Genomic DNA, 72,089 nt, shown 5'->3' with positions numbered 1-72,089 from the left:
CAAAATTTCGAGAACTAGTTCGCGGTTTTAGGTGTTTTTAGAAACTTCACATTCGAAGTAAGTCTAGGAGATAGACATTATATGTATATATATAACTGTTGGCGTAGAATTACTGCGAAATTTGAAATACTGATTGCTAATTCTCGGTAGTTGGTATGGCAATTACCGTTACAAGATGTGGATGAGTACATGATAGGGTTTCAATGAACAATTATAATGGTTTTTTGGAGAGACTTTAAGTCACAGATTAATGAATTTGCTGGTACATTTACTGTTAATGTGGTGGAACATGAAAGGTTCCCCAGTAACAAAAATGTATATGCCAAAGTTACAAGTCTGAAAGGTCGTCGTTGACTGGTTGAACGGTTAATAATACTGGATACTTTGAAAAGGAATTGCAAGGTTATTTTCGGTAAAAACAATGCTAATGGATCTTGCACAGATTTAAAGTCAAAGTATAGCTTTGAAAGATGTAGAGATCTAAGAATGATGTCACTGGTTCAGAGTTATGACTTAGATTCTGATCCGTCAATATCATAATATGTAATTGAATTTGTATGAAAACGATTGTATATCGTTGTGAGCATTGTTAATAATTTTTGAATCAAAGTTGAAGAATGTACAGTGTAACATATTAATTGCGAACTTATATATTTCCCTGGTATTACCTACCCGTTAAAGATTTCACAATTAATACTTTGTACAAAAGAATTTTTATTACCGTCTTTATGAAAATATATGTATATATATTTTCTTCAGATGTAACACAGCTTTAATGAGTTAATATCATATTAAGCTCATTTGATTTTTGGCTTGAATTAGAAATGAATAATCTCCAAAACATTAGAGATTACCTAATCTTCGCGGAGTATTTCACTAATGAAATTAATACTTTATTATTTATTCTTATTGATATTCCTCGGTGAAGGATGTTGATGCTCGGGGAATTTTTGTAAACCTTACAAGGCACAGATGATGTTTTCTGGAAAGTTTCGAGTACATCGAAAATGAAAATGTAAAATCAATTATGTAATTGAATAATACACTTGGTTTATTAGGAAATGGAATTCATTGAGTTGAAACAGAGATTGTAGTTAACGATTGTTAAGTCATTAACGAAGGATGTATAGCATATTAGTAACATGAACTAACTGAGTAGTACCTACCAGTTATGATTCACATGTAATAGCTTAGTACGAAAAGATTTATTTTGTTTTCAAATTTCACATATATATATATAAAATATACATATAATTTCTTCAGGGAAAATGAGTTAATACTTCATAACTCGTTGATACAATATACGCGTTGTTGATTTGTGATGATGTTGGTGATTATGAAATTGGCGGAACTTGTAGTGCTACATGTTTTGCCGGTGTGGGTGATACTGACGATACTGTTGATGCTGCTGGTAAAACAAGTCTAGCTTGTAAATCGTGCACCATTCCGGTCAGGGTTTCTACTCTTCCTTCTATCATTTCGGTCCACTCATCTGATTTACGGTTACGGCTGGAATAGATTATCTCTAAGACTTTAGAGATTTTCTCCAATGAAATTATGAATCAATACTTCATCGGTTATTGTTGTTGGTACTCCTTGGTACCTATGGTGCGTATGATGTTGATATCGGAGGTATAGATTGTGATGTTGAGGCGTGTAATGGGGATGTTATTGTTGGTGGTGGTAATGGTACTGTTGATGTTGTTATCGGTGGTACTGTTTATGCTGATGGTGCTGCTGCTGGTGTTTGTAATCCTTGCACCATATTCTCTAAAGCCACTACCCGAGCACGAAGCTCGTTGATTTCTTCTATTATATTGGGATGATTGGCAGTTCGGGCAAGCGGATGAATAAGATTTACAATATTGGATATTACATAGTCGTTGCGAGCTGTTCTGGAAATGAGGGTAAAAATGGTGTTACGAACGGGTTCGCCGGTAAGTGCTTCAGGTTCTTCGCCAAGAGGTGAATGTGGAGGATGGAAGGGATCACCTTCTTCTTGTCTCCAATGATTAAGTAGATTACGAACCCATCCCCAATTCATCCAGAATAGATGATGGCTAATTGGTTGATCTGTAACGACCCGTCAAAATCGCTATTGACGCAGCACGTTAATCATTGATTCCACAGTGAGGTTTTAACCTCTATATGATACGTTTTGATAAAATATTGCATTCATTAAAATAAGTGACCTTCTAAACATAGAAAGTTATAAACATGTGGGCGAGTGCTTAGGTATAAGCAAAACCCCGAAATACATAAGTCTTTAATTTACAGGTTGACATCACAGTCCAATTATTTATTACACAACGCAGTTTTATTTTGAATGCAATAAACTTTGTACAAAGCATGAGAGACTCCATGCAGGCAACAAGCACATCACAGCGGAAGCATTCTAAGGACCTGAGAATAAAACATGCTAAAAAGTCAACACGAATGTTGGTGAGTTATAGGTTTAATTGCTCGAGTCATAAACATATATAAAGATAGACCACAAGATTTCATCAAAAGTTTATCAATAGATTCTACGTAACAGAGCACCCTGGTAACTAAACTTAACGCTATAGTGATAATTACCCCATTCGTTTTAATACACGCAAACCAACATGTCTTAAACTCAAATAACATACGTCCGTTAAAAGGCTAGCGCTCTAGCTCGGACGGGGATGTCAAGCCCTATGGATCCATATACAATTATTCGCGCCCACCAGTCCATATCTGTGACACCGCTGATTTTTTTTTTTTTAAATACGTGGCGGAAGCATAATATTAATTTAATCCGATATCCACATTAACTATTGTTAATACAACCTGTGTCACGTGTCATTACAAAATACTTGTTTATACAGAGAAGACATATTTACAAAAAGATTATTGTTTTCATAAAGCAAGACAACATCAGAGTTGACTCCTGTCAAACATAACATCTTCATGCCCGTCTTCTCCCCAAAAGCATAATCTACAAAATCTAATAACCTGCAGGGAGGAGATGGAGGGGAATTAGCACGAAGCTAAGTGAGTACGACTAACTACAGGCCATAGCATACATAAGTGTTATACTAATCATGTCACATAGTCTAACACACAAACATCACCCAGTAGTGCAGTCTACAGAGACTCCGGCGGTTCGGCCAAACCATTAACCTCCAGTTGATCGGGCTGGGGTTTACCGGAAGTTCCTCCTACATACCGTGCTGCATAAATCATCCACACGCGACGTACGCGTCATTCAAACATATACTACACGGATGCAAATAGGCTACCACATGAGGAACCCAACCCGCAGGTTGATCTCTCCTATCGAATTAGGCTACCACAAGATAGGGACGCACTGGGCTCCAGCAGACAAGCATCAACTAACATGCAGTCATCACAAGGTACTAACTAATCACAACAATAAGTATATCTAACAAGCATGGCAATCACAATATAACATGCTACAATACACTATATTCTCCAGTTAGTCCCACTCACCAAATACCAGCAAACGAGAAGGTATTCAGCTATCTAATCACTGAACCTTCTCTTTCTCCTTTTCTCCTGAGAAAACATATACACAAGTTAGTTTCTGTCCGTTAACACCAAATAACACAATATAAAAAATTTTTGTCAGAAAAGCTGTCCGCTAAAATTTTTCTCCTTAACACTTTATGCACTTTCAAAATTTACATCAAAATCATCAAAATACAAACGGGCAGCATAACGGCTAAAACTCAACACTTAGGTAAAATATTCTGCCCTGGACACTCAGTCGGTCGACTGACACTGACAGTCGGTCGACTGTCTACACAATCGGTCGACTGACTTTCTCAGTCGGTCGACTCACTTGGTATTACATCAATCGGCCGAATGTAAATCTCAGTCGGTCGGTTGTCTTCGTTAATCGGCCGGTTCAACCCTCAGTCGATCGACAGTCGGCCGACTGTGTTCATCTTCATCAGAAACTGAACAAAGGCTACGGACTTCAAGCTAAGTTCACCAAAACTCAATCTAGAGCTCGTTTTCGACATCAAAACTTACCACAACTCAATTACTACATGTTATAGACTATAAACCCACAAAGTTTTGACCATAACAACATCAAACCCATGGATTTTGACACAAAATCAAGCTTTTTACAAAACTTACACAAAACTATGAATTTAACCATGAATTGAACACAAAAACACATGTTTCTTACCTTGTTAGAATCAGTAGACAACAAGGAACAAGATTCCAAGATCAATTTGAGCTCAAGAACAAGTTTTGATGATTAGGGTTTGATAGGATGGAGAGGTGAGTGAACGGGTGGGTTTGGGGAATTTTCTAGAAAATGGAAGAATAACCCTCCCACCAAACACTTATGAGTCTTAAAACTCATACATCACAACACACGGGTATTTATCAGTTATCTGATATCTTTCGTACATCATTTGGCAACCCAAACGAAGTCCAAATTAAATAAACAAACCTGTTCTGTGACCCTTGTCACAAACTGGTCATAACCACGTCATCAAATAACAATAAATGTTAATTAAAATAAAAACATATAAAACCGCACAACGGCAAAATAGACCATTTCAACTAGGCCCGATTCAAGTATGTTACAATATCCTATGTACTGGCAGCTACTAGTTACCAAAGCTAAGGGATTTTTGGTTTAACTCAGTGTAGAATTTAGTATGTACTTGTGTCTTATCGCGTTTAAAATAAATTGCATGTATTCTCAGTCCAAAAATATTTAAAGTATTTAAAAAGGGAGACTATAACTCACAGTTCAATATTGAGACTCAATATTGTAGGCAAATTGCGTAGACGTAATGATGGTAGACGACTGTATGGTTGGCCTTGGATTCAAGAACAATACCCCGAACAATACCCAATATTTCCTTAGCTTAAAGCGGTTTGAAACCCGAATTAAAAACACCCTCGTATATACCTTATTATTATTAAACTTAAATTTAAAATTATAATTATAATTAAAATATAAATATTGAGAGATAATTAAGTGTGATAAACTTCGTCGAACAAACTGCGTATTTATATTACTTTTCGATTTACTGTAGCTCATGCGATCGCATGAGTTTTTAGTGTTTTTGCCATGCGATCGCATGGCCGCCTTTTCCGTTTTTGTTTGCTAGTTCGTCGACATCAAATAGTGTTTTACTGTAGCAAATAGCGTTACTGTAGCAAATAGTGTTTTACTGTAGCAAATAGTGTAGCACTGTAGCAAAATACGGTTTCACTGTAGTAAATAGTGTTTTACTGTAGCGAATAGGGTTTTACTGTAGGAAAGTCGTTTTTACTTGTACATATATATATATATATATATATATATATATATACATACATATAATTGTTCATGAATCGTCGAGAGTAGTCAAAGGTAATTGTATATATGAAACAGTTCTAAAATTTTGAGACTCAATCTAACAGACTTTGTTTAACGTGTCAAAATAATAAATCGTATAGAGAATTGGTTTAAATTAGTCGAAATTTTTTGGGTCATCACATGATCCATTCCGGTTACACTGTCTTCGGAATTCAGGTGAATATCCATATCAGAATAGCTGTGAGAGTATAAGGAATTTGAACTAGATACGGGATCCATCTTGTATAATTAGGGAGATGATTTTTGATATGAATTAGATTATAGAATTTAGTTTGGTATTCTTCAATACATAATTTACATATGTATATATAATACCAAATTCCATAAATCACGGAGAAATTTTCGGAAGATGTCAGGAAAAGTTTACAGTAACAGATACGCTAAGATATGAATTTTGTCTATACACTATTCATACAATCAATGCAGTAAAACGTGTCTAGACTAGGAATGATAAGTAGGTAATTTCCGACAAAAAATGATAAGCAAAACTTTTGACATGCAGACAAGGTCGAAGTCCAGACTTACTAATGCATCCTAACAACCATCAGTTAGACACACTCATGCAAGACCTGGTTCACTAGGACCAACGTTCTGATACCAACTGTGACGATCGCTCCAAATCCATATGGACGATACGTCATTCATTGATTTCATTGCGAGGTATTTAACCTCTATATGATACGTTTTGTAAACATTGCATTCTTTTGAAAAGGCGCACCATAAATGAATATTTAAATCAAAGGTTTTCGACATCTGATGATTTCTACATATAGACAATCACCGTAAATAATAGTTTACAATAGTACTTTCGTTGACAATGCAGTCAAAATAAGATACATAGTGATGATTTGGTGAATGCAACGTTTCCTTGAAAAATATGTCATGTAAGACTCCATGCACATAGCTTGTCTAGCATATAAGCAAACAGCGGAAGACTTCTAGGAAACCTGAGAATAAACATGCTAACAAGTGTCAACACAAAGGTTGGTGAGTTCATAGTTTTAATATTTTGCATAATCTGTACATAAAGGTGGATCACAAGATTTCAGTTGTTTCATCCAGAAACGTTTATCAAAATATTCTACGAAATTGAGCACCCTGGTAACTAAACTTAAAGTATATATAATTTATACCCTTTGTATAATCATCTTAATAATACACGCAAACCAACGTGTACGCTTCTCAAATAGTATACGTCCATTAAAAGGCTAGTGCTCTAGCTCGGACGGGGATATCAAGCCCTATGGATCCATATATAGCTACTCGCGCCTACCAGTTCTTATAACTGGCAGTTACTGGTTACCAAAGTTAAGAGATTTTCGGTTCAAACTCAGTGTAGAATTTAGTATGTACTTGTATCCATTGCGTTTAAAATAAAGTGCATGTATTCTCAGCCTAAAAATATAGATTGCAAAAGCAATTAAAAAGGGAGCAAATGAAACTCACCTTAGCAGCACATAAAGTTGTTCATCGTAATGTGACCGAAACTCGGAATATCAAATAATCGTAGATCTCAACCTAGAGAACATATGTTGGTCAATAAATGTCTATCAAGCTAGGTCAGGTCATAGTATATCACAATCCTAATGCTCGATATCGACATACAAAAGTTATCCAATGTTGTTTCAAAAAGTCAATTTTGACAATAGTTCAACAAACGAGACGTACCTTATATAAGGATTCATTTACTCGGCTGGTAATATTTAAAAATCCATTTTATCAATCTTGTGAACAAGTTGTTTAAATCTTAATTGCAAATTCATAAGCAATTCCAATTAACGTCAATTATAATTCAGTTGATCATATTTTTTAATCCGTTCATCGAAACTATTCGATGTCTAAATGAAAAGTCATTGATTTTTCGCCAGCTTTCCAAAAACATGTATATCATATACCTTTTACCAGTAATATATGTATTTAATTCGTGATTCATTATAAACTGTTTAGCGACAAAATTTAGCATACAAGCATGTATAAATATATATACTCGAGCACTAGACATGGATACACAATTAATATATAAAATATAAAATATGAGTGCTTACGTATCAGTATTGAGATTCAATATTGTAGGAAAATACATAGACGTAACGGAGATGATAAACACTAGGTTTGATTCACAAATATACCCCCGAACATTACCCATAACCTCCTTGGCAATAACCCATAATTTCCTTAGCTCTATCTCGCTTGAAACCATTTTGAAAGTGACACGCTCATAACCTCGTCGTAGTATTTTATGTATAATACTAATTAATAATATTAATAATAAGATTAATAATAATAATATTAATCTTAATAATAATAATAATAATAATAATAATAATAATAATAATAATAATAATAATAATAAATATAATACGGAGTAATATTAAGAGTGTGAGAAAAACAGAACTGAAATCGTGCAATTTATAGAACCTTTTCTGAAAAAGCACCCCATGCAATCGCATGGGATTTGTGCTTCAAGGCCATGCGATCGCATGACCCTCTGATCCAGCTCACAAACTTTTGTTTTCTTGTTTGTCGACATATTTATTTATTAATATATAATATATATAATTTATATTAATTAATTATATATTATATTATATTCTCGTGCATAGTTGACTTGAAATTTTCGTTCCGATGTCTCGTACGTTGTCACTCGACTTATGCCCCGGTTCTGGTTTCTCGAACGCATTTTCGTACGTTTAGAAAACTTGCATTTTACGTTTCGTGTCACGTACCTTTGTCAAAATATAGCCTTAAATTATCCCTAAACTATACCACTCAAAGTATATATTAAACTTTCGAGTGTTTTGGTCATTTACTTCTATAAATCATTGTCTCGCTATATGTTAATATATATATAATAACAATTCGTTTTATGACCAGTTTAATATTATATTTTATATATTTTCTATATTAATATATACGTTTTAAAATACATATCACAAGTTATTCATATATCTAATTTCAACAGTTAATATTTCTTATTATTGTATGTCTCCAAATTACGTTATTTAAACAAACACTTTACCATTTATTTCGAATATCGTTAAAAATGAACGATTTCCCAAATCAACGTGGACCTCACAACAGAGACTCGTAATAATATCATAATCTTTAAGGGATTCAATAAATATCTTTTAATTCAATCGTTTGGCATAATCTTTTAACTCCGTAGTTAAATATATCAATCAGATAATCAAACCAATAAGGTTAATGCACATTATCGTTTTCATAACACTTTGTTACGTTTTCAAGTTATAGTATATATATGTATCTATTTACATACATTTGTTCGCGAATCATTGAGAACAATCGAAGGGTATTTGAATAGTTCAAGAATTTTAGGATTCAACTTCATAGACTTTGCTTATCGTGTCGGAAACGTTAAAGATTAAGTTTAAATTTAGTCAGAAATTTCCGGGTCATCACAGTACCTCCCCGTTAAAGAAATTTCGTCCCGAAATTTGAGTGAGGTCGTCATGGCTAACAATAAAAATGTTTTCATGACGAATATGTGTTGATAAATAGAATTTTTATCACCGTTGAATAATATGGATAAAAAAAATCCAATTACTCGAAGCATATGAGGGAAGTTATCGTAATAAAGTGAAATGGAGAATAGAGATTCGTCTTATCTCTTGACGTAGTAACGATTGATTTTCGGATTTTAAGGAATAGAAAATCTTCATAATTTAAATAAGATTTGATTCTTCCGAATTTAAGGAAATTAGGATTTCCTTTGATTAAATGCGTAATCTGCCTTGATTGCCATGTCTGATATTTTGCTATAAATTAACCTCTTTCGTTTCATTTATTTTCACCACTCCTATAATCTTCTTTCTTATTTCATACTTACAAAAGATTTGTGAAAATGCTTCATCCAGTTCTGATTCTTGATATTTTCTTGGCTATCATATCATTCATTCTTCTTTTTCATCTGCCACCAGAGGAGGTTATTTTCTTCTACTATTACCTTGGGTTATATTGTTTTTCATTCTCCCGTGTCTTTATATTGCTATACGCATTGATATACACGGTTTGTAATTTCGGGGTTGTTTTTGGGTTTTATATTTTCCATTATATTTTGGAGCTTCATGCTTTCAATTTTTTTTCTTCCCGACTTTAAGTCAAGCGAATAATGGTCCAGAATTCGTAGGTATGAATTTCGGAATGAACATAATTAATGTTCTACGAAAGAAACGGTAATGGCACAATCTGACTTGTCAAATTACCAGAATACCTCGAAAAAGACCGAATCATCAAGAAAAATATTTTCTTGATATGTTTAGAGGTTAAATAGAATGAAAGAGTTATGTAACATGGTTTATGATGAGGGTATGATCTGTGAACCTTTATCACGTTCCATTAGAAACTCAGCATGAATTACTGTAATATAATCAATTTTGATAAACCTCACTATGAAATCAATGAATGATGTATTCTTCCAAGTGGATTTGGACGGGTCTTCACAGTTGGCATCAGAGCTTGAGATCATAGGGAACCAGAATTTGCATTATTGTGTTTAACTGGTAATTGTTAGGATGCATTAGTGAGTCTGGACTATGACCGTATGTGTTTTTACCGAGTTTTGCTTATCATTTCTTGTCAAGAATTACTTGCTTATCATTCTTAAATCTAGACACGTCTTACTGCATTTACCACATAGATAGTGTATCGACAAAATTCATATCTTAGCATATCTGTTACTGTAAACTTTTCCTGACATCTTCCAAAAATTTCTCCGTAATTTATGAGATTTTGGTATTATGTGTTGAAGAATACCAATCTAAGTCCTATAATCTATTTCATATCAAAAATCAATACCCTGATTATACAAGATGGATCCCGCATCTAGTTCGAATTCCTCAGATTCCGACAGGTATTTCGATATGGAATTCGACCTAAACTCCGAAATCATCGTAACCGGAATGGATCAATCAAGTAGCCATCACCTATTCTGGATGAATTGGGGATGGGTTCGTAGCCTACTTAGTCATTGGAGATAAGAAGAAGGTGATCCCTTCCATCCACCACATTCCCCTCTTGGCGAAGAACCTGAAGCACTTACCGGCGAACCTGTTCGTAATACCATTTTCTCTCTCATCTCCAGAGTATCTCGTCATGATTATATACTATCTCAAATTCTGGATCTTATTCATCTGCTCGTCCGAACTGCCAATCATCCCGGTGTAGTAGAAGAAGTCAACGAGCTTCGCGCTCGGGTTGTGGCTTTGGAGAATATGGTGCAAAGATTACAAGCACCAGCAGCATCATCGGCATCAACAGTACCACCATCATCAACACCAACAGTATCATTACCACCACCAACAACAACATCCGCATCCCACATCTCAATATCACAATCTTTACCTCGAACATCAACGTCATACGCACCATAGATACCAAGAAATACCAACAACAACAAACTATGAAGTATTGATTCATAACTTCATCGAAGAAATATTCTGCAAAGAATATGTAGTTTCTAAAAGTTTTAGAGATTACTCATTCTAGTTCTAATTGTAAACCAAAGGAGTGAGCGAATAGAAATGATGAAATAAAACCCTGATCGGAATGGTGCACGATTTACAAGCTATATCTGTTTTACCAGCAGCATCAACAGTACCGTCAGCATCACCAGCACCGTCAGTACCGTCAGTATCGTCAGCATCTACAACATCACAAGCTCCGCCAGATCCATAATCACCACAAACATCATCACTAATCAACAACGCGCATATCGTATCAACGAGTTATGAAGTATTAACTCATTCCCTCTGAAGAAATTATATGTATATTTTATATATATATGAATTTTGAGATCAAAATAAATCTTTTGGTACTAAGCTATTACGTGTGAATCTTAACTACTCGATTAGTTCATGTTATTAATATGCTATGATGTACATCCTTCGTTAATGACTTAACAATCGTTAACTATAATCTCTGCTTCGACTTAATAGATTCCAAATCAAGTGTATTATTCAAATACATGTTTAATTTTACACTTTCATTTTCGATGTACTTGAAACTTTCCAGAAAACATCATTCGTACCTTGCGAAGTTAGCAGGAGTTCCATAAGCACCAACATGAATCACTGAGGAAATATCAATAAAACTGAATAACGAAGTATTAATTATATTAGTGAAATACTCCGCGAAAATTATGTAATCTCTGATGGTTTAGAGATTATTCATTTCTAATTCCAGCCAAAAATCAAATAAGCTTAATATTATGTTAACTCATTAAATCTATGATTACATCTAAATAAAATATATATGCAAGTATATTTTCATAAAGATTGTAATTAAAAATCTTTTTGTACAAACTGTTAATGGTGAGAATATTTTAACGGGTAGGTAATACCCGAGAGATATATAAATTCACAATTAATATGTTACATTCTTCGATTCTGATTCAACAAATCGTCAACTATACTCACTACTTTCACAACGAAGTATATTTTTCATAGAAATCAAAACAACCATACTCATTCAAATTCAATTACATATTCTGATTTTAACATATCAGAATACAAGTCGAGATTTAACAGAAAACATCACTCTTAGATTCTTACATCTTTTAAAGCTATACTTTGACTTCTAAACTGTGCTAGAACATCACTTCTATTCATAAAGCCCAGGAAAATATTCGTATCATTCAAGACTATAAAACATCATATGTATATTGATAATTACAATCTTCATTCAAATCCTTCGAACTTTTGAAAACACCTCGGATTGATAACCGACGATTAGGTTATGATAACTTTAAATGCTGATGAAGCAGCAAAAACTGTAAACGACCTTAACAGTTAAAAGTTTGACGATAAAGAATAGCGTGTTGGCAAAGCTCAGAAACAGAGAAAATTTGGTACTGAAAAACGAATTGAGCAAACCATGAAGGAGGCTGTGAACAAATCACAAAGACTAAACCTGCCTTCAAAGAATCCAAATGATTCAGTATCTGCTAAAGTCATTAACGAATACCTTGCTCCTGACTCTAAACCTTTACGGACAAATCTTCTTTATCATCTTTCGATATTAGAAAATTCTAAGATATCATCGTATCTTTCATTATAAATATCCTCGATATTTCTGAAGATATTTTCATAACTATTCTTATCTGAAATCATTTATCTCTTCACGATATCTGCGTTACATCATAAAGGAAACTATTTTAAATTCTAAATTCTGAAAAATTCAAATTTAAAATATGAATGTTTTGAAGTAGTGTTGAGAACTGAAGCATGAGTTAGTATAATATAATGACACTTGATCAACGTGATTATATTACAGTAAGTCATGTTGAGTTTCTAATGGAACGTGATAAAGGTTCACAGATCATACCATCATCATGAACCATGTTACATAACTCTTTCATTCTATTTAACCTCTAAACATATCAAGAAAATATTTTTCTTGATGATTCGGTCTTTTTCGAATATTCTGGTAATTTGACAAATCAAATCATGATATTACCTTTCCTTTCTGCTTTATATATTATGATCATTCGAAACTCCATACCTACAAATTCTGGACCATTATTCGCTTGACTTGAAGTCGGAAAGAAGAAGAAAACAAAAGCATGAAGCTCCGAAATAGAAATAAGAGTATAAATCGCAGCAAATAGGAGAGAGCATTAACTGTGGATGTCAATGATTATAGAAAGACAGAAGCAGAAACATCGGAATATAAGGAAAAATATAAAGCCTGACAACAACACATAAATTACAAACCGTGTATATCAATAAGTATTGCAACGTAAAGACACATGAGAACTAAAAACACTATAAAACCAAGAGTATAGTAAAAGTGAATAGATTCTTTCGGCGGCAGATGAAAAAGAAGAATGATAGATATGAAAGTTAGGAGTGAAAGTATTTCGTGTGCCCGAGAGACATATTAAATTAATGTGGCTAATATGTTATGATCCAAGTAGGGTCATACCCAATAACAAGCTCACCGACACTTTATGTGTATTTATCTTAACAATTGGATCGTTAAATAAATACGCGACACTTGAACTTTTGAAAATCGGTTTTCAAAAATATTATCACTTGAGATAAATTATTTGGATAATTTATATTTGCAAAGGATCTAATTATTTATAGGTTTAAATAATTAAGATGTGTTATGTTTTATAAATTGGTTTATAAAAATTGCAAATAACAAAATAAATGCATGGTCTTTTTATTACAAGTTTTTTTTTAAACAAATCTTGTATAATATAGTGTGGTGGTGGCGGTTTTGCAAGCCCAAGGAAGACCACCCATGCTCATTTTGTTGCTTTCCACACAACACATTCTCTTAAGTGCATGTGGAGCTCATTAACCAAGTAATTGACTCACAAATTCAAGTGATTAGCTTTGAAAACTCTCTTCTTCCTCTCCCTAACCTGCTGGCCGAATTTGAGTAGTGAGAAGAGAGGGTTTTGGCTTGCTAATTATGTTCATTAAGTGTCCAAAATCCTAACCAAATAATAGAAGGTGTTGGTGATTAAAAGATTGGGGTATAACTACTTGAGGTTTCATCCATTTGAAGCTCTATTCTTCATCATCATCTTCATCATCAACTACATAGCTTGGAGAAGGTATAATCTCTTATCTATCTTGTAGTTTGTAAGTATGTTTCACAACTTGATCCTAATTGGGATTTAACTTTAATTGGTTAAAGATTTACAAGTTTCAAAATGGTAATCTACACGCTTCTGCAAATCTTATTTCTTGAATGATTATAAGTATTATGAAACTTGTTAAATCCCAACAATGGTATCTAGAGCCGAAGTTGTTGAAATATGCTTCGAGATGGTTATTAAACCCACTATAATTTTGCATTCTATGAACATGCATGAAGTAGAATGTAAAATTTTCGGTTTTGGGTGGTTTGTCATTTTGGCCAAAATCACTTGTGATTCTGTACTGCCAATCGCTTGTGATTCTGTACTGCCAATCACTTGTGATTCTGTACTGCCAATCACTTGTGATTCTGTACTGCCAATCACTTGTGATTCTGTACTGCCAATCACTTGTGATTCTGTACTGCCAATCACTTGTGATTCTGTATTGCCTATCTCTTATGTAGTTAAAGTTCACAATCTAAGCCTTGACCTTGTGTTTGGTTGCATGCATGGTTGATTGATATTTATTCAATTGGTTTGTAATAATATTTATTCATTTGGCATGTAATAATTCATTTGGTTATGTAATTTATTTTATATTTGGTATGTAAAATAGATTAGGTTGTAATTTCATTTTTTAGACAAAATGTATTAGGATATATTTTGTAAAATGATGAAGAATGATGAAGACTTGAAGAACACATGAAGAAGCATTTGGATGCAAGGTTAAGTGGGAGATTTGAAATCTCCTACTTTGTGTAATTACCCCTTATCCGGTGACATTTGTTTTCGGCTAAACAAATGTCTACCAAAATGGCTTGATTGTGAACATATTTGTTTTGCATGCATGGTTGTTTATTGTATGATTGTGAATTGTATGTTTGTATGCTACAAGTTAATCACACAAGTTAACAACAAGCAAAATGGCAATTTAATTGGTTAAATTATACATTAATTAACGACATGCAAAACGACAATTTAATTGGTTAAATTAAAAATGGCTAAAAGGACATTAATAAACGGTTATTAAGAACATGATTAGGATCATATATATAAAATGGTTTATAGACATGAAAATGGATTTTCATAAGAACCATACACTAAATGCATGTTGGTGTATGGCATAAAAGTTTTCTCAAACTAGAAATAATGAAAACTTAAAATCCCTTTAACACACTAGGTTAACAAGTTTAAACGCCATCCTATTGTATGACACTTAGACGTATTAAGGAACTTATAATGGGATAAAGGTCACCTAACCGTTATGAGCAAACTAATATGATTAAGGTAAATTTCGCACACTTGTGGGATAAAGGTCACCTAACCACTTGTATGTTAAGTTTATATGTCTAAACAAGTAGGACGACTTGATTTGGAAATCATGAACTTAGGGTCACCGAAGCATGATGAACAAATAGGCGTTGATGGGATAATATGTCATGCAAAAGGATTGCATGATCCCATAACTTAGAAGTTGCAAAAGGATTGCAATTGTCATATAATGACTACCTAGCTAAATCAAATGACGGGATAAAGGTCACCTAACTGAAATTTGGTTTACCGTTGGATTCTAAAATTTAATATATATCAATTGGATTTAAAGGGTATTGATTGTTAAATTAAAAATCGATACTTAAATGAACTTTGTTAAATTTTGTAGATGGCCGCCAATAACAACAACATGCAAAATGCACCTATTAACTTGAACAACCTATCGTTAAGGTCTCTCCTCGAGAAAGACAAACTCAACCATACGAACTTTATGGATTGGTTCCGCAATCTTAGGATTGTCCTCAAACTTGAGGATAAGGCGTATGTGTTGGAAGACCCCATTCCCGATCAACCCGACGAGGATGATACGGAAGGCATGGCTTATTGGGATAAGTATTGCGCCGATTGTGATGACCCGGGAATTTTCGACCAAATTTAAACATAATCTTATATGATTCGACTCGATAAGCAAAGTCTATTAAACCGAGTCTCATTATGTTTGAACTATTTCATGATAACATTTGACCTTTAACTATTTCCGACGATTCACGAACCTTTAATTGTAACTAAGAATGTAAATATAAATAATTATATATAAAACTAATTATATTAGTATTAATGAACTATTAAGTAATTTTGTTATTATAAAAGATAACATTTAATAACTAAAGATTTTCATTTTGAATATATATAGTATATTGTATATAAATGATTCAAACATATTTTACCAACGTTATCAAAATATTAAATGTACAATGTTATACTTTGTAGTTAATTGTTTAATATACATAATTAATCATCTACTCAACATTTAAAACATGATTTTATATATATGGTAGTATACATATATACATAAATATAACTATATATATATGATTTTATACATAATTATTATATTATGTATATGTAGAAATTTATAATATATCTATGATGAAATAATGTACTATTTTAATAAATATATATAATACTTACATATATAAAACATTTATATTTTTCATAATTACATACATAAGTATAATATAATTAGTATGTAAATAAATATTATAATATATTTATATTAAAATGCATAAATATATAATATTCAGTATATGTTACAATACATATTACATAATTATTAAATATTACATAATAATAGATGATATTAATAAATTAAATTTAAATACAAATATAGTTGTTGTAGTAATGTTATTTGTATCGTCAAATATCAATATTTGTATTCATAATATCACTTTATATCATATAAAGATGAAATTGGATGTATAAATTAGATTATTATTACTAATATTATTATTATCGATAAAATATTAATATTATCATAATTAGTATGGTATTATTATTATTATTATTATCATTTTTACAATTATTATTATCATTAATATTATATTTATCATTATTATTAATTTTATTAATATTATTAGATATTAATAGTATTGTTATTATATATTATTATTATTAATTAAAAAAAAACAGTAGGGATCTATATTATACGCTTGACCTCTGTATCCTTTATCTCTATTATTATTATTTTTTTTGTTTCTTTCCTGCTCCCAACTCGTGAACCTGTGTTGACATTTTCTCCATTTTTTATCAACCGATCTCTATTATTACAACATGATTATGTATAATTGCAAATCAAATAAAAAGGAAATCCAATGGGATTAAAGAGCACAGCGATATTATTTTTTTTTCTTCTTCTCTGCACGCTCCAATTTTTTTTTCTCTTAATTCAATTTCGAATAAAGTTTCAAAATCTAAAAATGCAGAAAGGTTAGAAATCTTTCTTTGAATCTATCTGCAAAATCTCAACTCTCAAATCTTTATATCGATCTTGAATTTTGAAGTCAAAGTTTAGTTTAAAAAAGTCAACAATTGTTCTTGAGACAAATTCGCGTTCGTGTATATGTTTCTGATCAAATTGACGATTCCAGTAGTTTTTATACATGTTTAGAAAACTATTTCGTGTTATAAACATTATCTATAATGTTATCTATTACGAAATCAATTTTTTTTGTTTTGTTCCAAGAACCGACGCTGCAGTAGGCCTTTAGTAATTTTTTTTTTTTTAGAACCCAAATTATTTTTTTTTCTGTAATGTTTTGAAGCTTTAAAGGGAACCCCGATTTTTTTTTTTTTTTTTGGGTTATTGATGTTTTGTTGAATCCATGAGACTTGTGGAGAAGAAGAGGAATAGAAGAAAAATAGTTTATATATAAAATTTAAATTTGATATTAGTACAGAGAATCAGAATTGGTGGGATGGTCGAGAGTGTTTGCGTGTGAGCATGTGGTCACGAGATCGAGTCCAGAGGACGGTAGTTTCTTCTTTTTTTTTTGAAACTCTTTTCATGTGAGGTAGTTTTCTTTTCTAATTTTATTATTGTTATTATTTATTAATTATTATTAGTATTATTATTATTATTGTGATTGTTTTGATTGTTATTGTTATTGTTATTATTAGTATCATACTTGTTATCATATTTGAAAGTATTATAGACATTACTATTATTATTATGATAGGTATTAATAATATTATTATTAGTAATAAACTTATCATTTTAGTATTTTATCATCATTAGGATTATGATTATGATTATCATTATTATTATTATGAAGGAAATAAAAATATATTATTATCATCAATATTAGAATTTGTACCGGTTTATAAATAATAGTATCATCAGTACATTTACAATTAATAATATCATATTTATCAGTATCATCATTAATATTTACTAGTATTATTATGATTATCATTTATTATTTTATAAATATTAGAACCCTTATTATTAACATAAGTATGGTATTAGTATTAATATTATTTTAGAGTTATTATTATTAGTATCATTAACAGTTATCATTTTCATTTTTTTGCTATTAGTATTATCATTATTAATAAAATTATTATTATTATTAGTAAATTATTATTATCTAAATTATTATTTTAACAAATAAATCTTTTGTACACTATATATATACACTTATGGTATATACTAGGATTGTATTAATAATTCACATAACAAACTAATAAAATTTCATAAATACAATACTAACCACAAATATATGTATATAAATATATTAATGTCACTATTTATATAAACGTAAATCATTATAGATATATATACATAAAATCGATATATATATAAAATATAACTTAAAATATAATATAAGTATACGTTTTAAAATAAAGGTTAGAATAAATTCTACAAAACTATAATATATAAATAATACATATTAATAAATGAAATTTTGTAACTTACATTATACGTATTAATATATACACAATTGATATAGGTTCGTGAATCCGAGGCCAACCCTGCATTGTTCAATGACGTCATATGTATTTTTACTACAAAATACAGTATCGTGAGTTTCATTTGCCTTTTTACCCTTTATATTTTTGGGCTGAGAATACATGCGCAACTTTTATAACTGTTTTACGAAATTGACACAAGTACGTGAAACTACATTCTATGGTTGGATTATCGAAGTCGAATATGCCCCTTTTTATTAAGTCTGGTAATCTAAGAATTAGGGAACAGACACCCTAATTGACGCGAATCCTAAAGATAGATCTATCGGGCCCAACAAGCCCCATCCAAAGTACCGGATGTTTTAGTACTTCGAAATTTATATCATGTCCGAAGGAGGATCCCGGAATGATGGGGATATTCTTATATATGCATATTGTTAATGTCGGTTACCAGGTGTTCAATCCATATGAATGATATTTTTGTCTCTATGCATGGGACGTATGTTTATGAGAAATGGAAATCTGAAATCTTGTGGTCTATTAAAATAATGGAAACGATTGTTTAAGTTAAACTAATGAACTCACCAACCTTTTGGTTGACACTTTAAAGCATGTTTATTCTCAGGTACGAAAGAAATCTTCCGCTGTGTATTTGCTCATTTTATAGATATTACTTGGAGTCATTCATGGCATATTTCAAAAGACGTTGCATTCGAGTCGTCGAGTTCATCAAGATTATTATCAAGTCAATTATAGTTGGATATATTATGAAATGGTATGCATGCCTGTCAACTTTCGATGTAATGAAAGTTTGTCTTTTCAAAAACGAATGTAATGTTTGTAAAATGTATCATATAGAGGTCAAGTACCTCGCGATGTAATCAACTGTTGTGAATCGTTTATAATCGATATGGACTTCGTCCGGATGGATTAGGACGGGTCTTCACAGTTGGTATCAGAGCGGTGGTCTTAGCGAACCAGGTCTTGCATTAGTGAGTCTAACTGATAGTCGTTAGAATGCATTAATGAGTCTGGACTTCGACCGTGTTTGCATGTCAAAAGTTTTGCTTATCATTTAGTGTCGAAAAATTATTTGCTTATCATCCTTAAAGTCTAAGACACGTCTTACTGCCTTTATTGCATAGACAGTGTATAGTGAAATTCATATCTTAGCGTATCTGTTATTGTTACCTTTGCCTGACAGCTTCCGTAGATTCCTCCGTAGCTTATGGGATTTTAGTATTATATATGCATATGTAAATTATGTATTGCAGGGTACTAATCTACATCCTATAATCTATTTCTTATCGAAAATCCTTCATCTGATCATACGAGATGAATCCCTCAACCAGTTCGAGTCCATCAGATTTCGATAGCTATTTCGATAGTTATTCCGACAGCTATTTCGATATGGATTTCCACTCGAGCTCCGAAAGCAGAGTAACCGGAATGAATCGATCAATTAGCCATCATCTATTCTGAATGAATTGGAGATGGGTTCGTAGTCGACTTAATCAATGGAAACGCGAAGAAGGCGATCATTTCCACTAACCAAATTCACCTCTTGACAATGAACCTAAAACGTTTACCGGCGAACCTGTTCGAGACACCATTTTCTCTCTCATTTCCAAAGTATCTCATCACGATCATATACTATCTCAGATTCTAAACCTCATTCATCCGCTCGTCCGAACCGACAATCATCCCGGTGTAATAGAAGAAGTTAACGAACTTCGCGCATAAGTTGTAGTCTTGGAAAATATGGTGCAAAACGTACCAGCTTCATCCAAATCACCGGCACCAACAGTACCACCAACAACCCAAATTTCAATATCACATGCCTCAACATCTCAATCTATACCTCGAGTATAATCATCATTCTACATGACATTCTACATCAGTTATCTTCGTTCGACATGGTGATTATGTAATCTCTAATGTTTTAGAGATTATTTATTCTAGTTCCAACTGAAAACTAAATGAGTTTAATATCATGTTAACTCATTAAATTCATGATTACATCTGAAGAAAATATATATGTATATATGTTTTCATAAAGATTGTAATTAAAAATTCTTTTGTACAAACTGTTAATAATAAAAATATTTTAACGGGTAGGTAATACCCGAGGAATATTTAAATTTCACATTAATAAGTTACACTGTATATTCTTCGAATCTGATTCAACATTTATTCACTATCCTATTTACAACCACCGGGATACTTATCCGTTCACCAAAGAATAACTATTTTCATTCAAATTCAATTTCATATTTGAATTTTGACCTATCAGAATCCAACAAGTGGCATAATGAAGAAATAATGGACACAATAAAAATTGATTAGAAACAGACTAATTAACAATATTAAATTTTATTAAGAAACCACGCTAACAAAATCCTAGCTAACTGTTCCTAGCTAACTGTTAATTCCGTATTACATTTTATTTATCGCAATTTATTTTATCGCAATTTATATTCTCGCAATTTTATTTATTGTCATTTAATTTCTGTTATTTACTTTACGCACTTTATTTATCGTCATTTAATTTCTGTTATTTATTTTACGCACTTTAAATATCGGGACACGTATACAAGGTTTTGACATATCATATCGACACATCTATATATATTATTTGGAATCACCATAGACACTCTATATGCAGTAATGATCGAGTTCTCTATACAGGGTTGAGGTTGATTCTATAATAATATATATACTTTGAGTTGTGATCGAGTCTGAGACATGTACACGGGTCACGATACGTATTAATTAATTCAAATATTATATATTAAACTATATATGAATGATTGCACTGTCAACTGTGGACTATCGACTGTGGACTAATAACATTGGACAATTAAAATGAATTAAAATATTGAATATAACATATGAAACTAAACAATTCTTCAAGTTTGCCACTTGATTTCGTCTTAAACCTCATTTGTATCTTCACGATTACATTCTGCGTTCAAACCTTTCATGATTCTTGAAAACACCTCAATCGATAGGATGAATCAACCGCACTTCATCTACGGAAGGAAAGATTTATGCATATAGTTATGCACCTGAGAAACTCTCGGCAATTGAGTAAAAGTTCAACACGTAGCCGCGTCAGATCCTTTGGCATTTATTAACAAAAACAACTTTGTGATCCCTTTTCAAAATTAGCCAATTTTGTCACAGCTCCAACAAGTCAACTTCGACTTTTCGTACGAAACAACCTTATTATAACGTTTATATATACGCGTGCTCTTTTATTGTTACCAGGTAACCTTTCATATTCCATCATATTACCATCAGCGTTTAATCATCTAAAAACACAATTCTCCTGAAACCACCTCGGATTAATAACCGATGATTCAGATATCATAGCATTAAATGCAGAGGAAACAGAAAAATGGTAGATGGTCTAAACGGACAAAAGTTTGATGATAAAGAAAGGAGTGTTAGGAACGCTCGATAGAAAATTGGGTATTGAAAAACAGATTGAGTTACCCATGAAGGAGACCAAGGAAAAATACAAGGACCAAATCCTATATTCAAAGGATTCAGGTAATTCTGGATCCGTTGAAATCTTTAGAGAATATCTTGCTCCGAAGTCATGTTAAAATCTTGCGGAAAATCTTTCTCCATCAACCGTCGAACTTAGAAATTCCAAAATATCATCATCAATATCTTTGATATTTCTGAGGATATTTTCATAAATATTCTCGTCCGAAATTATATACCTCTTCGTGCTTCCTGTGTATCAATATATTGGAAACATTCAATAGAAAATATAGTACCGAAAAGCAGATTATGCGAAACTATGAAGAAAGCCGTGGATAAATCACAAAGAATAAGTTTGACTTCAAAGAATCCAAATAATTCAATGTCTGCTAAAGTCTATAGTGAATAACTTGCTCCTTACTCTAAACCCTTGCAGACAATAGTTTCTATCATCCTCTGATCTTAGATATTCTGAGATATTATCGTACCTTTCATTATAAATATCCTCCATATTTCTGGAGATATTTTTATAACTATTCTTATCTGAAATCATTAATCTTTTCGTGCTATCAGTATTACATCATATAGAAACTGTTAGTTTCTATATTCTGTAAATTTTCAAGCTTGAAATATGAATGTTATTGTAGTAATGATGGGAACTGATGCATGAGTTAGTATAATATAATGACACTTGATCAACGTGATTATATTACAGTAAGTCATGCTGAGTTTCTAAATGAAACGTGATGATTCACAGATCATAACGTCATCATGTGCCATGTTACATAACTCTTTCATCCTACTTAACTCCGTAACAAATCAAGAAAATGTATTCTTGATGGTTCTATCTTCCGTGATGTTGATAAATTTGAAAATCAAATCGTGCTATCACGTTCCTTCATGCTTAGAACATTATAATCATTCGAAACTCTATATCTATAAATTCTGGACCATTATTCGCTTGACTTGAAGTCGGGAAGAGAAAACAAAAGCATAGAGCTTTGAAATATAAGGGAGAATATAAAGTCCGATAACAACATATAAATTACAAACCGTGTATATCAATGTTTATCGCAACATAAAGACACGGGAGAATTAAAAACATTATAATCCCGAGGGCGAAGTAGAAGAAAGCAGATTCCTCTGGTGGAAGTTGGAAAAGGAGAATGATTGTTGCGATAGTAAGGATGAGGACAAGAATCAGAACTGGATTAATCATTTTCAGAATCTTTTGGATGTATGAACTAAGAAAGAAAGTATAAGAATGGTGAGAATAATGGAAAGGAAGAGCTTAATTTATACTGGAAATATCAGACGTAGTAATCGGGGCAGATCACCGTATTTAATTAAAGAGATCTTAATTTCCATAAATCCCGAAGAATCAGATTTTATAGATCTTCAAGATTTTCTTTAAATCCCTTAAATTCCGGAATTCAACCAAGGCAATGTCAAAAGTTAAGACGCGCCTTATTTTCTAAATTCAAACCTGACTACGTCAAAAGTTAAAAACAAATCTTTGTTTCTCATTTCATCCTTTTGTGAATAGCTTCATTCGCACTCTTCGAATAATCGAATTATTTTTATCCATATTACTCAATGATGATAAAACTCAAGTTATCAACTCATATTCGTCAGGAAAACATATTTATTGTTAGCTATGACGACCTCACTCAAATTTCGGGACGAAATTTCTTTAACGGGTAGGTACTGTGATGACCCGGGAATTTTCGACCAAATTTAAACATAATCTTATATGATTCGACTCGATAAGCAAAGTCTATTAAACCGAGTCTCATTATGTTTGAACTATTTCATGATAACATTTGACCTTTAACTATTTCCGACGATTCACGAACCTTTAATTGTAACTAAGAATGTAAATATAAATAATTATATATAAAACTAATTATATTAGTATTAATGAACTATTAAGTAATTTTGTTATTATAAAAGATAACATTTAATAACTAAAGATTTTCATTTTGAATATATATAGTATATTGTATATAAATGATTCAAACATATTTTACCAACGTTATCAAAATATTAAATGTACAATGTTATACTTTGTAGTTAATTGTTTAATATACATAATTAATCATCTACTCAACATTTAAAACATGATTTTATATATATGGTAGTATACATATATACATAAATATAACTATATATATATGATTTTATACATAATTATTATATTATGTATATGTAGAAATTTATAATATATCTATGATGAAATAATGTACTATTTTAATAAATATATATAATACTTACATATATAAAACATTTATATTTTTCATAATTACATACATAAGTATAATATAATTAGTATGTAAATAAATATTATAATATATTTATATTAAAATGCATAAATATATAATATTCAGTATATGTTACAATACATATTACATAATTATTAAATATTACATAATAATAGATGATATTAATAAATTAAATTTAAATACAAATATAGTTGTTGTAGTAATGTTATTTGTATCGTCAAATATCAATATTTGTATTCATAATATCACTTTATATCATATAAAGATGAAATTGGATGTATAAATTAGATTATTATTACTAATATTATTATTATCGATAAAATATTAATATTATCATAATTAGTATGGTATTATTATTATTATTATTATTATCATTTTTACAATTATTATTATCATTAATATTATATTTATCATTATTATTAATTTTATTAATATTATTAGATATTAATAGTATTGTTATTATATATTATTATTATTAATTAAAAAAAACAGTAGGGATCTATATTATACGCTTGACCTCTGTATCCTTTATCTCTATTATTATTATTTTTTTTGTTTCTTTCCTGCTCCCAACTCGTGAACCTGTGTTGACATTTTCTCCATTTTTTATCAACCGATCTCTATTATTACAACATAATTATGTATAATTGCAAATCAAATAAAAAGGAAATCCAATGGGATTAAAGAGCACAGCAATATTATTTTTTTTTCTTCTTCTCTGCACGCTCCAATTTTTTTTTCTCTTAATTCAATTTCGAATAAAGTTTCAAAATCTAAAAATGCAGAAAGGTTAGAAATCTTTCTTTGAATCTATCTGCAAAATCTCAACTCTCAAATCTTTATATCGATCTTGAATTTTGAAGTCAAAGTTTAGTTTAAAAAAGTCAACAATTGTTCTTGAGACAAATTCGCGTTCGTGTATATGTTTCTGATCAAATTGACGATTCCAGTAGTTTTTATACATGTTTAGAAAACTATTTCGTGTTATAAACATTATCTATAATGTTATCTATTACGAAATCAATTTTTTTTGTTTTGTTCCAAGAACCGACGCTGCAGTAGGCCTTTAGTAATTTTTTTTTTTTTAGAACCCAAATTATTTTTTTTTCTGTAATGTTTTGAAGCTTTAAAGGGAACCCCGATTTTTTTTTTTTTTTTTTTTTTTTTTGGGTTATTGATGTTTTGTTGAATCCATGAGACTTGTGGAGAAGAAGAGGAATAGAAGAAAAATAGTTTATATATAAAATTTAAATTCGATATTAGTACAGAGAATCAGAATTGGTGGGATGGTCGAGAGTGTTTGCGTGTGAGCATGTGGTCACGAGATCGAGTCCAGAGGACGGTAGTTTCTTCTTTTTTTTTGAAACTCTTTTCATGTGAGGTAGTTTTCTTTTCTAATTTTATTATTGTTATTATTTATTAATTATTATTAGTATTATTATTATTATTGTGATTGTTTTGATTGTTATTGTTATTGTTATTATTAGTATCATACTTGTTATCATATTTGAAAGTATTATAGACATTACTATTATTATTATGATAGGTATTAATAATATTATTATTAGTAATAAACTTATCATTTTAGTATTTTATCATCATTAGGATTATGATTATGATTATCATTATTATTATTATGAAGGAAATAAAAATATATTATTATCATAAATATTAGAATTTGTACCAGTTTATAAATAATAGTATCATCAGTACATTTACAATTAATAATATCATATTTATCAGTATCATCATTAATATTTACTAGTATTATTATGATTATCATTTATCATTTTATAAATATTAGAACCCTTATTATTAACATAAGTATGGTATTAGTATTAATATTATTTTAGAGTTATTATTATTAGTATCATTAACAGTTATCATTTTCATTTTTTTGCTATTAGTATTATCATTATTAATAAAATTATTATTATTATTAGTAAATTATTATTATCTAAATTATTATTTTAACAAATAAATCTTTTGTACACTATATATATACACTTATGGTATATACTAGGATTGTATTAATAATTCACATAACAAACTAATAAAATTTCATAAATACAATACTAACCACAAATATATGTATATAAATATATTAATGTCACTATTTATATAAACGTAAATCATTATAGATATATATACATAAAATCGATATATATATAAAATATAACTTAAAATATAATATAAGTATACGTTTTAAAATAAAGGTTAGAATAAATTCTACAAAACTATAATATATAAATAATACATATTAATAAATGAAATTTTGTAACTTACATTATACGTATTAATATATACACAATTGATATAGGTTCGTGAATCCGAGGCCAACCCTGCATTGTTCAATGACGTCATATGTATTTTTACTACAAAATACAGTATCGTGAGTTTCATTTGCCTTTTTACCCTTTATATTTTTGGGCTGAGAATACATGCGCAACTTTTATAACTGTTTTACGAAATTGACACAAGTACGTGAAACTACATTCTATGGTTGGATTATCGAAGTCGAATATGCCCCTTTTTATTAAGTCTGGTAATCTAAGAATTAGGGAACAGACACCCTAATTGACGCGAATCCTAAAGATAGATCTATCGGGCCCAACAAGCCCCATCCAAAGTACCGGATGTTTTAGTACTTCGAAATTTATATCATGTCCGAAGGAGGATCCCGGAATGATGGGGATATTCTTATATATGCATATTGTTAATGTCGGTTACCAGGTGTTCAATCCATATGAATGATATTTTTGTCTCTATGCATGGGACGTATGTTTATGAGAAATGGAAATCTGAAATCTTGTGGTCTATTAAAATGATGGAAACGATTGTTTAAGTTAAACTAATGAACTCACCAACCTTTTGGTTGACACTTTAAAGCATGTTTATTCTCAGGTACGAAAGAAATCTTCCGCTGTGTATTTGCTCATTTTATAGATATTACTTGGAGTCATTCATGGCATATTTCAAAAGACGTTGCATTCGAGTCGTCGAGTTCATCAAGATTATTATCAAGTCAATTATAGTTGGATATATTATGAAATGGTATGCATGCCTGTCAACTTTCGATGTAATGAAAGTTTGTCTTTTCAAAAACGAATGTAATGTTTGTAAAATGTATCATATAGAGGTCAAGTACCTCGCGATGTAATCAACTGTTGTGAATCGTTTATAATCGATATGGACTTCGTCCGGATGGATTAGGACGGGTCTTCACACCGATTCGGTGCAAGTCGCTTGCCTAATGCTTGGGACTATGATACCCGAACTCCAAAAGGATTTCGAGCATCATACTGCATACGACATGATCACGCAATTGAAGGAGATGTTCCTTCAACAAGCTCGTGTCGAGCGCTTTGAAACGGTCCGAGCGCTTCATGCATGTCGTATGGACGACTCCCAATCCGTTTCATCTTATGTCCTTAAGATGAAAAGCCTCATTGATCGCGCAAACCGTCTTAATCTCAACATATCTAATGAGCTAGCCACGGATCTTATCCTAAACTCCTTGTCAAAGAGGTTTGACCAATTTGTAATTAATTACAATATGAATGGGATGGATAAGACCATTGGCGAACTTCATGGCATGCTTAGGACGGCAGAAACTAGCATGGGTAAGAGGGCTTCACCCGTGCTAATGATCAATGATGGTGGGTCCAAAGGTAATAACACCTCTAAGCCAAAGGCGGCTAAGAGGAAAGGACCCGCCCATCATGGAAAGGGAAAGGGGAGGATGGTTACCCCAACCAAAAACAAGAACAAGAAGCAAAAGGTTGCCGGACAAGCAAACCCCAAGGAAGACCCGTGCTTCGGTTGCGGTGAAATGGGTCACTGGAAACGAAACTGCCCGGTCTACCTTAAGGAGTTGAAGGAAAAGAGGGATGCGGGGCAAACCTCAGGTAATATATATATGGTATATATAGAGCTTAGTATTACTTCTTCTAATACATGGGTATTAGACACTGGATGTGGAACTCACATTTGCAATTCTTTGCAGGGGTTCAAAAGAAGTAGCAAGCAAACGGGAACATCAAGTCTCTTTATGGGTAATGGAGCCAAAGTGCAAGTGAAGGCTCAGGGAGACTTTGTATTAAAGCTTCCAAGTGGTTTGGAACTTATTTTGAACAATGTTTTGTATGCACCGGATTTATGTCGAAACATTATTTCAGTTTCCCGTTTAAAACAATGTGGTTTTTATCTTAATTTTGTTAATGATGATATTCACGTTTATTTAGATAATGTATTCTATTTTAAGGCTTCGCCTTCAAATGGAATTTATGAATTGGTTCATGATGACACATCATCTAGTAGCTCAATATACCATACTAGCACCAAGAAACTCAAAAGGGATTTGAGTGATTCCTACTTATGGCATTGTCGCCTTGGTCACATAAACAAGAATCGAATGCATACACTTCAAAAGAATGGCCTTTTGAAATCAAATGAACTAGACTCGTTTGATGTATGTGAATCTTGTTTACAAGGCAAAATGACTAAAGCACCTTTCAAAGGGACCTATGAAAGGGCTAAGGACTTATTGGGATTAATACATTCGGATGTATGTGGACCCTTTAAGCCCATAACTAGGAATGGTGAAAGATACTTCATTACTTTCATTGATGACTTCAGTCGTTTCGGATATGTCTACTTGTTAAGACATAAGGACAAAACTTTTGAAGCATTCAAAGAGTATCAAAGCGAAGTACAAAATCAACTCAATAAGACAATCAAGGTACTTCGTACCGATAGAGGAGGTGAATACCTAAGTGATGCTTTCCAAGATCATCTTAGAAGTTGTGGGATTATCTCGCAACTCACTCCTCCTGGAACACCCCAACTGAATGGAGTTTCCGAAAGGAGGAACCGAACCCTAATGGATATGGTTCGATCTATGATGGCTAGAAGCTCGTTACCTCTATCATTTTGGGGTTATTGTCTATGCTCCGCGGCTCGTATTTTAAATATGGCCCCAACCAAGAAAGTGGAACGAACACCTCATGAGATGTGGTTTGGAAAACCTCCATCTCTATCATACTTAAAGGTATGGGGATGTGAAGCTTATCCTAAGCGTTACGTCCCTAATAAGTTGAATGCTCGATCCATGAAGTGTATCTTCATAGGATATCCCAAGGATAATATGGGATATTATTTCTATGATCCATCCGAGCAGAATGTATTTGTTGCTCGGAAGGCGGAATTCCTTGAAACTAAGTTCCTAATGGAAGGAAGTAGTGAAAGGAAGATAGATCTTGAAGAGGTTCAAGATCAAGTAGATGATACACAATTGGTTGACACTAGCACTCAACATGAAAATGTTGAGAGTGATCAAATGGATGATCAAAATACACAAGACGTTCGTAGATCTGGTAGGATTAGTAATCCTCCTGAGAGATATGGGTTTCTCATGGATGGTTGCAATGTGGTTGATTTGGATGAACCAATAAACTACCAAGATGCTTTATCAAGGATTGATAAAGATAAATGGCAGGAAGCCATGAACACTGAGATGCAATCCATGTATGACAACCAAGTTTGGGAACTTGTTACATAACCTGCTGGCTCAAGGCTAGTTGATTGTAAATGGCTTTTCAAAATGAAAACCGACATACATGGAAACTTGGATACATATAAAGCTAGACTTGTAGCAAAAGATTTCACTCAAACTCAAGGGGTTGACTATGATGAAACTTTTTCGCCTGTGGCAATGCTAAAGTCTATTAGGATATTACTTGCCATTGCTGCTCATTATGATTATGAAATATGGCAAATGGATGTCAAGACCGCTTTCCTAAATGGATATCTTATGGAAGATGTCTATATGGTTCAGCCTGAAGGTTTTGTTGATCCGAAATATCCTAAAAAAGTATGCAAGTTAAAGAAGTCAATCTACGGATTAAAACAAGCATCTAGAATGTGGAATCATCGTTTTAATGAGGAAGCCGAGAAATTTGGCTTCATTAAAAATGGTGATGAAGCTTGTGTATATAAGAAAGCTAGTGGGAGCGCTATCATGTTCCTTGTACTATATGTGGATGATATATTGTTATTTGGAAATGATATTCCGGCAATGCAAAGAGTTAAAACTTGGCTAAGTAAATGCTTCTCCATTAAGGATCTTGGAGAAGCACAATACGTTTTGGGGATTGGGATCTACAGGGATAGATCCAAGAAACTGATAGGTTTGAATCAAAGTGCATACATTGAAAAGATCTTGAAAAGGTTCAAGATGGAGAACTCTAAGAAAGGTTTGGTACCTATTCAAAGAGGAACACTCCTTAGTTCATCTCAGTGCCCCACCACGAAAGATGAACAAGAGAAAATGAAGAAGGTCCCATATGCGTCTGCCATTGGGTCAATCATGTATGCAATGATATGCACTAGACCGGATGTGTCATGCGCTCTTAGCCTGACAAGTAGATACCAGAATAACCCAGGAAACAGTCATTGGATTGCTGTCAAAAGTATATTGAAATACCTTAGGAGGACTAAGGATATGTTTCTGATATATGGGTCTGGTGAGGAGGAACTTGCTGTAAAAGGTTACGTGGATGCGAGTTTCCAAACTGATCGAGATGATTCTCGATCACAATCCGGTTATGTCTTCACATTAAATGGAGGTGCGGTCTCTTGGAAGAGTTCAAAACAGGATGTTGTTGCTTTATCCACTACAGAGTCGGAGTACATCGCCGCATCATTGGCAGCTCAGGAAGCTGCATGGATGAAGAAATTCATCGACGACTTAGGAGTAGTCCCTTCCATTCAGGACCCTCTTGAGATCTTTTGTGACAACGAGGGTGCAATTGCTCAAATCAAAGAACCTCGTGCTCACCAAAAGACCCGTCACATTGAGCGGAGATTCAACTACATAAGGGATGAAGTTGAAAAGGGAAAGATATGTATTCGCAAAGTTCACACAGATCTTAATATAGCGAATCCTCTCACGAAGCTCTTACATGGATCAAAACATGCAGGACATGTTTGTGCATTAGGGCTTCGATATTCTAGTGATTGGTCATGATCTGTTTTAAGTATTGTAACGGAACGAAATTGTTCAAACTCATTAATATAATTATGGTTTAATTTATTTTGAGTTAAGTTCCTATTTTGCATATTATATCCATGAATAAGCAATTATTCTAAATTCCGTAGTTGATCACATTTGTGGGAACAAGTGTGAGGTTTAGACTATTATGAACTTGGATTGGTATACATTCACGGACTGAATGTGGGGCAAGATTGCAACCAAGGTTCATAGATATTTGTGGGATACAAATATTGGAAGACCCGCCCTCAAGATTTACTAAATGGAGCCTTTGTGGTTGATCACATGTAGTCTTGAGTAAAGGCGAATATCATTGTATCCTCTGACCTGAGATACATATTGGGTTCGGATATTTACCAAGTATTGTGCCTTGATTCATTCCTTCGCTATTCTGAAATATGGTAGTTCATAAGGAAGAGCTCAGGTATAATACAAGGTATATATTTAGGACGTATGTAGTCAAGATGGAATTTGTCCCTCTTATTCGTTGAGAGTCAGATGTCTAAGGCCTGATAAAGTTAATCTAGAAGAGAGTGATCACTCTGTATCTCTTGGATTTAACATGACATCTAGGATGAAAGGATATAATGAAAAGATTCACCTAATCATATTCGAGATGGGAACTTGAAAGGGATGATGTTATTGAATGGCACAAAGTCATAACATATTGGGGGTGATGGATGGTCGTTAGGTGGTATCCGTCACTTGCATTAATTTCTTATGTTTCTCGTGCAAGTGGGAGATTGAAAGTATTTCGTATGCCCGAGAGATATATTAAATTAATGTGGCTAATATGTTATTATCCAAGTCGGGTCATACCCAATAACAAGCTCACCGACACTTTATGTGTATTTATCTTAACAATTGGATCGTTAAATAAATACGCGACACTTGAACTTTTGAAAATCGGTTTTCAAAAATATTATCACTTGAGATAAATTATTTGGATAATTTATATTTACAAAGGATCTAATTATTTATAGGTTTAAATAATTAAGATGTGTTATGTTTTATAAATTGGTTTATAAAAATTGCAAATAACAAAATAAATGCATGGTCTTTTTATTACAAGTTTTTTTTTAAACAAATCTTGTATAATATAGTGTGGTGGTGGCGGTTTTGCAAGCCCAAGGAAGACCACCCATGCTCATTTCGTTGCTTTCCACACAACACATTCTTTTAAGTGCATGTGGAGCTCATTAACCAAGTAATTGACTCACAAATTCAAGTGATTAGCTTTGAAAACTCTCTTCTTCCTCTCCCTAACCTGCTGGCCGAATTTGAGTAGTGAGAAGAGAGGGTTTTGGCTTGCTAATTATGTTCATTAAGTGTCCAAAATCCTAACCAAATAATAGAAGGTGTTGGTGATTAAAAGCTTGGGGTATAACTACTTGAGGTTTCATCCATTTGAAGCTCTATTCTTCATCATCATCTTCATCATCAACTACATAGCTTGGAGAAGGTATAATCTCTTATCTATCTTGTAGTTTGTAAGTATGTTTCACAACTTGATCCTAATTGGGATTTAACTTTAATTGGTTAAAGATTTACAAGTTTCAAAATGGTAATCTACACGCTTCCGCAAATCTTATTTCTTGAATGATTATAAGTATTATGAAACTTGTTAAATCCCAACAAGGAGTATATCAAGAATCAGAACGGGATGGAGCATATTGAAGAATGTTTTAAAGTATGAATTGAGGGAGAAAGAAAAGAATGTGTGAGCTGTAGAAATAAGGAAACGAAGGGAGTGAAGTTATAGTGAAATATCCGACAGAGCAATCAAAACAGATTATTGCATTTAACCAAAGAAGATCCTAATTTACTTAATTACCGAAGAACCAAATCTTATTACGAAGATTTTCTCTAAATCCCTTGAAATCCGGAAATCCACCGTGACTACGTCCAAAGTTAAATCTCTATCTTAACCTTTTGTGATAGCTTCACTCATACGCTTCACATAATCGAATCGTTTTATCTATATTAGTCAATAATGATAAAACTCTATTTATCCACTCATATTCGTCATAAAAACATTTTTATTGTTAGCCATGACGACCTCACTCAAATTTCAGGACGAAATTTATTTAACGGGTAGTTACTGTGACGACCCGGAAATTTTTGACCAAATTTAAATTTAAAATTTATATGATTTTGACCGACGATTCACGAACAAATATTTGTAACTAGACATGAATAAAAATATATATAAATATATATATTTTATAATGTGATAAAAATATAATAATAACTTAGTCATAAAACGTTTAGATTTAAAATAATATTATTATATATATATATATTAGGACGATGATTTTAAGAAGCAAATGACCATAACACTCAAATGATTAAGTTATACTTCGGGTAATATAGTTTATCGTTGATTAAGTCTAATTATTGATAAAGGTACGTGTCACGAAACGTAAAGTACAAGTTTTCTAAGCGTACGAAAGGACGTTCGAAAAACCGAAACCGGCACATAAGTCGAGCGTCAACGTACAATTCATCGGTGCTAAAATTACAAATCAACTATGCACGAGAATATAATATAATATTTAATTAATTCTAAAGATTAAATATATTATATATTAAATAATATTATTTATATTACATGAATGAAAAATGAGTGTCGGCATTTTTAATTGGAGGAACATGAGCTGGAACATCAAGCCATGCGATCGCATGGCAAGATGCCCCCAAAACCATGCGATTGTATGGCAGTGTGGGAGAGGCCAAGTCCTATAAAGCTCGAATATTTCTGGCCGAGTTCAGTTATCTGTTTTTCTCTCAATCTCTTTACTATTTATCTATATACATATTAATACTATTATTTTTATTATTTAGATTAATATTATTAATCGTATTATTAATAGTATTATTTACATAAAATACTACGACGGAGTGCTGCTCGAGTAATCTAAAATGGGTTTTCAAAACTGTTTTCGAGTGAGATAGAGCTCAGGAAATTATGGGTTATAGCTATGGAGGTTATGGGTAATGTTCGGGGGTATGCTCGTGAGGTCAATCTAGTGTTTATCATTTCCGTTGCGTCTACGTACTTTCCTGCAATATTGAATCACAATATTGATACGTGAGCATTCATATCTTATCTTTTATATATTAATAGTGTATCCATGTCTAGTGCTCGAGTATATATGTTTATACATGCTTGTATGCTAAATTTCGTCGTTAGATAGTTTATGATTAATCACGAATTTGATACATATGCTACTGATATAAAGTATATGATATGCATGTTTTTGGAAAGCTGGCGAAAAATTATTAACTTTTCATTTAGAAATCGCGTGATTTCGATGAACGGATTAAAAGATATGGTCAACTGAATTATGTTTGACGTTAATTGAGATTGTGTTTGAAACTGTAAATTAATATTTAAACAACTTGTCTGTGAAATTGATAAATTGGATTTTTAAATATTAGTAATCGAGTAAATGAATTTCTATATAAGGCACGTCTCGTTTTGTTGAACAATTGTCAAAGTGGACTGTCTTATCATGTTTTAAAGCTTTATAAACACTATAATCTGATTTTACAAGTATTGGAAAGCTATGTAAAATAATAAAATATTTTCGATTGCCATAATAATTCAAATATAATATAGCTCATGAAATAAATAATTTTTTGAGTTTGATAAACTATAAATTCGTTCAATTATCAAGACTTATACTACGATAATAAACATGTATAACTTTAAAGATCGTATTGGGTCAAATTGACTGTTGAGATGACTTTTGTCAACTTTTGCATGTCGGTCTCGAGCATTAGGATTGCGATACACTATGACCTGACCTAGCTTATTAGACATGTATTTACCAAAATATGTGTGATGCCCCGTACAAAACCATCGTGTACGATTCATCAACAACATGATCATTACAAGGTCAAACACTATATGCTGTTTCAAAATAAGTTTGCATTCATGAATATAGGTGGCGTCTTAACCAACGTCAAATGTTTAACATACGAAAGTGTGCTTCTACGAATAGAAGGCATTAATAATAGTACGTGACCCACAGGTCGTTACAAATCATTGTTTCAAAAGTAACAAAATTTGAATGCAAAATAAACGTTTCATGCGAAGACATCTCTAATAAGCGCAGCGGGAGTCTACAAAGCATGACAACTACAGCGGAAGCAATCAAACCTTAAGCACCTGAGAAAAACATGCTTAAAAACGTCAACACAAAGGTTGGTAAGCTATAGTTTAAGTATAACAGTAATGTAAGGTAGGCCACGAGATTTCAGTATTTCAAAACAGTATGAAAAGTATATGTATAACCGTGGGCACTTGGTAACTAAATTAACATAAATAACACCCACTAAAAGTACACTTGGCGAGTGCGTAAGTTTACGAAGTATTAAATACCCGTTAAATGCTAGCGCTACTAGCCCGAGTGGGGATGTCAAACCCTATGGATCCATATCTAAGATTTGCGTTCACCGGTTCAAAGACCAATGACTAAACGTTACCGAGCTAAGGGGAACGTTTATGCCGTTGTATAACCCACACATATATAAAGTTTAAGTACTCGTGCCTAGTATGTAAAACGTAAAATGCGCATGTATTCTCAGTTCCCAAAATAGTTAAAGTAAAAAAGGGATGCTATAACTCACAGTGGAAAGTAGTAAAGTCGGTACGCGGGATAGGTAAGCAAGTGGTTAGTCCGAAAGGTCCTCAACCTAAGTCAAAAGTTACTAAGTCAGTAAATCATTCCCAAAGATTTAAAAGTATGTAAATTAGGTCTTAAGTATCATCATCATTCATCATCAAATAAAAAGTGTAAAGTAAGTTTTATTCAAGAATAGAGTTTGAAATAAAGGCTGACTTCGTTCAGTTTTCATGACCTCTATACAAACTGAAATGAGGTGAGACCAGTGGTCATGGCTCCGTATATGAGTCCCCTAGAGGCTGACCAATTTCCAGAACCAAACTCGTCTTTGCTTGACCGTGGTGATGGTTTAAGTGCGAGTAGGTCAGACATTTCAGCACAACGTTAATAGGGTGTAGTGACTTTCGGGAGGCCATAGATCCTAAACCGTAACTCGGATTAAGACGAGGTATAAACGGAAAATCATCTAATCGAACTGAAATAACTGAAAATAAACTTTTCAGTAGCCCAGGTAGTCTGATCAATTCCAGAAACAGTAAGTAAAGGTGTTCCGGTGGGTTCTTGGTGCTTGATGCTCATCACGGTTCTCATCCTTGATGCGTATAGCTTCAAGTGTACAACTCGTTGATGGATTTACATCATATTAACCAAGGTTTGACCATCATAACACTAGTGTAAGTCTAAGATATGTAGCACAACTCACTTAAGAGTTGTATGTAGTTTGATGAACCAAAGTTACATCAAGATCTTAGATCCGACACATACATGAGTTCTACTAGTAATATTAAACTACAAACTTGAAAGTAAACTAAATAAACAAGATCTTAAGTTGTAGAACTTAGATCTTAGCTAGATCTTAAAGATCCTAGACTAGAAAGTCTAGATCTAGTGTTCTTAAGTTAGATCCTAAGTTATAAAACTTGGATCTTCACTTTAATGAAACCATAAGTTATGAAACTTAGATTTTCAACTAGTAAAATGTATATAAGCTTATAAGCTCTTGTTTATAACAAATTTGAAAGACCATAAGCTATAGAAACTTAGATCCAACACAAGTGTATGAAGTTATAACTAGAAAGTTATACTTCCATGTTCTTGAACTTACAAAGTTAACTTTTAGTTTCAAGAAATATGAGATCAAGATTAACTAGTAATACTTGACCAAATTAACAACATCACAACTTTAAAGTACTTACAAAAGAAAGAATTAAACTAAAGTACAAGTATTATGTTCATGTTTGTTTCATACTTAGGAAGATTCAAATCAAAGTTTAGATCTTAGGATTTAAGTCTACAAAACATGAACACAAGTATGATTATGAAACTTATGAACTTTAAATCTTGAAAACATTTAAATGTAGAACCATAAACTAGTAAGTTTAGATTCTTGTTCTTGGTTCTTCATCAAACAAAAGGTGGAAGTAACCAAGATTACATGAAGATACAAGTTAGAGAACTTGATCTTTAACAACAACAAACAACAACAAGTAATTAAACAACAAACAAAGATAAGTAATTTGATGATGATGGTGGCGGTTTTCAAAGAAGAAAAGAAGAGAAAAAAAAAGAGTTTTGTTACTTACAAGTTAGAGAGAAAAGTGAGAAAGAAAGTGAAGTGTAGGCTTGTGTGTGTAAAAATGAAATGAAAACTACCAAATAAGTAACAAAGAAAATTGAAAAATGGATCTCCCTCCATCCACTCCAAAACCGTCGGCCATAGTCCCAAAGGGGGAAGGTCAAGACTCACTTTCTTGTGTGGGAGCTTGGTGTAAGCTTAGAATAGATAAAGTTAGATGTATGGGGAAGAGTTTCTTAGCATGCTTACACAAGTCTCTTCATACTTAAGTTAATTAATCTAAGGGGCTGTTTACTTTTTCTTTCATTAAGCTCTATATGGATATTGATGGCAGTATGGATATAGATGGGCAATATGGAGTCATCAGTGAAATACAAATGTTGTTTACTTTTTGTGCTGAATAAAATGACTAAATTACCCTTAACTAGTTGGAAGATACAATCAAATTCAATACCCCTTTAAAGTAACTAGCAAATAAAATATCATCACAACTTACAGTTCAATGCTCTTCTAGAATTCACTATAAATAATAAATAAATATAAATAAATAAACTACATTATAGTTCGATTTAAACTATTACTACTAATCACCAATCAGCCATAACTGCACTTTGAACACCAACACCTCTTCTATCACTCCCTTTAACACCAATACACCATCGAAAGAGCCACCAAAACATCACAATCCATATGTATATAATAAATAAAGATAATAATACAAAATATGTTTGTATAAGGAACCACTAGTCTAAATAAAATGTGAAATTATGAGTAATTGATAGTGAAATTGAAGAGTTGGAACCTGTTAAGGTTTCACAGGTGAGTAAATTTATATTTTATTGTGTTAAGAAGGAATTATATGATTGTATATTTGGAGATCGATTGTCGAAAACAACAGGTGACGGCAATTTCACAATATCAATTGTTTCATTTGGTGGTCGCAGATGAAAGAGAAAAAGGTGTAATGGAAGAAGATGGTGTACGTTCCCTGATGAAAGAAGAAAAGAGAAAGGGTACTGTTGTAAAAAGGAGGTCTGTATCCAGACTACATAGGTTTTTGGAGTGACCCATTAATGTCTCCATTTAGATGCGTTGACCGAAAAAGTCCCAAGTAAACACACAAAATGCTGACCGAATAATGTCTCCAAACAATTAATTTCATTAAGCTTTAAGTAAACAGGCCCTAAGTTTAAGCCTTAATAAGTCATTAGCATAATGTTGGGCTAACTAGTCCATTAAGAAAGTAGGGTGAGCTTCCAAGTCCATGTAAATTAATAAAAGTCCAAGTCCAAGTAAGTAACAAATTAAATAAATAAGCTCAAGTAATTAACTACTTGCATTAATTAATTAAAAATGATTAATAATAATTAATCATGAACGTATATAATATCCAAAATATTATTCGTGAAAAGTATGTGTGTCACAAAGAAAAATCGGGATATGTAAAGTAAATTACGATAACAAGTAAATGTATAAAAATACATTTAATAAAGTGCAAGTATTAATAATAAATATTAATAAATAAAGTCGGAAAATCCAGGGTCGTTACAATATGTTCTCTAGGTTGAGATCTATGGTTACTTTGCATTCCGAGTTTCGGTCACATTTCGATGAATGACCTTATGTGCTGCTAAGGTGCGTTTCATTTGCTCCCTTTTTAATTGCTTTTGCAATCTATATTTTTGGGCTGAGAATACATGCACTTTATTTTAAACGCAATGGATACAAGTACATACTAAATTCTACACTGAGTTTGAACCGAAAATCCCTTAGCTTTGGTAACTAGTAACTGCTAGTTATAAGAACTGGTGGGCGCGAGTAGTTGTATATGGATCCATATGGCTTGATATCCCCGTCCGAGCTAGAGCACTAGCCTTTTAACGGACTTATGCTATTTGAGAAGCGCACACGTTGGTTTGCGTGTATTATTAAGATGATTATACAAAGGGTATAAATTATATATACGTTAAGTTTAGTTACCAGGGTGCTCAATTTCGTAGAATATTTTGATAAACTTTTCGGATGAAACAACTGAAATTTTGTGATCCACCTTTATATACAGATTATGCGCAACATTAAAACTATGAACTCACCAACTTTTGTGTTGACACTTTTAAGCATGTTTATTCTCAGGTTCCTAGAAGTCTTCCGCTGTTTGCTTATACGTTATACAAGCTATGTGCATGGAGTCATACATGCTTTATTCAAGAAAACTTTGCATTCACAAAATCATCACCATGTATCTTATTTTGACTGCATTGTCAACGGATGTAGTATTGTAAACTAGTATATACGGTAATCATCTATACGTAGAAATCATCAGACGTAGAAAATCTTGGATTTATATATTCATTTATGGTATGCCTTTTCAAAAGAATGCAATGTTTACAAAACGTATCATATAAAGGTCAAAACCTCACTATGAAATCAATGAATGATGTATTCGTCCAAGTGGATTTGAACGGGTCTTCACACATTAAGAACTCAACAAACATGATTTAAAAACACGAAGATAAGAAAAAACATGTATAACCTATAAAATGATAAATCATGTATTTATGTTGTTCTATTTAATATATTGGTACTCATTATTGTATTTGAAGTATAATTAAATATAAATTAATTTGTTTAGGTATATATGTGTTTTATTTTAAATTAATGAACTAGCCTATTATAAATCGCAAGTGCTTAAGTGGATGATAATGCGAAAGTTGGAGATGGTGTCGCCTGGTTTATAAAACAATACAAAGTGGGCTTACTTAAAGGTAATATTTTTCATCCAGAATGATGGTTAACATCGTTCAACCACTCACCCTCGACACTTGTGGCTCATTGACAGTAAAGTGATAGTGTTGGAAGTTCTTTTATTCAAAATATAACAATTTATTCAAGATGTAAATCGAGTCAACTGAAGTTTAATTGAAAAAAAGAGTGAGATGAATGTATATTAGTATCAGTTTGGTGGTAAGTGAGAGTCCGAACACAATTAATTTTCAAGTATGGTAAAAAATACATATTGATTTATATTGCATATAAATTTCATCTTATTTATAATTAATTATATTTAATTCCTATAATTAATTTTATTAATTTATATTTGTATTTGTATAAGAATAATAACTAGAATATTATTATTTCATTAATTAATTTAACATAGAACTAAACCTTAACTTGAATATTAACATTAACATTACCTTAACTTGAATACACAAAAGGTTATCAAAACAAAAGTAGCAATTTATTTTATTCACAAGTAATTATCATTTCAATAATATTTCGCTACTGTATATAAGACTATGCTATTATCTTTCTAAATTTTGGGCCTCTAAAATTTTTTAGACATTGTTCGATCGCACACTCTACATATGTACCAAAAACATTCATATTATCTACATTGTTCAGCTCAGGATTTTGAGATGTACATAGAAATTCAATGTCACAACTTCTAATGCTCTACTAAAGAAGGTGTATCATATATGTGTAAAATTTTAATTCGGTAACTTTGGTAAGTATATGTGTGAAAAAAAGTAATTATCTCGAAGGGCCAAATGAGTTATACTGGAAGAGTATAGGAGTGATAGTGGTAATCTACAATGTATTGTTTTTGTGAGTGGAGAGAGTGGGTGGGTTTAGGGAAGTGCGCGCCATGTGCTCACACTTGTGTAAAGTATGTAAAAGCAGAAAGAATGGTTACGTGTTAGTCTACGAGGTAATCCAGGTTTGATGGGTCTCTCACCGACTTCTTACGCACATAAATCGTTTTAAGATTTACATTCAACGGGAAGTTTTCGGTTGTGCTAATAGTATATTATTTGTATTATATTAATTGAAATAAAAAAAATAAGATAAAGTGTTCATTGTTTACTAGTTTTCATAGAAAAAATTACTGATATTATATTTTTTTTGAAAAGTAGGAAACTTTCATTAAAATCAAAAGTTGGTTACAATTTGGCATTTGAGTACATGCCATGAAGAAAATAACATGATGAATATGAAGCTACTGATATAGCTTTTACGTACAAACGAAAACATCAAAAAAGCTAATTGAGAATACTACATCGCCATCCTTGGACCTTAACAATGATCATCTATTTCTTCTGGATTTAAAAGCCAACGATTCCAATCGAGTTGGGTTTTTTTTTTAGCGTTTCGATATCCATTCAAAAGTTTTTACTTGAAGTTCATTGAGAATCTTTGATCTATTACCCACTTTTCCAATAAAAATGTTGTTTCTGTTTTGCCAAATTAAATAGCAACCCGCCCATTTTACTCTTTGCCAAATCTTTGATGAGAAACCCAAACTATCCCACTACAAATATTGGTTTCCTCCCGGGCAGCGATGAGAGCGAGGTTATTATCGCTGCATCGGCATAGTCGAAACGGGAGATGATCGCAACGGGTGTTTAGTCCCCCTCGGGTGATCCCAATCGCGGTTAAAAAAAATATATATTTATATTTATATTTTATTTTAATTAGTACAGATTTTTTGTAAGTAAATATGATATTCGTATTTGATTGATAAAAAAACATCGTTAGTGAAAAATCCTAAAATCTTGTGAATGAACATTTCGACTGAGATAAATGTAGTATATAGTATTATCTTTTAAAAAATAAACAAAACTATCAAATGAAGTTTATTTTCTCTTATACATAAAAAAAATATCAATATATAGATATTAATTTGGCAAAAGATTAATTAGCTGGCTAGTGAAAGTCTAGCAATCATATTAACTATTGCATACAGGCCAAAGTGTTGATGTAGCTGTACAAGATGCATTAGACTACGTACTACGGAGTATATGGCTAATGATGTTTGTGTGAACAAAAGGTAAGTTCAAATGATGTCACACTTTAATTTTAATGATGCTGTCAAATGACCCGTGCCATTTGCTTTAAGCGAACGTGGTCACTAAAAGTAGCTACAAACCGCTAATCTTTCGGTGGAATTTTTAACAAACATATGATTAATATAAATTAAAGATTATACTAACGAAATCACGATTTAAACCGTTATACATTTATGTAGAAAACGTCACTAAACTAATAAGTAGTTGACATGTACAAATGTTTAAAGTGTGATAACATAAGTCCTAGAAACTGTCATTAACAAAACTTTATATTTAACAAGTTCAACTAACCATCTTTTCAACACTTCTTAGTTACTTAATTAGGTGCCCGTATGGCACTTTTATGAAAAAATATGAGCATCACGTTCGAGAAATAAATATCCGGTTAGGCTCATCACAAGAAGAAACATGTCAATTTAAACCGTAGACATAAGATCCGTTTTGGGTTGCAAGTTTAATCGAAAATCATAAAGGATCTTTTTTTCTTAAAATAACACAAATTACTGGGTGGGGTGAAAATGATCGGGCCAGTGTACACACGCTACAAGTCATTTGGGCCAAGTGTACATAAGCTACGAGTAAAATTGGACCAAATTCACATAAGCTACGAGTCAAATTGAGCCTAATGTACATATGCTACGAGTCATTCGGGCCAAGTGGACATAAGCTACGAGTCAAACTGAGCCAAATGCACAGAAGCTATGAGTTAATTAGGCCAAGTGCCCATAAGCTAGGAGTCAAATTGGGCCAAATGCACATAATACTAATGATACCGCAACCCGCATACGCAATGATACCGCAACTCGCTAGCATGCGTATGCGTGCACTTGTATGCGGCATGCGGTATGCGGATTCGTATCGAATGCCTTTGTCCCCGGTACGGCAGTTACTTGGTCATCAAGTCAATATCTTTTCCATAATTATATCCGTGATTCGGGGGAGTTAGTTATGGACGAGATTATCATTATCTTAGACGGTTCTAGAATTATGGTTTGCCTGTATATACTAACCCTAATTATCATTCTAGGATCACCACGTTACGTAACCATTATCTGCTACTCATCTTACGTAATCAACATCATCTCTCAAGGTTAACAGGTTAGTTCTTTATTAAACTAGCACCTACAACCTTATTTGGGGCCTTCTGATCAGTGACCTCTATCGAAGGTGGACTTAATCACTTGGCCACCCCGCCGACATCATCATGTCGGCCAGGGTTATTCACGATAGCCGGACCGGAGAGCTTTGTTCTAAGATCCTTAAACCCCCCTTTTACGCATTGAACAGGCATATTGACCTTATGAAAAATATATGCATGATCAAGTGGTGCTTTCATTGAGAGTCGAATTAGTTCAGGACTGTTTAATTGTTTTTTCTTTAAAAAGTTTTGAATTATAAGGTGTGATGACCCGGAAATTTTCGACCAAATTTAAACTTAATCTTATATGATTTCGATACGATAAGCAAAGTCTGTTAAACTGAATCTCAAAATTCTTGAACTATTCAATTACCTTTCGTTTATTCATGATGATGCACGAATAATTATATGTAAATATATACATATACTATAACTTGAAAACGTAACTAAGTGTTGGGTATATGATACTGTGCATTAATCTTATTTGATTGATTACCTGATTGATATATTTAACTACGGAGTTAAAAGATTATGCCAAACGATTCAAGTAAAAGACATTTACTGAGTCTCTTAAGGATTATGATATCATTACGGGTCTCTGTTGAGAGGTCCACGTTGATTTGAGAAATCATTCATTTTTAACGGTGTTCGGAACAAATGATAAAGTGTTTGTTTAAATAACGTAACTTGGACACATACAATAATAAGGAATATTAACTGTTGGAATTAGATATATGAATAACCTGTGTTATGTATTTTAAAAACGTGTTTATTAAATATTGAATATATATATATTTAAATATAATATTAACTTGGTCATAAAACAATCTGTTATTATATATATAATAACAAATAACGAGACGATGATTTATAGAAGTAAATGACCAAAATACTCGAAAGTTTAAGATATACTTTGAGTGGTATTGTTTAGGAATAATTTAAGACTATATTTTGACAAAGGTACGAGTCGCGAAACGTAATGTACAAGTTTTCTCAACGTACGAAGGGACACTCGAAAAACCGGAACCGGGACATAAGTCGAGTGATGACGTATGACTTATCGGAACAAAAATTACAAGTCAACTATGCATGTGAATTTAATATAATATATAATTAATTATTTAAATTAAATATATTATATATATTATATTAAATTATGTCGACAAACAAAATTACAAAAAAATATGTGAGCTGGATCTGACGGCCATGCGATCGCATGTCAAATAGGCATAAAACCCATGCGATCGCATGGGCATCAGAATCAGGCCACACCTATAAAAGCTCGAGCATTTTGGTCTCTGTCTTACACACATACATATCATACTCCATATTTATATTATTATTATTATTATTATTATTATTATTATTATTATTATTATTATTATTATTATTATTATTATTATTATTATTATTATTATTATTATTATTAAGATTAATATTATTATTAATCTTATTATTATTAATATTATTAATTAGTATTATACATAAAATACTACGACGAGGTTATGAGTGTGTCACTTTCAAAATGGTTTTAAGAGCAGGATAGAGCTAAGGAAATTATGGGTTATTACTAAGGAGGTTATGGGTATTGTTCGAGGGTTATGCTCGTAAAGTCAAACCTAGTAATTATCATCTCCGTTACATCTACGTACTGTCCTACAATATTAAGTCTCAATATTGATACGTAAGCACTCATATTTTATCTTTTATATATTAATAGTGTATCCATGTCTAGTGCTCGAATATATATTTATACATGCTTGTATGCTAAATTTCGTCGTTAAACAGTTTATAATGAATCACGAATTAAATACATATATTACTGGTAAAAGGTATATGATATACATGTTTTTGGAAAGCTGGCGAAAAATCAATAATTTTTCATTTAGATATCGAATAGTTTCGATGAACGGATTAAAAGATATGATCAACTGAATTATGATTAACGTTAATTGAAATTGCTTTTGAATTTACAATTAAGATTTAAACAACTTGTTTACGAGATTGATAAATTGGATTTTTGAACATTACCAACCGAGTAAATGAATCCTTATATAGGGTACGTCTCGTTTTGTTAAACAACTGTCAAAATTGACTTTTTGAAACGACTTTGGATAACTTTTGTATGTCGATATCGAGCATTAGGATTGTGATACACTATGACCTGACCTAGCTTGATAGACATTTATTGACCAACATATGTTCTCTAGGTTGAGATCTACGGTTATTTGGTAATCCGAGTTTCGGTCACATTTTGGTGAACGACTTTATATGCTGCTAAGGTGAGTTTCATATGCTCCCTTTTTAATTGCTTTTGCAATCTATATTTTTGGGTTGAGAATACATGCACTTTATTTCAAACGCAATGGACACAAGTACATACTAAATTCTACACCGAGTTTAAACCGAAAATCCCTTAGCTTTGGTAACTAGTAACTGCCGGTTATAAGAACTGGTGGGCGCGAGTAGTTATATATGGATCCATAGGGCTTGACATCCCCGTCTGTTCCAGGTATAGAAAATTCTAACCTGAACTATAAAACAGACGTATGCTATTTGAGGTTAGTACACGTTGGATAGCGTGTATTGTACATGTTGGTTGCATGTTAAACAAGGGTACTTATTAAAACGTTAAAGTTTAGTTACCAGGGTGCTCTGTTATGTAGAATCTATTGATAAACGTCTGTTATGTAGAATCTATTGATAAACGTTTCTGGATGAAACAACTGAAATCTTGTTATCCACTTTTATATGCAGATTATGCGAAACACTAAAACTATGAACTCACCAACCTTTGTGTTGACACTTGTTAGCATGTTTATTCTCAGGTTTCCTAGGAGTCTTCCGCTGTTTGATTATATGTTAGACAAGCTATGTGCATGGAGTCTTACATGGCATATTTTTCAAGGAAACGTTGCATTCACCAAATCATCACCATGTATCTTATTTTGACTGCATTGTCAACGGAAGTACTATTGTAAACTATTATTTATGGTGATTGTCTATATGTTGAAATCATCAGATGTCGAAAACCTTTGATTTAAATATTCATTTATGGTATGCCTTTTCAAAAGAATGCAATGTTTACAAAACGTATCATATAGAGGTCAAATACCTCGCAATGAAATCGATGAATGACGTGTTCGTCCATATGGATTTGGAGCGATCGTCACAGTTGGTATCAGAGCTTGAGGTCATAGGGAACCAGAATTTGCATTAGTGTGTTTAACTGGTAATTGTTATGATGCATTAGTGAGTCTGGACTATGACTGTATCTGTTTTTACCGAGTTTTACTTACCATTTATCATCGAAAATTACTTGCTTATCGTTCCTAATTCTAGAAACGTCTTAATACATTTACTGCATAGATAGTTTACCGACAAAATTCATATCTTAGCATATCTGTTACTGTAAACTTTTCCTGACATTTTTCGAAAATTTCTCCGTAATTTACGGGATTTTGGTATTATAAATACATATGTAAATTATGTATTGAAGAGTATCAATCTAAATTCTATAATCTATCTTATATCAAAAATCAATTCCCTGATTATACAAGATGGATCACGTATCTAGTTCAAATTCCTTCAATTCCAACAGCTATTTCGATATGGATATTCACCTGAACTCCGAAGACAGTGTAACCGAAATGGATCAACCAATCAGCCATCATCTATTCTGGTTGAATTGGGGATGGGTTCGTAGCCTCCTCAATCATTGGAGACAAGAAGAAGGTGATCCCTTCCATCCACCACATTGCCCTCTTGGCGAAGAACCTGAAGCACTTATCGGCGAACCTGTTCGTAATACCATTTTCTCTCTCATTTCCAGAGTATCTAGTCATGATTATATACTATCTCACATTCTAAATCTTATTCGTCCGCTCGTCCGAATCGACAATCATCCCGGTGTAGTAGAAGAAGTCAACGAGCTTCGTGCTCGAGTGGTGACTTTAGAGAATATGGTACAAAGGTTACAAGCACCAGCAGCATCACCGGCATCAACAGTACCACCGACAACAACACCAACAGTACCATTACCACCACCAACAACATCCGCATTGCAAACCTCAACTTCACAATCTGTCCCACGAGCATCAACGTCATACGCACCGTAGTTACCAAGAAATACCAGCAACAATAACTGATGAAGTATTAACTCATTTCCCCTGAAGAAATTTTATGTATATATAATATATATGAATTTTAAAATCAAAATAAATCTTTTCGTACTAAGCTATTACGTGTGAATCTTAACTGGTAGGTACTACTCGGTTAGTTCATATTACTAATATGCAATGATGTACATCCTTCCTTAACAACTTAACCATTGTTAACTACAATCTCTGTTTCAACTTAATGAATTCCATTTCATAATAAACCAAGTGTATTATTCAATTACATAATTGATTTTACATTTTCATTTTCGATGTATTCAAAACTTTTCAGAAAACATCATTTTTACCTTGCGAAGTTAGCAAGAGTTCCATAAGCACCAACATGATTCACTGAGGAAATATCAATAAAACTGAATAACGAAGTATTGATTACATTAGTAAAATACTCCATGAAGATTATGAAATCTTTAATATTTTAGAGATTATTCATTTCTAATCCAGCCAAAAATTAAATGAGCTTAATATGATATTAACTCATTAAATCTGTGTTACATCTGAAGAAAATATACATACATATATTTTCATAAAGACGGTAATAAAAATTCTTTTGTACAAAGTATTAATTGTGAAATCTTTAACGGGTAGGTAATACCCGGGAAAATTATAAGTTCGCAATTAATATGTTACACTGTACATTCTTCAACTTTGATTCAAAAATTATTAACAATGCTCACAACGATATACAATCGTTTTCATACAAATTCAATTACATATTCTGATATTGACGGATCAGAATCCAAGTCATAACTCTGAACCGGTGACATCATTCTTAGATCTCTACATCTTTCAAAGCTATACTTTGACTTCAAAACTATGCAAGATCCTTTAACGTTGTTTTTATCGAAAATAATCTTGCAATCCCTTTTCAAAGTATTCAATTTTACCACACTTCCAACCAGTCAACTTCGACTTTTCAGATTAGCCTTATTGTAATCCGGACATATAAGTTCTTGTTACAGGGGAACCTTTCATGTCCCACCATATTAGCAGTAAATTTACCAACAACTTCATTAATCCTTAACCTTTCGAAAAATCATAATACTCATTGAAACTCTATCATTTACACATTTGCATCTTGTAACGAGAATTGCCATACGAATTACCGAGAATTAGCAATCAGTATTTTGAAATCTTGCAGGACGTCTACGCCAACAGTTATATGTGTACATATAACGTCTACCTCCTGGACTTACATACTTCGAATGTGAAGTTTCTGAAAAACACCCCAAACTGCGAAACTAGTTCTCTGAATTTTAGAAAAATGATGATGAAGCAGCAAAAACTACAAATTACCTTAACAGTCAAAAGTTTGATGATAAAGAATAGTATGGTGGTAAAGCTGAGAAAAAGAGAAGGTTTGGAACTGAAAAACGGATTGAGCAAAGTATGAAGGAGGCTGTGGACAAATCACAAAGACTAAACCTGCCTTCAAAGAATACAAATGATTCAGTATCTACTGAAGTCATTAATGAATACCTTGCTCCTGACTCAAAATCTGTTACGAACAAATCTTCTTCATCATCCTTCAATATTAGAAATTCTAAGATATTATCATATCTTTCATTATAAATATCTTCGATATTTCTGAAGATATCTTCATAACTATCATTGTCCGAGATTATTTATCTCTTCACGCTATCTGTGTTATCATAAAAGAAACTGTTTTAGTTTCTAGATTCTGAAAAATTCGAATTTAAAATACGAATGTTTTTGAAGTAGTGTTGGGAACTGAAGCATGAATTAGTATAATATAATGACACTTGATCAACGTGATTATATTACAGTAAGTCATGCTAAGTTTTTAATGGAACGTGATAAAGGTTCACAGATTCCACCCTCATCATGTGTCATGTTACACGACTCTTACATTCTAATCTCTAAATATATCAAGAAAATATATTTCTTGATGATTCGGTCTTTTCCAGATATTCTGGTAATTTGACAAATCAAAATCGTGCCATTACAATCTCTTTCTTAGAACATTAGTTATGTTTATCCAAAACTTCATACTTACGAATTCTGGACCATTATTCGCTTGACTTAAAGTCGGGAAGAGAGAACGGAAGCATGAAGCTTCGAAATATAACGGAGAATATAAAGCCCTATAACAACCCCGAAATTACAAACCGTGTATATCAATGCGTATAGCAATATAAAGACACAGGAGAATGAAAAAACACTATAACCCCAAGGTAATGGTAGAAGAAAATAACTTCCTTTGGTGGTAGATGAAAAAGAAGAATGACAGATATGAAAGTTAAAAGTATATCAAGAATCAGAACTGGATGAAGCATTTCACAATCTTTTGAAGAATGAAATGAGGAAGAAGATGTAGGAGTGGTGAAAATAATGAAACGGAAGTAGTTAATTTATAGCGAAATATCAGACATAACAATCGAGGCAGATTACGCATTTAATCAAAGGAAATCATAATTTCCTTAAATTTCGAAGAATCAAATCTTATTATTAAGATTTTCTATTCCTTAAATTTCGGAAACCAATCGTTACTACGTCAAAAGATAAGACAAATCTCTATTTCACTCTATTATGATAACTTCTCTCATACGCTCCGAGTAATTGGATTGTTTTATCCATATTATTCAACGGTGATAAAACTCTAATTATCAACTCATATACGTCATGAAAACATTTTTGTTGTTAGCCATGACGACCTCACTCAAATTTCGGAATGAAATTTCTTTAACGGGTAGGTACTGTGATGACTCGGAAATTTTCGACCAAATTTAAACTTAATCTTATATGATTTCGATACGATAAGCAAAGTCTGTTAAACTGAATCTCAAAATTCTTGAACTATTCAATTACCTTTCGTTTATTCACGATGATGCACGAATAATTATATGTAAATATATACCTATACTATAACTTGAAAACGTAACTAAGTGTTGGGTATATGATACTGTGCATTAATCTTATTTGATTGATTACCTGATTGATATATTTAACTACGGAGTTAAAAGATTATGCCAAACGATTCAATTAAAAGACATTTACTGAGTCTCTTAAGGATTATGATATCATTACGGGTCTCTGTTGAGAGGTCCACGTTGATTTGAGAAATCATTCATTTTTAACGGTGTTCGGAACAAATGATAAAGTGTTTGTTTAAATAATGTAACTTGGACACATACAATAATAAGGAATATTAACTGTTGGAATTAGATATATGAATAACCTGTGTTATGTATTTTAAAAACGTGTTTATTAAATATTGAATATATATATTTAAATATAATATTAACTTGGTCATAAAACAATCTGTTATTATATATATAATAACAAATAACGAGACGATGATTTATAGAAGTAAATGACCAAAATACTCGAAAGTTTAAGATATACTTTGAGTGGTATAGTTTAGGAATAATTTAAGACTATATTTTGACAAAGGTACGAGTCGCGAAACGTAATGTACAAGTTTTCTCAACGTACGAAGGGACACTCGAAAAACCGGAACCGGGACATAAGTCGAGTGATGACGTACGACTTATCGGAACAAAAATTACAAGTCAACTATGCATGTGAATTTAATATAATATATAATTAATTACTTAAATTAAATATATTATATATATTATATTAAATTATGTCGACAAACAAAATTACAAAAAAATATGTGAGCTGGATCTGATGGCCATGCGATCGCATGGCAAATAGGCATAAAACCCATGCGATCGCATGGGCATCAGATCAGGCCACACCTATAAAAGCTCGAGCATTTTGGTCTCTGTCTTACACACATACATATCATACTCCATATTTATATTATTATTATTATTATTATTATTATTATTATTATTATTATTATTATTATTATTATTATTATTAAGATTAATATTATTATTAATCTTATTATTATTAATATTATTAATTAGTATTATACATAAAATACTACGACGAGGTTATGAGTGTGTCACTTTCAAAATGGTTTTAAGAGCAGGATAGAGCTAAGGAAATTATGGGTTATTACTAAGGAGGTTATGGGTATTGTTCGAGGGTTATGCTCGTAAAGTCAAACCTAGTAATTATCATCTCCGTTACATCTACGTACTGTCCTACAATATTAAGTCTCAATATTGATACGTAAGCACTCATATTTTATCTTTTATATATTAATAGTGTATCCATGTCTAGTGCTCGAATATATATTTATACATGCTTGTATGCTAAATTTCGTCGTTAAACAGTTTATAATGAATCACGAATTAAATACATATATTACTGGTAAAAGATATATGATATACATGTTTTTGGAAAGCTGGCGAAAAATCAATAATTTTTCATTTAGATATCGAATAGTTTCAATGAACGGATTAAAAGATATGATCAACTGAATTATGATTAACGTTAATTGAAATTGCTTTTGAATTTACAATTAAGATTTAAACAACTTGTTTACGAGATTGATAAATTGGATTTTTGAACATTACCAACCGAGTAAATGAATCCTTATATAGGGTACGTCTCGTTTTGTTAAACAACTGTCAAAATTGACTTTTTGAAACGACTTTGGATAACTTTTGTATGTCGATATCGAGCATTAGGATTGTGATACACTATGACCTGACCTAGCTTGATAGACATTTATTGACCAACATATGTGTAGTGACCCGAACTTTTCCATGTTTATATATATTAATTGAGATTGATGTTTACATGATTAAATGTTTCCAACATGTTAAGCAATCAAACTTGTTAAGACTTGATTAATTGAAATAGGTTTCATATAGACAATTGACCACCCAAGTTGACCGGTGATTCACGAACGTTAAAACTTGTAAAAAACTATATGATGACATATATATGGTTATATATATAGTTAACATGATATTATGATAAGTAAACATATCATTAATTATATTAACAATGAACTACATATGTAAAAACAAGACTACTAACTTAATGATTTTGAAACGAGACATATATGTAACGTTTATCGTTGTAACGACATTTAATGTATATATATCATATTAAGAGATATTCGTACATCATAATATCATGATAATATAATAATTTAAAATCTCTTTTGATATTATAAACATTGGGTTAACAACATTTAACAAGATCGTTAACCTAAAGGTTTCAAAACAACACTTACATGTAACGACTAACGATGACTTAACGACTCAGTTAAAATGTATATACATGTAGTGTTTTAATATGTATTTATACACTTTTGAAAGACTTCAATACACTTATCAAAATACTTCTACTTAACAAAAATGCTTACAATTACATTCTCGTTCAGTTTCATCAACAATTCTACTCGTATGCACCCGTATTCGTACTCGTACAATACACAGCTTTTAGATGTATGTACTATTGGTATATACACTCCAATGATCAGCTCTTAGCAGCCCATGTGAGTCACCTAACACATGTGGGAACCATCATTTGGCAACTAGCATGAAATATCTCATAAGATTACAAAAATATGAGTAATCATTCATGACTTATTTACATGAAAACAAAATTACATATCCTTTATATCTAATCCATACACCAACGACCAAAAACACCTACAAACACTTTCATTATTCAATTTTCTTCATCTAATTGAACTCTCTCAAGTTCTATCTTCAAGTTCTAAGTGTTCTTCATAAATTCCAAAAGTTCTAGTTTCATAAAATCAAGAATACTTTCAAGTTTGCTAGCTCACTTCCAATCTTGTAAGGTGATCATCCAACCTCAAGAAATCTCTGTTTCTTACAGTAGGTTATCATTCTAATACAAGGTAATAATCATATTCAAACTTTGGTTCAATTTCTATAACTATAACAATCTTATTTCAAGTGATGATCTTACTTGAACTTGTTTTCGTGTCATGATTTTGCTTCAAGAACTTTGAGCCATCCAAGGATCCATTGAAGCTAGATCCATTTTTCTCTTTTCCAGTAGGTTCATCCAAGGAACTTAAGGTAGTAATGATGTTCATAACATCATTCGATTCATACATATAAAGCTATCTTATTCGAAGGTTTAAACTTGTAATCACTAGAACATAGTTTAGTTAATTCTAAACTTGTTCGCAAACAAAAGTTAATCCTTCTAACTTGACTTTTAAAATCAACTAAACACATGTTCTATATCTATATGATATGCTAACTTAATGATTTAAAACCTGGAAACACGAAAAACACCGTAAAACCGGATTTACGCCGTCGTAGTAACACCGCGGGCTGTTTTGGGTTAGTTAATTAAAAATTATGATAAACTTTGATTTAAAAGTTGTTATTCTGAGAAAATGATTTTTATTATGAACATGAAACTATATCCAAAAATTATGGTTAAACTCAAAGTGGAAGTATGTTTTCTAAAATGGTCATCTAGACGTCGTTCTTTCGACTGAAATGACTACCTTTACAAAAACGACTTGTAACTTATTTTTCCGACTAGAAACCTATACTTTTTTTATTTAGATTCATAAAATAGAGTTCAATATGAAACCATAGCAATTTGATTCACTCAAAACGGATTTAAAATGAAGAAGTTATGGGTAAAACAAGATTGGATAATTTTTCTCATTTTAGCTACGTGAAAATTGGTAACAAATCTATTCCAACCATAACTTAATCAACTTGTATTATATATTATGTAATCTTGAGATACCATAGACACGTATACAATGTTTCGACCTATCATGTCGACACATCTATATATATTTCGGAACAACCATAGACACTCTATATGTGAATGTTGGAGTTAGCTATACAGGGTCGAGGTTGATTCCAAAATATATATAGTTTGAGTTGTGATCAATACTGAGATACGTATACACTGGGTCGTGGATTGATTCAAGATAATATTTATCGATTTATTTCTGTACATCTAACTGTGGACAACTAGTTGTAGGTTACTAACGAGGACAGCTGACTTAATAAACTTAAAACATCAAAATATATTAAAAGTGTTGTAAATATATTTTGAACATACTTTGATATATATGTATATATTGTTATAGGTTCGTGAATCAACCAGTGGCCAAGTCTTACTTCCCGACGAAGTAAAAATCTGTGAAAGTGAGTTATAGTCCCACTTTTAAAATCTAATATTTTTGGGATGAGAATACATGCAGGTTTTATAAATGATTTACAAAATAGACACAAGTACGTGAAACTACATTCTATGGTTGAATGATCAAAATCGAATATGCCCCTTTTTATTAAGTCTGGTAATCTAAGAATTAGGGAACAGACACCCTAATTGACGCGAATCCTAAAGATAGATCTATTGGGCCTAACAAACCCCATCCAAAGTACCGGATGCTTTAGTACTTCGAAATTTATATCATATCCGAAGGGTGTCCCGGAATGATGGGGATATTCTTATATATGCATCTTGTTATTGTCGGTTACCAGGTGTTCACCATATGAATGATTTTTATCTCTATGTATGGGATGTGTATTGAAATATGAAATCTTGTGGTCTATTGTTATGATTTGATATATATAGGTTAAACCTATAACTCACCAACATTTTTGTTGACGTTTTAAGCATGTTTATTCTCAGGTGATTATTAAGAGCTTCCGCTGTCGCATACTTAAATAAGGACAAGATTTGGAGTCCATGCTTGTATGATATTGTGTAAAAATGCATTCAAGAAACTTATTTTGTTGTAACATATTTGTATTGTAAACCATTATGTAATGGTCGTGTGTAAACAGGATATTTTAGATTATCATTATTTGATAATCTACGTAAAGCTTTTTAAACCTTTATTGATGAAATAAAGGTTATGGTTTGTTTAAAAATGAATGCAGTCTTTGAAAAATGTCTCATATAGAGGTCAAAACCTCGCAACGAAATCAATTAATATGGAACGTTTTTAATCAATAAGAACGGGACATTTCAGTTGGTATCCGAGCGTTGGTCTTAGAGAACCAGAAAATTTGCATTAGTGTGTCTTATCGAGTTTGTTAGGATGCATTAGTGAGTCTGGACTTCGACCGTGTTTTCTTTAAAAATGATTGCTTAACATTTTTGTTGGAAACTATATATTTTTAACATATGAATATTATGTGATATATTAATCTCTTAACGTGTTTGATATTATGTGATAGATGTCTACCTCTAGAACAAGTCCCATTGACTCACCTAATAATAATGAAGAGTCAAATGTAAATTGGAATGATTTGTGGACTGATTCACAAGTTCCCGAAGAGGAACCGGAAGAAGAGTCGGAACCGGAAGAAGAATCGGAACCGGAAGAAGAATCGGAACCGGATGAAGAAATAGAACCGGTGGGGGAAATAATAAAACGGTTAAGTAAAAGAAAATCCTCAACCAACCGACCAAAGTTAATTATGGTCAATGGTGTTTCCGCCAAGGAAGCAAAATATTGGGAGGATTACCAATTCTCCGATGAATCGGATTTCGACGAGAATTCCGATGATGTTATAGAAATTACCCCAACTGAATTTAAAAAGGCAAAAGAAAATAATAAGGGAAAGGGCATAAAAATAGAGAAATCTAATTCCAACCCCGATGAACTTTATATGTATCGTCAACCCCCGAAGTCCTTAAGTTGTAACAATGACCCGGGAACCTCTAAACCACCAGGTTTTTCTAAACCAATGTGGACAACGACGGCTCGTATTAGGGGAACATCATATATCCCTAGAAACTTGGCAAAACGAACCAAAACCGAAGAAGAAGAAACGATCGAGTCGGAATAAGATAGTTGTATTCGTGTGGTGTAATATATGGAATATAGTGTTCTTATGATTTATGATATATGTAAAAATTGCTTGTATTAATAAGTATTTTTTTTTATGAATCTAACTCTTGTCTATTTTACAGTTTAAAAACACAAAATGGATAGACAACCCAATATTTTAAGAGACCTACCCGGAGACATGATTGATGAAATCTTGTCTAGAGTCGGCCAGAATTCTTCGGCACAACTATTTAAGGCGAGATCAGTTTGTAAGACATTCGAAGAACGTTCCAAGAATGTCTTGGTTTATAAGAGACTTTCGTTTGAAAGATGGGGGATATCACATTGGGAAACCCATAAGTTACGATGTGTTTACTTTGACGCATATATTGTGGGGAACCCAAATGCTATTTTACGCAACGGGTTAAGAAATTATTTTGACTCAATATATCCGAATATTGGACTTCGTGATTTAGAAAAAGCGGCTAACATGCAACATAAAGAAGCATGTTATGCTTACGGATTAGTAATGTTCGCTTCTCACCAAAGTGAGAACAAGAACATCGGGCTACAACTATTAAACAAAACGTTTCCACAAGTGACGGAGTCGGTAATTGGGGTAAGAAATGAGGTTTTTAGATTATTACGGGACTGTTGGACATTACGTAACCCTCGTCCCTTTGATGACGTTACAACACGCTGTCTTATCAACGACCATAACGGTTATGTTGCACAAGACCAAGGATGGGAAGTAGTCCTAGTAAAACCAGAATGCATGACTTGTTTCTGGACGTATGAATTACGTGTCTTTATTGCCTTTGCCGAACGACTTGTGTACTAGCTAGAATTGTCTTCACAACTATCTTGTATCAAAGTTATTGTGTGCTATATTTCATGCTTTATGTAAAATAAGCGGTATTGTAAGTTTGTAAAATATTGTATAAAAGTTTGAACGCGAAATATTATTACAATCAGTTTTTCATATAGAATTGTAGTAGTTGAATTGTATATTAGCTACTAAGTATGAACTTAACGGGTAGGTACTACCCGAATTTAAACTTATAAAACGCTAATATGAAGAAAAAGCTTTTATAAATGAGTTCATATTATGCTACGAAATACTATTAACTACTCTTAATATTCTGTATGATTAACTTGTTCCATTTAACTATTTTGAAGGAAATGGCACCGACTACTCGACACACCGTGAATATGAATGAAGAGGAATTCCGTACTTTTCTAGCTTCAAACATAGCCGCAGTACAGGCTGCGCTACATACCAACAATAACCTTGGATCTAGCAGTACAGGAAATCGTGTAGGATGCACCTACAAAGAATTCACTGCCTGCAAACCTTTGGAATTTGATGGAACCAAAGGACCGATCGGATTGAAACGGTGGACCGAGAAGGTTGAATCGGTGTTTGCCATAAGTAAGTGTACTGAAGAGGACAAAGTGAAGTACGCTACGCATACCTTCACAGGTTCTGCGTTAACATGGTGGAATACCTATCTAGAGCAAGTGGGACAAGATGATGCGTACGCACTACCGTGGTCAGCATTCAAGCACTTGATGAACGAGAAGTACCGTCCCAGAACCGAGGTCAATAAGCTCAAGACAGAACTTAGAGGGTTACGAACCCAAGGATTTGATATTACCACGTACGAAAGACGATTCACAGAATTGTGCCTATTGTGTCCGGGAGCATTCGAAGATGAGGAAGAGAAGATCGACGCGTTTGTGAAAGGATTACCGGAAAGAATCCAAGAAGATATAAGTTCACACGAGCCTGCCTCCATACAACAGGCATGTAGAATGGCTCACAAACTAGTGAACCAGATTGAAGAAAGAATTAAAGAACAGACTGCTGAAGAGGCCAATGTGAAGCAAGTCAAAAGAAAGTGGGAGGAAAACGGTGATAAGAATCACCAATACAACAACAACAGCAATTACAACAATAATCGCAACAATTATCCCAACAATCGCAACATCAATCGCAACTACAACAAACGGCCCAACAACAACAACAACAACAACAGCAACTACAACAATCATCCCAACAACAATAATAACCGCAACAACAACAACAATCAGAAGCAGCTATGCCAAAGGTGTGAAAAGAATCACTCGGGGTTCTGCACCAAATTTTGCAACAAGTGTAAAAGAAATGGTCATAGCGCGGCGAAGTATGAGGTCTACGGACCAGGGGTTAATAGAACGAAAGGAACAAATGGTGTCGGAACGAGTAATGGCGGAGCAAGTAGTGTCGGAGCAAGTTATGCCAATGTAGTTTGTTATAAATGTGGAAAACCAGGCCACATTATTAGAAATTGCCCGAACCAGGAGAACACGAATGGACAAGGCCGTGGAAGAGTTTTCAATATTAATGCGGTAGAGGCACAGGAAGACCCGGAGCTTGTTACGGGTACGTTTCTTATTGACAATAAATCTGCTTACGTTTTATTTGATTCGGGTGCGGATAGAAGCTATATGAGTAGAGATTTTTGTGCTAAATTAAGTTGTCCATTGACGCCTTTGGATAGTAAATTTTTACTCGAATTAGCAAATGGTAAATTAATTTCAGCAGATAATATATGTCGGAATCGAGAAATTAAACTGGTTAGCGAAACATTTAAGATTGATTTGATACCAGTAGAGTTAGGGAGTTTTGATGTGATAATCGGTATGGACTGGTTGAAAGAAGTGAAAGCGGAGATCGTTTGTTACAAAAATGCAATTCGCATTATACGAGAAAAAGGAAAACCCTTAATGGTGTACGGAGAAAAGGGCAACACGAAGCTACATCTTATTAGTAATTTGAAGGCACAAAAACTAATAAGAAAAGGTTGCTATGCTGTTCTAGCACACGTCGAGAAAGTACAAACTGAAGAAAAGAGCATCAATGATGTTCCCATTGCAAAAGAATTTCCCGATGTATTTCCGAAAGAATTACCGGGATTACCCCCACATCGATCCGTTGAATTTCAAATAGATCTTGTACCAGGAGCTGCACCAATAGCTCGTGCTCCTTACAGACTCGCACCCAGCGAGATGAAAGAACTGCAAAGCCAATTACAAGAACTTTTAGAGCGTGGTTTCATTCGACCAAGCACATCACCGTGGGGAGCTCCTGTTTTGTTTGTCAAGAAGAAAGATGGTACATTCAGGTTGTGCATCGACTACCGAGAGTTGAATAAACTTACCATCAAGAACCGCTACCCACTACCGAGAATCGACGACTTATTTGATCAACTACAAGGCTCGTCTGTTTATTCAAAGATTGACTTACGTTCCGGGTATCATCAAATGCGGGTGAAAGAAGATGATATTCCAAAGACTGCTTTCAGAACACGTTACGGTCATTACGAGTTTATGGTCATGCCGTTTGGTTTAACTAATGCACCAGCTGTGTTCATGGACCTTATGAACCGAGTTTGTGGACCATACCTTGACAAGTTTGTCATTGTTTTCATTGATGACATACTTATTTACTCAAAGAATGACCAAGAACACGGTGAACATTTGAGAAAGGTGTTAGAAGTATTGAGGAAGGAAGAATTGTACGCTAAGTTTTCAAAGTGTGCATTTTGGTTGGAAGAAGTTCAATTCCTCGGTCACATAGTGAACAAAGAAGGTATTAAGGTGGATCCGGCAAAGATAGAAACTGTTGAAAAGTGGGAAACCCCGAAAACTCCGAAACACATACGCCAGTTTTTAGGACTAGCTGGTTACTACAGAAGGTTCATCCAAGACTTTTCCAGAATAGCAAAACCCTTGACTGCATTAACGCATAAAGGGAAGAAATTTGAATGGAATGATGAACAAGAGAAAGCGTTTCAGTTATTGAAGAAAAAGCTAACTACGGCACCTATATTGTCATTGCCTGAAGGGAATGATGATTTTGTGATTTATTGTGACGCATCAAAGCAAGGTCTCGGTTGTGTATTAATGCAACGAACGAAGGTGATTGCTTATGCGTCTAGACAATTGAAGATTCACGAACAAAATTATACGACGCATGATTTGGAATTAGGCGCGGTTGTTTTTGCATTAAAGACTTGGAGGCACTACTTATATGGGGTCAAAAGTATTATATATACCGACCACAAAAGTCTTCAACACATATTTAATCAGAAACAACTGAATATGAGGCAGCGTAGGTGGATTGAATTATTGAATGATTACGATTTTGAGATTCGTTACCACCCGGGGAAGGCAAATGTGGTAGCCGATGCCTTGAGCAGGAAGGATAGAGAACCCATTCGAGTAAAATCTATGAATATAATGATTCATAATAACATTACTACTCAAATAAAGGAGGCGCAACAAGGAGTTTTAAAAGAGGGAAATTTAAAGGATGAAATACCCAAAGGATCGGAGAAGCATCTTAATATTCGGGAAGACGGAACCCGGTATAGGGCTGAAAGGATTTGGGTACCAAAATTTGGAGATATGAGAGAAATGGTACTTAGAGAAGCTCATAAAACCAGATACTCAATACATCCTGGAACGGGGAAGATGTACAAGGATCTCAAGAAACATTTTTGGTGGCCGGGTATGAAAGCCGATGTTGCTAAATACGTAGGAGAATGTTTGACGTGTTCTAAGGTCAAAGCTGAGCATCAGAAACCATCAGGTCTACTTCAACAACCCGAAATCCCGGAATGGAAATGGGAAAACATTACCATGGATTTCATCACTAAATTGCCAAGGACTGCAAGTGGTTTTGATACTATTTGGGTAATAGTTGATCGTCTCACCAAATCAGCACACTTCCTACCAATAAGAGAAGATGACAAGATGGAGAAGTTAGCACGACTGTATTTGAAGGAAGTCGTCTCTAGACATGGAATACCAATCTCTATTATCTCTGATAGGGATGGCAGATTTATTTCAAGATTCTGGCAGACATTACAGCAAGCATTAGGAACTCGTCTAGACATGAGTACTGCCTATCATCCACAAACTGATGGGCAGAGCGAAAGGACGATACAAACGCTTGAAGACATGCTACGAGCATGTGTTATTGATTTCGGAAACAGTTGGGATCGACATCTACCGTTAGCAGAATTTTCCTACAACAACAGCTACCATTCAAGCATTGAGATGGCGCCGTTTGAAGCACTTTATGGTAGAAAGTGCAGGTCTCCGATTTGTTGGAGTGAAGTGGGGGATAGACAGATTACGGGTCCGGAGATTATACAAGAAACTACCGAGAAGATCATCCAAATTCAACAACGGTTGAAAACCGCCCAAAGTCGACAAAAGAGCTACGCTGACATTAAAAGAAAAGATATAGAATTTGAAATTGGAGAGATGGTCATGCTTAAAGTTTCACCTTGGAAAGGCATTGTTCGATTTGGTAAACGAGGGAAATTAAATCCAAGGTATATTGGACCATTCAAGATTATTGATCGTGTCGGACCAGTAGCTTACCGACTTGAGTTACCTCAACAACTCGCGGCTGTACATAACACTTTCCACGTCTCGAATTTGAAGAAATGTTTTGCTAAAGAAGATCTCACTATTCCGTTAGATGAAATCCAAATCAACGAAAAACTCCAATTCATCGAAGAACCCGTCGAAATAATGGATCGTGAGGTTAAAAGACTTAAGCAAAACAAGATACCAATTGTTAAGGTTCGATGGAATGCTCGTAGAGGACCCGAGTTCACCTGGGAGCGTGAAGATCAGATGAAGAAGAAATACCCGCATCTATTTCCAGAAGATTCGTCAACACCTTCAACAGCTTAAAATTTCGGGACGAAATTTATTTAACGGGTAGGTACTGTAGTGACCCGAACTTTTCCATGTTTATATATATTAATTGAGATTGATGTTTACATGATTAAATGTTTCCAACATGTTAAGCAATCAAACTTGTTAAGACTTGATTAATTGAAATAGGTTTCATATAGACAATTGACCACCCAAGTTGACCGGTGATTCACGAACGTTAAAACTTGTAAAAAACTATATGATGACATATATATGGTTATATATATAGTTAACATGATATTATGATAAGTAAACATATCATTAATTATATTAACAATGAACTACATATGTAAAAACAAGACTACTAACTTAATGATTTTGAAACGAGACATATATGTAACGTTTATCGTTGTAACGACATTTAATGTATATATATCATATTAAGAGATATTCGTACATCATAATATCATGATAATATAATAATTTAAAATCTCTTTTGATATTATAAACATTGGGTTAACAACATTTAACAAGATCGTTAACCTAAAGGTTTCAAAACAACACTTACATGTAACGACTAACGATGACTTAACGACTCAGTTAAAATGTATATACATGTAGTGTTTTAATATGTATTTATACACTTTTGAAAGACTTCAATACACTTATCAAAATACTTCTACTTAACAAAAATGCTTACAATTACATTCTCGTTCAGTTTCATCAACAATTCTACTCGTATGCACCCGTATTCGTACTCGTACAATACACAGCTTTTAGATGTATGTACTATTGGTATATACACTCCAATGATCAGCTCTTAGCAGCCCATGTGAGTCACCTAACACATGTGGGAACCATCATTTGGCAACTAGCATGAAATATCTCATAAGATTACAAAAATATGAGTAATCATTCATGACTTATTTACATGAAAACAAAATTACATATCCTTTATATCTAATCCATACACCAACGACCAAAAACACCTACAAACACTTTCATTCTTCAATTTTCTTCATCTAATTGAACTCTCTCAAGTTCTATCTTCAAGTTCTAAGTGTTCTTCATAAATTCCAAAAGTTCTAGTTTCATAAAATCAAGAATACTTTCAAGTTTGCTAGCTCACTTCCAATCTTGTAAGGTGATCATCCAACCTCAAGAAATCTCTGTTTCTTACAGTAGGTTATCATTCTAATACAAGGTAATAATCATATTCAAACTTTGGTTCAATTTCTATAACTATAACAATCTTATTTCAAGTGATGATCTTACTTGAACTTGTTTTCGTGTCATGATTTTGCTTCAAGAACTTTGAGCCATCCAAGGATCCATTGAAGCTAGATCCATTTTTCTCTTTTCCAGTAGGTTCATCCAAGGAACTTAAGGTAGTAATGATGTTCATAACATCATTCGATTCATACATATAAAGCTATCTTATTCGAAGGTTTAAACTTGTAATCACTAGAACATAGTTTAGTTAATTCTAAACTTGTTCGCAAACAAAAGTTAATCCTTCTAACTTGACTTTTAAAATCAACTAAACACATGTTCTATATCTATATGATATGCTAACTTAATGATTTAAAACCTGGAAACACGAAAAACACCGTAAAACCGGATTTACGCCGTCGTAGTAACACCGCGGGCTGTTTTGGGTTAGTTAATTAAAAATTATGATAAACTTTGATTTAAAAGTTGTTATTCTGAGAAAATGATTTTTATTATGAACATGAAACTATATCCAAAAATTATGGTTAAACTCAAAGTGGAAGTATGTTTTCTAAAATGGTCATCTAGACGTCGTTCTTTCGACTGAAATGACTACCTTTACAAAAACGACTTGTAACTTATTTTTCCGACTAGAAACCTATACTTTTTTTTATTTAGATTCATAAAATAGAGTTCAATATGAAACCATAGCAATTTGATTCACTCAAAACGGATTTAAAATGAAGAAGTTATGGGTAAAACAAGATTGGATAATTTTTCTCATTTTAGCTACGTGAAAATTGGTAACAAATCTATTCCAACCATAACTTAATCAACTTGTATTATATATTATGTAATCTTGAGATACCATAGACACGTATACAATGTTTCGACCTATCATGTCGACACATCTATATATATTTCGGAACAACCATAGACACTCTATATGTGAATGTTGGAGTTAGCTATACAGGGTCGAGGTTGATTCCAAAATATATATAGTTTGAGTTGTGATCAATACTGAGATACGTATACACTGGGTCGTGGATTGATTCAAGATAATATTTATCGATTTATTTCTGTACATCTAACTGTGGACAACTAGTTGTAGGTTACTAACGAGGACAGCTGACTTAATAAACTTAAAACATCAAAATATATTAAAAGTGTTGTAAATATATTTTGAACATACTTTGATATATATGTATATATTGTTATAGGTTCGTGAATCAACCAGTGGCCAAGTCTTACTTCCCGACGAAGTAAAAATCTGTGAAAGTGAGTTATAGTCCCACTTTTAAAATCTAATATTTTTGGGATGAGAATACATGCAGGTTTTATAAATGATTTACAAAATAGACACAAGTACGTGAAACTACATTCTATGGTTGAATGATCAAAATCGAATATGCCCCTTTTTATTAAGTCTGGTAATCTAAGAATTAGGGAACAGACACCCTAATTGACGCGAATCCTAAAGATAGATCTATTGGGCCTAACAAACCCCATCCAAAGTACCGGATGCTTTAGTACTTCGAAATTTATATCATATCCGAAGGGTGTCCCGGAATGATGGGGATATTCTTATATATGCATCTTGTTATTGTCGGTTACCAGGTGTTCACCATATGAATGATTTTTATCTCTATGTATGGGATGTGTATTGAAATATGAAATCTTGTGGTCTATTGTTATGATTTGATATATATAGGTTAAACCTATAACTCACCAACATTTTTGTTGACGTTTTAAGCATGTTTATTCTCAGGTGATTATTAAGAGCTTCCGCTGTCGCATACTTAAATAAGGACAAGATTTGGAGTCCATGCTTGTATGATATTGTGTAAAAATGCATTCAAGAAACTTATTTTGTTGTAACATATTTGTATTGTAAACCATTATGTAATGGTCGTGTGTAAACAGGATATTTTAGATTATCATTATTTGATAATCTACGTAAAGCTTTTTAAACCTTTATTGATGAAATAAAGGTTATGGTTTGTTTAAAAATGAATGCAGTCTTTGAAAAATGTCTCATATAGAGGTCAAAACCTCGCAACGAAATCAATTAATATGGAACGTTTTTAATCAATAAGAACGGGACATTTCAATATGTTCTCTAGGTTGAGATCTACGGTTATTTGGTAATCCGAGTTTCGGTCACATTTTGGTGAACGACTTTATATGCTGCTAAGGTGAGTTTCATATGCTCCCTTTTTAATTGCTTTTGCAATCTATATTTTTGGGCTGAGAATACATGCACTTTATTTTAAACGCAATGGACACAAGTACATACTAAATTCTACACCGAGTTTAAACCGAAAATCCCTTAGCTTTGGTAACTAGTAACTGCCGGTTATAAGAACTGGTGGGCGCGAGTAGTTATATATGGATCCATAGGGCTTGACATCCCCGTCTGTTCCAGGTATAGAAAATTCTAACCTGAACTATAAAACAGACGTATGCTATTTGAGGTTAGTACACGTTGGATAGCGTGTATTGTACATGTTGGTTGCATGTTAAACAAGGGTACTTATTAAAACGTTAAAGTTTAGTTACCAGGGTGCTCTGTTATGTAGAATCTATTGATAAACGTTTCTGGATGAAACAACTGAAATCTTGTTATCCACTTTTATACGCAGATTATGTGAAACACTAAAACTATGAACTCACCAACCTTTGTGTTGACACTTGTTAGCATGTTTATTCTCAGGTTTCCTAGGAGTCTTCCGCTGTTTGATTATATGTTAGACAAGCTATGTGCATGGAGTCTTACATGGCATATTTTTCAAGGAAATGTTGCATTCACCAAATCATCACCATGTATCTTATTTTGACTGCATTGTCAACGGAAGTACTATTGTAAACTATTATTTATGGTGATTGTCTATATGTAGAAATCATCAGATGTCGAAAACCTTTGATTTAAATATTCATTTATGGTATGCCTTTTCAAAAGAATGCAATGTTTACAAAACGTATCATATAGAGGTCAAATACCTCGCAATGAAATCGATGAATGACGTGTTCGTCCATATGGATTTGGAGCGATCGTCACATAAGGCTTATTATTCACAAATTTTTTTGAATTTTTTCTTTAACAGTATCATGACTTCCGGGAACTCATCGAAACGTACTCAAACAGATAATCAAAACACACCGCCTGGTAATCAGCAGACGCAAGCTATGACTACGAGGGCGGGATACACACCATATCCTCCACCTGTATCCGGCGAGCCTTTTCAGAGGTATGAGCCGATATATCAAGATGGGATTACACCGCCAAGGGCAAATCACCAGTCGCAACTACGCGACTGGATTTTTCCTCGGTGGATCCGAGGGTTATCTTGGTAGGCATTAGCGGCGAAATAGTAGGCCCGCATGTGGTATGCTGCGATCAGGTACCTATTTATAGTACCACGGTTTCAATCCCTTTGCAGACGCAAAGTGTTCAGCAGAATTCGTCGTTTACGCCATTATAACCTTGGTAACCACCGCATCCAGTTTCGCAATTTCTGACTCCTGCGGATGCGCAGGCATTACTTAATAGTTGGGGTTTGGTGTCATTCCAAACGCAAACTCTCATTGGACGCCGATAACTGCGCAACAGCAAAGTACTGCGCATACGGTTGGGCTCTTAACAACGTATCCTCAAGTTTCGCAGATATCTGAGGCATAGGTTTCGGTTCCTTTGCAACCACCTGTATACTCTGCGCCTTCAAGTCTTCCTTCTTTTCCAACGCAGCAGCCTTGGTTATATCCGCAGATGCAGGTTCAACCTTGGCAAAATATTCAAGGGCAGGAAAATCTTGCAGGTCAATTTATGCAGGCCGCACCTCCTGATATGGTTCACTTATTTTCACAGCCTGACTTTGTTCAGGACATGATGAAACGTTTTTTTGCGGGATTGAAAGGGGATCCTGTTAAACCACCCTTTGAGCTACCAACCACTTTTGATAAGTTTCCTCCGCATATAACTGCATATCCATTTCCATCAGCGCCAAAGATACCTCACACGTTGGGTACTTACAACGGCTTAACTGATCCAGATGACTTCTTACAGATTTTTGAAGGCACAATGCGCACTCAAGGTTGAGTGGATCTGTTTGCGTGTCAGATATTTCCTATGACACTGCAGGGTATTGCTCGTGAATGGTTTAATAAACTCCCGGCGGGTAGTATAGCCGGGTTCATAGATCTGCAGATGAAGTTTTTGCTGCAGTATTAGAATTAGAGACCACGCAAACGCACTCATATTGAATGTCATGATATCGCGCAGAAGTCTAAAGAATCTTTGGGTGAATTTCTCACTAGATATACTAATGAGTGCTTGCGCATACCAGATCTTAAGCCAGAGCAGCAGATTTCTGGGCTCATACATGGTATAAATTCAGAGCGTCACCCGACGCTGGTCAAGCGTTTGCGCCATACGGTGCCAACAACTTATGCTGAGGCACTTAAAGAATGTCATGATTATGTGCGGAGTGGCGAAGATAACGACATTCCCACAGCTAGCTCGCGCAATGAAAGAAAAGACGACGATGATCGATCGCGTGATCAAAACCGCGGAAGTAATTGTAGTGACCCGTCCTAATCCACCTGGACGAAGTCATCAACATCTGGTCCCATTGCGAGGTACTGACCTAAATATGCCATGAATGACTCCAAGTAATATCTTTAAAATGAGCAAATGCACAGCGAAAGATTTCATTCATACCTGAGAATAAACATGCTTAAAAGTGTCAACCAAAAGGTTGGTGAGTTCATAGGTTTATCATAACAATCATTTCAATATATTAATAGACCATAAGATTTCCGTTTATAAATATATGTACACTCGCAAGTGTATAAAACTGTTCTGCTTATGTTGAGCCCTCAGTAACCAACCTTAACAATAATATAATAAGTCATCTTCGCAAAGATGGATATGTACACTCGCAAGTGTATAAATAATCCTCGAAGTACTAAACATCCGCCCACTAGCTCTTATGTCTAGTGCAGCCTACAGGATGGGGGTGTTAAGCCCGATAGATTTATCTTTAGGATTCGCGCTCACATGCTCTTATAACATGTAACTAAATTACCTAGCACATCAATCCGCAGAATTATCATTTTTGATCACTTGTCTCTATTTCGTAAAGCATTTATAAAAGCAGCGCATGTATTCTCAGCCCAAAAATATATATTGCAAAAGCAATTAAAAAGGGAGCAAATGAAACTCACCTATTGTATTTTGTAGTAAAAATACACATGACGACAATGAAAAAAAGTAGGGTTGGCCTCAGATTCACGAACCTATATCATTTATATATATTAAAACATATAATCGAAATCGAACAAGATTATATTTATTTTGTTATGTATTACGATCAATATTCCCATATATAATTTTATAATATGTTATTATACTTATTTGATATATAATTCAATTAACGTTATAATATTGTATTATTTAAAACATAATTTCATGTAATATTAGTATACTTATATAATAAACATATTTAGTGTACAAAATATTTATTTGTTGGAATGATAGTTTTTAAAATATTGATTTACTAATAATAATAATAATAATAATAATAATAATAATAATAATAATAATAACTATAATAATAATAATAATAATAATAATAATAATAATACTATTATTATTATTAATTGTATATTTGATACTAATAATTATATTTTTTTTATATTTAAATAATCTAATAACAATAATAAATAATAATCATAATAATAATAATAATAATAATAATAATAATAATAATAATAATAATAATAATAATAATAATAATAATAATAATAATAATAATAATAATATTGAGTAATAGATAAACTACCTCATTGAAGTAGCCATAAAAAAATGCCCAAGTCCGGGTTTGAACCCGCGACGTCCCGCTAACCCGATAACATCCTTAACCGTATTTATTATTATCGTTATTTTAGATATCATTGATAATGCTAAAAACGAACATATATTTCATAGCATTATTCCTCAAGAAAGACAAGCTTTTAGTTGCAATTGTTTTATTTACAAGTGATATTCGTTTAAATAATAAAAGGTGAAGACAAAAGACAGATTCGACGAATTGAAGACGCAAACGACCAAAAAGCTCAAAAGTACAAAAGACAATCAAAGAGGTTCCAATTATTGATAAGAAACGTCTCGAAATTACAAGAGTACAAGATTCAAAACGCAAAGTACAAGATATTAAATTGTACGCAAGGACGTTCGAAAATCCGGAACCGGGACCAGAATCAACTCTCAACGCTCGACGCAACGGACTAAAAATTACAAGTTAATTATATATATAAATATAATATAATATATAATTAATTATATTAATTATATATATTATATTTATAAAATAAATCGTCGACAAACAAAGAGCCAAAAGCTGGTGAGCTGTATTTACAAACTCCGCGACTCGCGGAGTTTGAAGGCAAAATGGGCCGCGAGTCGCGGAGCCCCAAAGTTTGAAACTCCCTATAAAAGCAACCGAATTCTGAGCATTTTTCATCATCAATATATCCATCTCTCTATCTATATCGTATATATATATATTTATATTTTAATTTTAATTTTAATTTTAATTTTAATTTTAATCCTAATAATAAGGGTATGTTAGCGAATGTTGTAAGGGTGTAAGTCGAAATTCTGTCCGTGTAACGCTACGCTATTTTTAATCATTGTAAGTTATGTTCAACCTTTTTAATTTAATGTCTCGTAGCTAAGTTATTATTATGCTTATTTAAAACGAAGTAATCATGATGTTGGGCTAATTACTAAAATAGGGTAATTGGGCTTTGTACCATAATTGGGGTTTGGATAAAAGAACGACACTTGTGGAAATTAGACTATGGGTTATTAATGGGTTTTATATTAATTAAACAATACCTTGTTAATTTAATATACAAACTTATAATTCGACGTATTTATATATAACCACATACGCTTGACTGGGTACGGTGGGCGAGATATCTATAAATACCAATAATTATTCATTTTACCGGATACGGAACTGGATTAATAGTTAATAGACTTGTTGAAACAGGGGTGAATTACATTCAAGGGTAATTGGTGTAATTGTTAACAAAGTAGTAAAACCTTGGTTTACACGCAGTCGATAACCTGGTGTATTCATTAAACAAAGTATTAAAACCTTGTTACAATTCGAATCCCCAATTAGTTGGAATATTTGACTTCAGGAATAAGAATAATTTGACGAAGGCTTTCGCTCTTTATATTTATGACTGATGGACTATTATGGACAAATCCGTATGGACATATTAAATAATCCAGGACAAAGGACAATTAACCCATGGGCATAAAACTAAAATCAACACGTCAAACATCATGATTACGGAAGTTTAAATAAGCATAATTCTTTTATTTCATATTTAATTTCCTTTATTTTATATTTAATTGCACTTCTAATTATCGCATTTTTATTGTTATTGTATTTAATTGCACTTTTAATTATCGTACTTTTTAATTATCGTAAGTTTATTTTATCGCACTTTTATTATTCGCAATTTCATTATCGTTATTTACTTTACGCTTTAATTTAAGTCTTGTATTTATTTTTAATATTTTACATTTGGTTTTAACTGCGACTAAAGTTTTAAAATCGACAAACCGGTCATTAAACGGTAAAAACCCCCCCCCCCCCCCCCCTTTATAATAATAATATTACTTATATATATATATTTGTATTTTTATAAAAGTAAACTAATATAGCGTTAAGCTTTGTTTAAAAAGATTCCCTGTGGAACGAACCGGACTTACTAAAAACTACACTACTGTACGATTAGGTACACTGCCTATAAGTGTTGTAGCAAGGTTTAAGTATATCCATTCTCTAAATAAATAAATATCTTGTGTAAAATTGTATCGTATTTAATAGTATTTCGTGCAAAAATATAAGCTATTTTATATACTACTCTGCTAAAACATCAAGTATTTTTGTCACCGCTGCCGGGGATCTCTTAAAAGCCGGAAGCGCAACGCTACATAAGAAAGGAAAAAAATGCGTAAAGTTTTAAACTGTTCCAGAGTTGAAAACTGGAACCCCGCGACTCGCGGGGTTTACTGCTTGAAATACCGCAACTCGCGGAGCTATTCTGACACCGACAGAAACCCTAAACTGCATTTATTACGGGTAATTAATTATTATAATTATTATTAACCCTAATTATTATTATTATTATAATTAGTTTTATTTTAAGTTATTTAATTTATATTTTAGTTAAATTAGTTTAATTAAATTGTAAAATTAATAGTTTTATAAAATAAATAATATAAAAATAATATTTTTATAAAAATTGTACTTTTTACAACTTTTTGTATATTTTTATATTTTGTCCCTTTTTAATTGTTTTAGCGTAATATTTGTATTTTTAGCTCATATTTAGTTTTAAACTTAGTTTTTGCAATAGTTATTTTTACTTCTAGATTTTTAGGCTTTGCCGTAAAATCCCCTAAGTGCTTTTTCTTTAGACTAAGATTTAAGTGCTTTAGAATTTTGCGACGCCTTTTTAAGTTTTAGTTTCTTTTTAAGTTAT

The sequence above is a fragment of the Rutidosis leptorrhynchoides genome, chromosome 6 (assembly GCF_046630445.1).
Source record: "Rutidosis leptorrhynchoides isolate AG116_Rl617_1_P2 chromosome 6, CSIRO_AGI_Rlap_v1, whole genome shotgun sequence".
In the NCBI taxonomy this organism is placed as follows: Eukaryota; Viridiplantae; Streptophyta; class Magnoliopsida; order Asterales; family Asteraceae; genus Rutidosis; species Rutidosis leptorrhynchoides.
Note: the sequence above shows the minus strand (reverse complement) of the source record.